The sequence below is a fragment of the Desmodus rotundus genome, chromosome 11, assembly GCF_022682495.2.
Source record: "Desmodus rotundus isolate HL8 chromosome 11, HLdesRot8A.1, whole genome shotgun sequence".
NCBI lineage: Eukaryota > Metazoa > Chordata > Mammalia > Chiroptera > Phyllostomidae > Desmodus > Desmodus rotundus.
In genome coordinates this window covers 14,316,321-14,388,409 of record NC_071397.1, presented here as the reverse complement: position 1 = coordinate 14,388,409, position 72,089 = coordinate 14,316,321, and the positions used below count along the sequence as shown (strand labels likewise).

The window sequence follows — 72,089 nt, the reverse complement described above, 5'->3', positions numbered from 1 at the left end:
ACTCTAAGGAAATGCCCTCAGGGGCAGGGAATGCTTAGTTACAAATTGAAGTATCATGACAAAGTTCTGTGCCTGAGACAGTGGGCAATGGCATGCATATGGCCTCTGAGGCAACTTCCTTCCCAACCACTGTCACTTAACCCTATTCAAAGCATTCTCCTCTCTTAGATCGTTTGTTGTCTATTTCTATATTCATTTACTTTATGTTCTCATTCTCAGTGTTACATAAGCTCCATATAGCCGGTAATGTTTTCTCATTCACTGTGATCTTTCCCCAAGACCAAGAAAAATATCTGGCATATAGCAAATATTGATTAAACAAGAGAATAAGTGAATCAATGAATGAACAGCAGTGACATTTTGCAAATAAAGGGGGTGAAATTGGGGGACATAGAATTATTAGAATTTTTCTGATTAGAACTTATAAAAATATTCTTATTACAATTGCAATTACTACCAACATCCCTCAATTTTCCTTCCCAGACTTTTTTCCCTTTGAGGCAGAGGAAGAAGTATTGCTCTTTTCATTAGCAACTCAATTCTAATTATTCCACAGCTGATGTAGATGAAGTATTGCGCCCATTAGATAACTCTGAGTAATTTTTGATATCCTAATGTTCCCACACCTCTACAATGCTGAAGATTTTTGCAAGTGAAATAAGCTAATATCATAATCATAAACAGGTCTATTTATCTCTGTTTTTATGACTTACATATAGACAACACTCAATAAATTATTCAACTACACTTAATGCCCATCTATAACTGGCTCCCAAGGAAATGCATTGGAAGTCATTATTTTACAATAAAACTCCTTGGGCAGCTCCTTGACCTTGACATGTGGCAGCATCTTTCTTGTTACACTAATGGATGCTGTCAGGTTAGTGAGAGATGGTGGAAAATGGTCATGTCAGTGGGAGAAAGATGATTTAGGGCCTTGCTACTCAAGATGTACCATATTTTACCATGTATAATGTGAACAACTTTTTGCCCAAATTTTTGAGGGAAAAGTAAGGATGTACATTATTCATAGGTACAATAATTACATACCATGGGTATAAAAATCCTGTGTATAATGCACACAAAACATGGGTGTGCGTTATACATGGCAAAATACATAATTTGTATCACGTGGCAGCTTATTGGAAATGCAGAATCTAGGCCCTATCCCAGGACTTTTTGATTAGAAACTGCATTTTTATTAAGATCCCCAGGTGATTTGCATGCACATTCAAATTTGAAAAGCAAAGGTTTAGGGGAGGTAGATGAACTACTAACTTATCCTCTGGCCCAACAGTGTCTTAAATACCTAGTTCCCCACAAGCCCTTCTACACAGCTTTACCTTGCTGGACAATAACATTCCCCTTCAATTACTTGGAGAAGAATAACCTCTCCCAAAAATCCTACTTGTATATTCATCAGTTTTCAGAAAACTTACCCAATGCATGGTTTTGAATGAACCAATTCAGCATTTAAATGATCAAATTTGCAGTCTCAATAAAGCATGATAAACAGCTGTTGCCTTTTATTTCTACCTCCATTAAGGGGGAGTTAGAATGCCAGAAACTCATCACTTCTCTGATTTTTGCCAGAAAAATGTCCTTGTTTATCCAGAAGTTGGCACAACTTCCAAGTTCAAAGAAGCACTGGATTTTACATCGAGAAACATCTGCTTTAATTTGTGCTTGAAATTAAATGGGAACATAAATATTTTTCATTGATTTTTCTCTTTTCAACATTTCTACAGCAGTTAGAGTCTGGGTCACAAAATTAACATCATCACATGGTAGAATGCTTTGCACTTAAGATATGGTTTCACAATTAAATTATAAGGAGGTTAAAAGAGTATCATAGATGATCTGTGCTGTAGAATGTCAAAGGAAAAATTTGGATTGCTCAGGTAGTTGAATAAACTACATAGAGAAGATGGGTATCAAACCTGGTAATGAGAAATGAAAAAAGATTGGATGGTGGACAGAAAATGGCATCAAATTTCAGTACAAGCAATGACAAATAGAGACATAGAGAATGAACAAAGCAAGTTGAACTAATGAAGCAACATGTTTATAAAGGGTAATGGTGTGACTCACAATCAGCATGTTGACCAATGCTGATTGGTGATGAATTCCAAGTTGAATATGAATATTTCCTATAGTAAATAAAAATTTTTTGAGCAACTAACAAAATTCAAAAAAAAATGTGTTTTAGAAAGAAAGTATGCAAATCTGGTACTAATGTCAATGTTGCGATGCTGGGTCTTAAAAAAATGATTGTTGAATAACAAACAAATGAATATACAGCAATTCATGCAAAATTTAAGAAAACAGGTTAGTCTCTGAAGTCAATTTACCCCTCTGCAATTTGCTTGTGTTTCACAATTTTCAAAAGGGTGATACCCATTGATTAAAAGTCTTCAGCAGACAGAGGCAACAAACATAAATGCAGGATATACACATTTGTCTGAACATGGTGGTGAGTAGGACTCTATAGATTTTTTCTTCTAGATATATCTCTGGATTTCAAGTGCTTTCAAAGACGCCTCTGTCTTTTTGAGGTATGAGGATATGCTCTGAATATTCTAGCCTGGTGGCTCCTCCCATTATGGAAATTGGCAAGATGCCTATCTACTCCTGAGGCTCAAGTATTTCTTTACAAACCAATGAACATTTGAGTGACAACCTCAGGGCAAATCAAGGTCAGTTTCTCAGGATCAGTTTCTCAGAGTATTTTCCCTTGTGCCTTCACCACCCCAGAAAGCCCTGGCTTGAAGGCTATTGGAGGCATTCGCTGATATTAACTACGATAATTTCTCTGTAGATGTTGGCAGAACTATTAACACAGAATCATCGTGTTCAAACTTCCGTATGAAATTTCCATTTCTCTGTAGAAGGTCACGGTGACACAGATACTTCCCGGAGCAGCATGCATGTTTTTAGAGAATCCCTACTTGACAGATAGTGTGTGCTTCCTAGTGAAAAGAACGGGAAGGCGACTTGTGGTCTACTGGCCCTGAAACCATGATCTGTCTCTTTGATAGAATGCTAGAGTGAATAAAAAGGCTCTTCTTCTTTGGGAAATCTATTCTCCTTCTCAGAGGGAAAAGCAAGCACAATCCACGTAACCTAAGTTTCTCTTCATTTCCACGGCTTGAGATTATGGTAAATTAACAAGAGAAGAGAAATGAAGCAGAATTCAGGAGACCGTTTTGATATTTCATTCCATTATGTCCAGATAGAACCAGACAGAAACCAGGCAACTGATCAAGAGAAGTGAGAAATTAAACCTGTTGGGTGGGGGAGTAAAAGTCTAATATCACAACACAATTTTCATTTTTTAAGTTATCTGAATTATTAAATATGGGATTATTGGAAAACAATAGTTATAACCAATCATAACGAAATTGCCATAAACTACTTTGAACACCTGCAATGAGCTCAAAACATTCCAGTTAATTTACATTCATTTGCTTTATACTGTTATACTAGATACTCTTTTAGTGTAGAGATTATGATTTGTTCCGTAAAAACACGCAACGCATAGATGTTAATTTATAAGGTGAACAGGGCTGAATCTATCCCTCCAAGAATGGGAGGGAGACTGGGGTTCTGCTGATGAATTGTGTTCTCCATCAACCCACTCCAAAAGCAGCTGCATCTCAAAGTGAAAATTAAACAAAGACTGTTAGACTAAAAAGGGATCTTAGAGGCTACCTAGAATAACCCATTTAATGCATGGATGTCCTGATGTTCTAAATCTATGCTGACTTATAACATGATTCTCCTAAAATTGCCCTTATGCTTCATTAAAATATAATATTGTATGTCAACTGTAATTGAAAAAGAAATAATTATTTAAAGTAAAATAAAATATGGACTGGTTTATGTAGTGGGATCTAAGAAGCTCCTGAAAGTTGTTCTTTCAGGGTACAGATATATTGAGCTGATTGAGAGCTTTTAATTTCTGGACACGGAACCATTAGCTAAAAGAAAAAGAAAAAAAAAGCAGAATGAACTTGTTACCATCCACTATCCCTGGAATTACTGGATTCCCTCTTCTACTGAAGAGTTTGGCTAAAAGAAAATTGAGTATTAACCTAGTTGCATGGTGGGACTTTAAACATATCCTGATGGTTAGTCGTCATCCCCAGGTGTTTTGATTTAACTGCTCTGAGGTTCTCCTGGATACCTGTAAGATGTAATGCTCTCCAGACAGCTCTTTTTTTTCCCACTTTAAAAAAATTTTTGTTCAAGTACAGTTATCTCCATTTCCCCCCCACCACTCACCACTACCCCAGCCATCCCCACTCCCCAACCTTGGTTTTGTCCATGTGTCCTTTATACATGTTTCTGAAAACTGTTCCCCCTTGTCCCCCCATTACCCCATCCCACCTCCCCTCTGATTACTGTCAGTTTGTTCTTAATTTCAATATCTCTGGTTATATTTTGCTTGCTTGTTTGTTTTGTTGATTAGTTCCCACTTATAGGCCATTAGAGTTGAAAGCTACTGGAGAGATCCTCAAGGCGGTCTCCAGTTTTAACCTTCTGAGACTCTGGAAAACAATGGGTCTGGTAAGTTCCCAGGTGAGTCACTGTAGCTTTAATCACCCACTGCTATTCCAGTGAGGGATTCCCACACACGGTAATGCAAGAATTCATTCTCAGGATGAATTCTCAGCTCTAGCTCTGGGGAATTTAGGACACTTCCAGTGAGCCCAAACAGTCTTCAAAAAAAGAGATCATGCCCATTGTTGATTTCAAGTTTCACTATGAGTATGAGTTCCTGAGTATTTCTTCCAATCTGTCAATATTACCAATTGTAAAGACTATACAAATAGGAATTATTTCTCAAAGCTGGATTGATTTTCTTCCTATCTGATAAAAACAGATTATTTCCCCAAAGATGGAAGAAATTAGCTCCTATTTACAATATTCCTCCTGTGAGAAGATTGAGAAATACTTCTTGGTGGAAAACTCTATAAAGACAACTGTTTTTGTTGCATCTATAAATCCCTGTAAAAACACTATCAGAGATAAAATAATGTTAGTTGGTTATTGTCCCATGAAGGTATTAGTCAGAACTTATAAAATCATTGTTGGCCACAAGAGATGGTTATAAACTGATTTTGCTGTAAAGTGCTTAGGAAATATAAAAATGTATTATTATTTTGGATTCTGTTTATTGGCAACATTTTGTGACCTGGAAATTTAATTTGCTGGCCAACCAAATGTAAAGGTAACTGGCAAGAACTATCTTTCACAAACTGCAATTTCAAAGGACTTCAGTCTGATCTAAGGGTTTAGGCTGAGGATTTGTCCCTGATTGAATTTGTAGGACCAAGGCTCATCGGTTTTTTCCATGGTTGGTCCTCCTATTTCACTGTAGTTTATCATTCCTGGAAGCCTAGAGCTGAAATGAGAATTTACGCTCATCTATTGCTTTGAAGAGCTGTGGGACTCTCCATGTGAGCCCTACCATGAAGCAGCATCAATTTGGAGTAGGATAAATGCTTCTCACAGGTGAACATTTCCTGCAGTTCCATTACCATGTTGCTCTATGAGAGATTACATTCTTAATAGGAGTCGAAATAATTCTCTTCTAGGCTTGAACAACAACAGAAATGTTGACAGAAGGAAAGCTAGAGCAAGAAAAGAGAGAGAAATTGAGGGGGAGGATGTCTTATTAAAGGCACAGTTATGTTGTATTATCGGGCACATGTATTGAAATCACTGACAAAATAGAAAAGGAGGAGAAAGGACTAGGTAATAGGAATGCTTTCAGGAGTCAGTGCCAGGGTCAGTCTTGGCTCTGTGCTCAGCACAAATGCCTGGCACCCAGTTATCCACTATTACTGCTGGCATCGAATGCTTACTGTGTATTGGGTATGAGCTACATACTTGCCATACGATATGTCATTAACCCCTCATCACAACTCTGTGAGGGGTTTGTCATGCCCCTGAGGTCCAAGTGCCAAACTTTTACCCTGGGAGTCCTTCTTTAGAGGGTCTGCTCTGGATTTCCTCTAGCTGTGTTTTTCTTCTCATCAAGGGAACATGTCCACCTGGAGCATTTCTAGATGATGTTCTGGTTCCTTGAGACTATGGTATCCCCTGTCCAAATGGCCTTAAGCCTACTTCTCAGGTCCGTGCAGGCTTCATTCTCAAGATCACAGCCTATGAAACCCAAATCTGAAGGGAGGCGACCCAGGCTGGAATGGGGCTCTGTGTTGGGAGGAAAGCCAGTGCCTTCTATCTTGTGGCTCTATCATCCTCACCACACAGCTTCCTCCTCATACCCAGGAGAGCTATTTAAGCTCATGCTATCATATTCTCATTTCGGCAAGAAAGGAGAAAGGGATGGAAACGTTCATCTTCTCCCTTCAAGGGCACCTACTGGAAGTAGAACATAAAGCTCTCTTTACTTCTCATTAGCCATAATTTGTGTAGTTTGTGTCTATGCTTGCAGAGGCAGAGGGAGAAAGAAATTATTGAGGGAGGAAGAAGAGGTCTTGTTAAATGCAGTTATTTTTTTATTATCTGCAAATTTATTGAAATTATTGACATAATTTAATTTGAATATTTTCTATCTACACTGTTCTATTTGTCATGTTTTACCCTTCTCTCCCCTTAGAGTAATATTTTTTTCTGTCTTTTTCCTATATTGTTTAAGGTTATTATTGCAGTTTCCTCTCCACTCCATTTGATGATTTCTCTTCTTTTAGTAGTTACCATCAACATTCAAATGAATATGTAATGAAGTAACCTTTTTGCATACAATTGCAGTAATATAAAGACCTAGGATTGCTTTAACTCTAAGCATTCCCTTTCCTCTCTGATGGAAATAACTGCACAGAAACAACAAATTGTCAGGCAGAAAGAAGAGCGAGCATCACTGAAAAGCAGAGGGAAAGGACTTAAGTAATGGGAATGACATTCAGCAGCTTGCTTGGGTACTTGGGGCATTACAGGGTTGTGTCCACTATTTTATCTCAAACTTCTTACAAACCAAAACTAATAATTATTATTTTTACCCCATTAATTTATCTTTGGATGTCCATGCATAATTATTCTCTTTGCTCACCAATATCATTTCTACCTGATATTCTTTCCACTAATATTTTCTCCATTTAAAAAAAAATTAGGTCATTTTGAAGTTCTTTTAATAAGAGCAAGTTTTTGTATCTGTAAATATCTTTACTTTCTTTAATTCTTGAAAGCAGATTTTCTAAAAACCAATATAATTGGCATTTATCTTCTCTCTGAATTTTGAGAACATATTTTATTCTTCACTTGCTATCGTTATATCTCTGGAAAACTGTGCATTCTAATCATTATGCCAGTTAATTTTTTTCAAAGCTCCTAAGTTCTTTATTCTTTGCTATTTTAGCATGATTTGTTTAGTTAAAAATTTCTTTTAATTTATGTCAGTTGGGATTTGTTGTTTACCAAATGTCATCGTTCATCATTTTATTTAATACTATAAAATTCTTAGATATTACCTCTCTATATTACTTGTATATAATTTTTTACTATTTCTTCATGGTATCTATTTAAAATACATTTTGGATCTTCTCACTCTATCATCCACATTTCTTACACTTTCCTTCATTTTTTTTTCATATTTTAATCTTTGTGCTATATTTTCTGTGATGTATTTTTATTTTTTTTATCCTCACCCAAGGACATGCTTACTAATTTTAGAGAGAGGGAAGGGAAGAAGAGAGAGACAGGAAGAGAAACATCGATGTGAGAGAGAAACATTGATTGGTTGTCCCTCATACACACCCCTACCTAGATGTGTGCCCTGACTGGGGATCAAACCTGTGACCTTATGGTTTATGGGATGATGCTCTAACCAACTGAGCCATACCAGCCAGGGCTGTGTGATTTCTTTGATCTTTCTCCCATTCACTGTATCTCTTCAGCACTCTCAAACTGCTGTGTAACATATCATTAAATTGTTCATTTTAATTATATTTATTTACTCTATAACTTTTCTCTAGTTCTTTATTAAATATATTGCATTTTGCCTCCATTTTCTAATGGTAGTCTTTTTATCCTGGTATATTTTCAATTTCATCTTATTTCTTTAAAATTTATTAAGCATATCTCCTTAGTGTTCTTTTAAAACATTTTCAATATCTGAGTTTTTATAATTCTGGTGGTGTTCTTTCTGTTGCTTCTCACCTGTGGTAGCTTGTTCTCTTTTGTGTTTGGTATAATTTTTTATTGAGAGCTCATATTTGTTGAAATTATGTGTTGGATATGTATTTTTCCAGAGATAATTTTGGATAGCTTCTTCAAGGCACATGGGTAAAAAATAGGTCTGGGCCCAGTATAAATTGCAATTCTTGACTTATATATTTTGAAGTAAATAAACATAGTAGATTCAGACAACAAAATACTTGAAGTCCAATCTTTGAAGCACATAGTATTAATGAAGGTTTTATTTGCAAAAATGCCAAAGCCAGATTAAATATACTTCACTACCTTTATTATTTGCATCTATGGAGTGTCTCCATCCGCTGTAGGATAGTTGTATGTGATTTGGTCAACTCCTTACTCTTGAAGCTCTAAGTAACATGGGGTCTATGTATGCCCCAGATTGACATTCATTTTCAGTGGCAGCTTAAATCCATGGTCCTTGTTGCCTGACTGCATTTGACTCAAGATTTCCTTTATATTTTACACACTTGTGTAGTTATTTAAGAAAGCACTTTGAATTATTTTATCAGTGTTTGTTCAATGTTCCATAAAAGGAGGTTTTGCAATTTCTGCAGGGGTGTTGACCCCGTGAGTGACCCGTAGTCTGCATGTTGCCCTGGATGCTTATGAATGCAGCTCAATACAAAATTGTAAATTTACTTAAAACATAATGAGATTTTTTTGTGATGACATGTTGCAATGCATTTAATGAGTGGCCCGAGACAATACTTCTTCCAATGTGGCCCAGAGACACCAAAAGGTTGGACACCTCTGTTCTACAGCATAATTTTTGAAGTACAAGATTAATATTAATCCATAGAAAATTTCTCTATTCTCAGTGGAAATATATATTTCAAAGAATTGGAAATATTATCACCAGGCTCATATTACATTCCATGATTTTTGGGATGTTTATATTCTATAAGAGGGGAGGGGTATTAAGGTTTCTTAATAAGAATGAGTTAAAGTGTTCATTTTAACTATGCCTCTAACCAAGCATATGAAGAATTGACCTTAAAAAGCAGATAAGTTTTACTCATACATTTAAGTTAAATGAAGCCCCAAGCATAAAACCTAATTTTAATGATGTTGCTGTACTTTAGGTTTATTTAAACATTTAAAAATGATCGTGACACAAATTGATCATCATTTTGGAAAAATCCAAAATTTCCAGCAAATGGCTGCTGCTATTAAAATGTACCATGTTTATATTTATGCATCTGCTTTTCAACATTATAAGATTTGATAAGCAAAGAAAAGGTCTTCTGTCTAACACTTTGAAAGTAGGTATTTTCAGCTGTAAATGTTAAAATTATATTTAATCTTGTTTTTCCACATGCAGGAGAGCTTGAATCTATATAATTCCGTGTAAAACATGTGCACCGTGGATTTGTTGAAAAAACTTCAATTGCTTCCCTTTCCCTCAGGAGGAATGTGTAATATGACCCTTCTTTTCTGCAGTGCCACCCCCTCCCCCGCCAGTCATGCCTGAGGCTTCACAAAGGGTCAGCTGGGTGGGTGCTTCCTGTGGTAAGAAGATCCTTTGGAAATAAGATCACCCCTCCTCCAATCTGTGATGCAACAGTTTAGTCTTTTGTATGTTCATTTCTCAAGACTGATACTTTGTTTGAGGTTTATTTAAATTTGAATCCCTCATGTTAGAGATAATTATTAAAAAAGTGGGAATTGAGTGTTGGGGATATAAAAGCAGAAGTAAAGAAAATGAGAAAATGGAAATACAGGTTTTCTTAGTTTGTCTTTTTTAGATAAAAAGAAATTGCAATAATAAAGGTAGAATTTATAATTCCAAATAGCATTTGTTGCCAGTAGATAGAGAGAAGCTGTTGATATCTGATAAAAATGGTCCTCTACATCTTCGCAAGAGCTGGACTGAAGTTATTACAGTTGAAGAACATGCTCTGTAACTTTTATCAGATAAGAAAAGGATTTTGAAAAAACACAGCTACAGGCAAAATCACATTGGTCCAGTGTTATATCTAGTTATGTGCATACATTGCTCACATATCTAAAATCACAATAAGAACCTTGAAATGGTATTAAAATTTGTCAAAGAGGCATTGTAAAAGAAATGGAGGAAAATTTACCTCTGGATATGCTTATTTTTTGCATGATGCAAAACATATGCATATACGTCTCAAAACTGTCAAAAGAAACAAATCACAATGTTCGTGAGGATGTGGAGAAAGGAGAACCCCTGTACACTGTTGGTGGGAATGCAGACTGGTGCAGCCACTGCAGAAAGCAGTATGGAGTTACCTCAAAAAATTAAAAATGGAGCTGCCTTATGACCCAGAAATGCCACTGCTGGGAATTTATCCAAAGAAACCCAAAACACTAATTCAAAATAATATATGCACCCCTATGTTCATTGCAACATTATTTACAATAGCCAAGATCTGGAAGCAGCCCAAGTGTCCATCAGTAGATGAGTAGATAAAACAACTATAGGACATTTACACAATGGAATACTACTTAGCTGTAAAAAAAAAAAAAAAAAGAAAGAAAGAAAGAAAGAAAGCTTTACTGTTTGTGACCGAATGGATGGACCTGGGGAACATTATGCTAAGTGAAATAAGCCAGTCAGAGAAAGACAAATACCATATGATTTCTCTCATATGTGGGATCTAATGAACAAACTGAACTAACAAAGAAAATGGGGATGGACTCATAGATGGAGAGCAGGCTGCCAGCTTCAGGCAGAGCGGACTGGAGGGTGGAGGGAGTGAGAAAAAAAGGACAACAGAGAAAGAATTCGTGGACGTGGACAAAGTACAGTGATTGTGTTGGGGAGAGAGGGGCGGGGGAGGGTGGCAGAAGGTATCAGGGGGAATAAATGGTGATGGAAAAATGAAATAAAATAAATACTAAAAACATCTAAAAGAGAGCCTAAACATTTTTCATCAACCAAAAAAATTAATGGTACTTACTAGAAGTTAATTTAAGCATTATTACTAATATAAGATTTATGAACCATAATTGATATTCTCTTTATTTTTATTTTCACGCATGTGAATAACATTAAAGCTTCCTTAGGTTTACTCACAAACCTGGTCCTCTGGTTTATTTTTCTTTTAATAAAGGGTAAAATCTTCAAGCACACATATTCTCAACATGGAGGCTCTCAGGAATTGACCATTGCTTTTGGGGGGGGAGGTGGGGAACACTATCCTTAAATTCTCTTTCATTAAGACGAGATTTTCATTTTTGTCTCTACAACAACTTCAAAGTTTAAGGGTGCCATGGCCTGCCCTGTATCTTTGTCCTTATAAGTAATATTTTGTGAATAAAAGCTATAAATGTATGGAGACATATTCAATGAATTATTTCAATTTTAATTTGTATAAACTAGCCAAACACATCTAGGAGCCATAATTCTTCTAAAACCAGAAATCAATGATGTTAATATTTTTCCATGGTGAGCACCAGGTCCAATATGAAGTATGCAGCAATGCCATCCATATAGCAGGTAGTTAATTAGTAACTTAATTAATGCAACCAGTTTCTGCTGGGTTGGCTGAGTGAGGCTAAAGTAGGAAGTAGCTTTTATCTTCCCTTATATCACTATTTTTCAAGTATGAGAAGCTCTCTTTTCCATGTCCCTAGATATTTTACGTAGGAATCACAGCTTTTCCCACCGTGATTATTTAAAAATAGTGTCATTTTATGTGGTTTACAGTCCAACCCAAGATACATCGAACTTTATCCTCTCCAGTTTAAAGCTGGCCCTTATCCTCCCCATTAGCCTACATTGACGACAGTTGTACAGAAAGGTTCGGGGATACTTGTCAGCAAGTTCTGCGCAGATGGTCTCTAGAACACAGGGCTACCGAACACCGGGTGTTCTCAGTTATCACGCTAACAGCGGCAGAGTCCCTTTTAACATTTTGTTACACTTACTAGTGCCAAAATATTTGCACACAGCTAACATTCCAGATACTGGGCCAACACATGGTAACACGTACATAATTCAGAATTAGTAAGGAAAAAGTAAATTACATTACTTAAATTATACAGATCACATCAGTGGGGCAGAGTGCATCCGAATCTAATAATATTTATTTCGAGAGGAGTTTGGTTTTGTTTCACTTAGTGAAAATTGTTTATTTTCAATATGTAAGAAATTTCTACCATCTGATCTTTAGATCCATTCAAGTTTTACCGACTGTATCTATCATATATTGTAGCACAAGATACACTTGAAGATCCCCATGGCTTTTAGTGTCCTTCAGACGGAAACAGTGCTTTAGTCTTTCTGTACCTTTATCGATCTTGAACTTTGGAACATTACAGGCCGAAAATTTAGTACAATGCCCTTAAATTTGTTTACCTGACATTTTCTTGTGACTAGATTAAAATGATATGTCTTTGGTGGGCCTATTACAGGAGTAAGGCTGTGTTCTTCCTCCCAGGCACACACGTTTCAATTTGTCTCATTACTGACGATGTTCATTTTGATTTCTTTATTAAGACGGTGGCTGCCAGGCTTCTCCCGTGTAAACTCACTCATTTGTCTTCTGTAATTAACAGGCATTTTGTGAAAAGGGTACTTTGAAACAATGTAAATATTCTGTTCTGCATGCAATTTGTACTTTTTCCACATATTTATTCATGTTTTCATGGATACTCACTTTCCTCTAACTCATCTAATGTTTCTTGGATGATTAGGAAGAAGCTGGGTGAGTAAGAAAAAATAGTTTCATCAAACCGAGGTCATTGGTCTCAGGGTATTCATGTTACAAGGGAAGGCCCCTGAGACTCGAGGACGTGAAGTGAAACCCTGAGGCCGGAATCCATGAACCCCCTCTCGCAGCCAGAGTCCTGACACAGGAACAAGACTTCAAATCCATGTGCTACTGACCATCACTTGCAGGACTGAGTCTTTCAGTGCTATTTAGTTAGGTTTCAAAATCTGAGCCAATAATAAATTCCATTGACAGTATTTTAAAAAGCATTACTATGGGCATATTTTATCCTGCCATGGTCTCTTTTGATTATTTCTTGGAGGCACACCAGAGCAGGAGCATTAGCCCACAGGCACGAAAGGGAACGGGTGCCCCACAGCCTTCTCAAACACTTTCGCAAGCCAACTTTGCGGTTTTTAGGGAAGGTACTCGACATGGCCTTTGAAACATGAGGCAGTGATCTTCCACAGTCAGTCCTAGAGTAAACTGTTATCCTCTTCCTAAACACCTTGTCTCTCCAAGTTTTTTCAAGTTTGGTGCATTTCAGAAACAGTAATTTCTTCTGAGAAAAGCATTACAGGTACACACAGAACCAGAAACTTAGTGTAGTCAGAAATCCACAGAAGTCAGCTAAATAAAAGTGATTTCTGGACCTGCACTTAGAGATTTATTCAATGAGTAAGGATTGGAGTCCAGAAGTCTGCATTTTAACAATGAACCCAGAAGTTTCTGATGCAGGTGGGCCTGGGAACACTGCAATTAATGTAGATGAATAATTTTTAAGAATTAAAGCTGATGTTAAAGTTCTATCACTCGACCTATGGAAACAACTCAAGGAACCATGATTATTTAGCTGAGGGATTATAGCTCACTGTAATTCATTGGTTGTAGGCATGCGTTTAATGCTAAGTGAAATAAGCCAGTCAGGGCAAGACAAATTCCATATGATCTCACTTATATGTGGAATCTAATGAACAAAATGAACTGATGGACATAGAAACAGGAGCATAGATACATGGCACAGACTGACAGCTGTCAGAGGGCAAGAGGGAGGGGGGAAGGAACTGTGTAAAAGAAGGTGAAGGGTTAAGCAAATCATATCTATATATATATAATACATAGACAGACAACAGTGAGGGCATAGCCTGAGAGAAAGGGGATGGGGTGGTAGGTGGAGGTAAACGAAGAGGTGTGGAAATGAGGACGGAAAGAGACTTTGCTCAGAGTGGTGGGGGCACGATGCAGCCTGCAGATGATGTTTTATTGAGTTGTACATTTGAAACTGGTATGGTTTTCTGAACCAGGGTCACCCCAATAAATTCAACTAAATAATAAAGACAGATTTTATCAGTCTACTAGAAGTTTAGCTATAAAAGGAGAAATCAAGGCATGTTTCTGGGATAGACTTTAGATGCCACTGCTTCTGTACCATTTAAAGAAAATATGACTCTTTTTCAAACTGCATTTTCTTATTGGAAATAAACTTTCAGCTTCATGGAAATCTTTGTACAAAATGTGAGAGTTTACATGAGTCATAATTTTTTCAAATAAAGAAACCAAAACACAGACAGTTAAGGTTATTTGCCAAATAGCACATGGATAGTTGTGGGAAAAGTCACATTTAGAACCTATAGCTCCCGACTTAGGTCCTATTTGCTTTTTCTTTTACATTAAGCTCTATAATTTAAATTTATATGCTCCTTGAAAAAAATGGTCATGGTCAATGGTACATATAATTGATTTTATTTTGTAAATATATTTTAAATTATAAATGAAAAGACAAATCCCAATTATTTGTTGTTTCCTTTTAGTGTGCCTCACTCTAAATTCTCAGGCCTAGGTGGTTTTATAGAGCTTCTAAATATAATTGTCAAAGAGCAAAATTCTCAGAATTAATGAAGCATGTCATGCCCTGAATTCTCATCACATTGTAAATGTTCTAACATTTTGACGGCTTGTTCTCTCATGTTTATGATTTCCTCTCATTTTTCTTCCTGCTCTGGAAAACGTTTGCCTGGAGCTTGTACTCCATTGTTATACATACACCTAAAGAGAGAGGACTTGTATTTTCTTACCATTGTCTAAATTTCTAGTAAATAAAATACACTTCTGTGTGGAATATTCTGTCTTATTTTGGTAGACTGTTATAAGTTCTAGCAAAATGACTTTTCTTGTTATTCTTCATAGACTTCGTGATGAGTCTTCCATTCTCCAAAAACTTTCAGTTGCCACCAGATTGTAAAATAAATTGGCAAGAATCAGGAATATAATAGGTTAAGCAATCATACTTTGTGACCTCTAAAACCTGCGAAGTTCATGGTTTATCAAGGGGACTTAATTTCATTCAATACCATTCAATCAGCGTTTACTGATTTTCTCTTTTATACCAGGTAATTTGCTATACAGGAAGAATATAAATATGCATACATTCTAGGTCTATGCTCAACAGAAAAAAATATATAGTCTAAAAGGAATAGGACAAATAAGTAATGAGGATTTGTAGTCTTTTAAGATAAGATCTATGAAGACTAAACTCAGATGTGATAACGGTAGGACAGGGGACTCCAAATCATATTGGTAGGGTAGAGGAAGTCCTGCTATAGAAGGTAATATATACTCTGAGTCTTAAAGTAGGAGGTAATCATGAGAATGATAGGCTATAACCCAGAAAGAGAAAATGCAAGGACAGAAAATATGAAAATAATGAAGTATATTTAGTAAAATTCAGAAGTAGTCCAGAAACAAAGAGACAGGACTGGTTACATAATATGTGAGTATACTGCAAAAAAAAAAAAAAAAAAGTAGGCTTAAATTATTAAGAATTTCAAGATGGAATTCCTCCCAAGATGGAGGTATAGATAGATATGCTTTGCCTCCTTGCGTAACCACAGAAAGAATTACAACCAGACCTCAAAACAAATAACACTCAGAACCATCAGAAAATTGAGCTGTGTGCAAGCCTGATAACCAAGGATTTAAAGAAGCCACATTCATACACATGGGTAGGAGGGGTGAAGCCATGCAGAGGGGCCAAAAAGGCACAGAGATGCGGCATGGCACAGAGAGGTGGTGGCAGAGGTGGAATGGATGGTCCCAAATTCATGTATTGTGGATAAAAATTGGGAGGGATACTTTGGGAATGACCAATCCCATCCTCAGGCCAGACTGCACAGCCCAGTTTCCCAGTGACAGGAAGATAAATCCCCATAATTTTTTGCTGTAAAAAAAATCAGTGGGGATTGGGGAAGCAGAAGAAACTGCTGGATTTACAGAAGACTCCGTGTGAAGGGCCCACATGGACTTACAATGTACACAAAACCATCCACTCTGGGATTCAGCATGAGGGCAACAGCTGGAAGGGAGCCAGTTGCATGCAGCCAGTGGATGGAGTAACTGGAGATAAGGTGAGTGCCAGACAAACCTCCAGAAGCCAGGCAGCAACATTGTCTCCTCTCCAAGCCCTCCTCCCACAGAGAGCCACAAAGTGGTGAAGCAGGTTGGCCTGCCCTGGTGATTACCTAAGGCTCTGCCCCACACAATTTACAGGTGCCTTTTCTACAATAGGCCATGCTACTAAGACAGGCAATCAGAGCAGCTTTATTTAATAAACAGAAACCAACACAGAACTAAATGAAATCAAGACAACCAACCTATCAGATGCGGAGTTCAAAACACTGGTGATCAGAATGCTCAAAGAACTCATTGAGTACGGCAACAACATAAAGGAAGAAATGAAGGTTCCACTAAGTGAAATAAAGAACAAAATACAGGGAACCATCAGTGGAGAGGAGAAAGCCAGGATTCAAATCAATGATTTGGAACATAAAAAGAAATAAGCATTCAATCAGAAAAGCAAGAAGAAAAAAAGAACTTAAAAAATGAGAATAGAATAAGGAGCCTCTGGAACATCTCCAAATGTATGAACATCCATATCATAGGGATGCCAAAAGGAGAAGAGGGAAAAACTAATTGAAAACATAATAAAAGAAAACTTCCTTAATTTGGCAAAGGAAATAGACATACATGTTGAGGAAGCACAGAGAATCTCAAACAAGTTGGACCCAAAGAGGACCACACCAAGACACATTATAATTAAAATAACAAAGATTAAAGATAATGAGAGAATCTTAAAAGCAGCAAGAGAAAAGGAGACAGTTACCTACAAAGGAGTTCCCATGAGACTATCAGCTGATTCCTCAAAAGAAACTTTGCAGGAAAGAAGAGACTGGTAAGAAGTATTCAAGGTGATGAAAAGCAAGGACCTCCAACCTCAATTACTGTATCCAGCAAAGCTATCATTTAGAATGGAAGGGTAGACAAAGGTTTCCCAGACAAGGTAACACTAAAGGAGTTTATCATCACTAAGCCCTTATGAAATGTTAACGGTACTTATTTAAGAAAAAGATAAAAATTATGAACATTAAAATGGCAACAAATCCATAACTATCAATAACTGAATCAAAAAAAAAAAAACCTAAGCAAATAAACAGAACAGGAACAGAATCAGAGATACAGAAATCATTTGGAGGCTTATCAGCTAGGAGGGGGAAAAAGAGGAGGGGGAGAAAGGGAGCCAAAGAAGAAGAAATAAAAGGTATCCAAATTGGAAAGGAAGAAGTAAAACTGTCTTTATTTCCAAATGACATGATTCTGTACACAGAGAACCCCAAAGATTCCACCAAGAAACTACTAAAACTGATAAATGAATTCAGCAAAGTAGCAGAGTACAAAATTAATATCCAGAAATCATTTGCATTCTTACACACCAATAATGAACTAACAGAAATGGAAATCAAGAAAACAATCCCATTCACAATTGCTTCAAAAAGAATAAAATACCTAGGAATAAATTTAACCCAGGATGTAACAACCTGTAATCAGCAATTTATAAGATACTGAAGAAAGAAATTAAAGAAGATACAAATCAGCTGAAGCATGTACCCTGCTTCATGGATAAAAAAATTGACATCATTAAAATGCCCATGCTACCCAAAGCAATCTATATATTCAATGCAATTCCTATCAAGATTCCAATGACAAATTTTACAGAACTAGAACAAATACTTCAAAAATGTATATGGAACCACAAAAGTCCCCACATAGCAAGAACAATCCTGAGAAAGAAGAACAAACTTGGAGGAATCACACTATCTAATATCAAATTGTAATATAAAGCCATAGTAATCAACACACTATGGTACCGGCATATAAACAGACACATAGATCAATGAAACAGAAGAGAGAGCCCAGAAATAAACCCATACATTTATAGTCAATTAGTATTCAACAGAGGAAGCAAGCACATACAATGGGCTAGAGATAGTTTATTCAATAAATGGTGTTGGAAAAATTGGACAGATATGTGCAGAAAAATGAAACTAAACCACCTTCTTATACCACACACAAGAATAAATTCAAAATGGATCAAAGACATAAATATTAGATCCTAAATCATAAAAATCCTAGAAGAAAACATAGGCAGCAAAGTCTCAGACATTGCTCGTAGGTATTTTTTGGGGGAGATATATCTCCTCAGGCAAGGGGAACAAAAGAAAAAATAAACAAATGGGACCACATCAAACTAAAACTAGTTTTTGCACAGCAAAGGAAATCATCAACAAAATAAAAACACAACCCACTGAATGGGAGAACATAGTTGCTAATACATCTGATAAGGGGTTAATATCCCAAAATTACAAAGTACGTACAAAACTCAACACCAGAATAACAAACAACTCAATTAAAAATTGGGCAAATACCTGAATAGACACTATCTCCAAAGGAGATAGCCAATGGACATATAAAAAGATGCTCAATGTCACTAATCATCAGAGAGATGCAAATTAAAACCACAGTGAGATACCATCTCATACCTGTCAGAATGGCTATTATCAATAAATCAACAGATAACAGGAGCTGGGGAGGAGGTGGAGAAAGAGGAACCTTTTTGCACTGTTGTTAAGATTGCAGACTGGAGTAGCCACTGTGGAAAGCAATATGGAGATACATAAAAAACTAAAAATGGATCTGCCTTTTGACCCAGAAATCCCAGTTCTGGGAATATATCCAAAGGAACCCAAAACACTAATTTGAAAGAACATAAGCACCTCTATGTTCATCGCAGCGTTATTTACAATCACCAAGATATGGAAGCAGCCCAAGTGTCTGTCAATAGATGAGTGGATAAAACAACTATGGGACAATTGCATGATGGAATACTACTCAGCTATAAAAAAGAAGAAAATTTTATCCTTTGCAGTAGTATAGATGGACCTGAAGAACATTATGCTAAGTGAAATAAGCCAGGCAGAGAAAGACAAATACCATATGATTTCCCTTATATGTGGAATCTAATGAACAAACTGAACTAACAAGGAAAATGGGACAGACTCATAGATGGAGAGCAGATGACAGCTAGTTGTGGGGAGTGGCGGGAGTGAGCAAAAAGGAAAAAGGACTCGTGGACATGGACAACAGTGTAGTGATTGCTGGGAATAGGGAGTTATAAGCGGGCTAAAAGGTAATGGAAAAAAATATAAAAAAGATTCATGTGAAAAACAAACCAAAAATGTTTTTAAGGTAACTAGCTCTATCTTCTCCCTGAGAGTCACAGATATATGCATTATGATATTCATTTCACATTTATTAATATCTGCATTTTATGCACTTTAAAACTATAATCCACAAAATTTGCTCCTGATAAAAATAAAAGAATTATTTAGGAAATAAAGAAATGAGATAATAATAGCAGCTAATACATACAGCATGTTTCCTTTACATGATGACATTTATCCTACTTAAGCTCCAGAAATATCTCCCTGAGAGCTCCTCACACAAGTGTGCCCCAAATCTGAGTTCTCACTGAAACAATGGTATACATCACATAGTTTCTTGAACCAGGGGCTTTTAAAAAATAGGCAACAAGCTTTAAAAATTAGTCTGTATAATTGTAAGATACCACCCAGCTCAGGGTCTATTGCACATCAAGAGTGCTGTAGGAATGTTGCAGAGTTATCTGTGTGGAGGATGCGAACCACACAGTATCACTGTGCATCATCATCCCCACCCCACCATTGCTTCTGCATAAAGACTGTGAGTATCTGAACTTTTCCATTTTCATTGTCTTTTAATATTGAGACAACATAAAAAATTCTCAATCATAACTAGGTTTAAATTTCTACCTAATAATTTATCTTTGTCCAAAAAGACTCATTAGGGTTATAGTTATCCACCAAGAAAGTTCTGCTAACACTCTACCTTATCACCAGCTCCTGAGCAGTTAGCATCCCTCCATGAGGGCCTGCAGTTGCTTCAGATATTGAACTTGAACTTACCTGCTCTTATCAGGCTCAAATGCAGGAAGCTGACAAAAAATTGCAGTTCTGGGACTAATAGCAATATCCCACTTATTATAATAAATGACTTTCCAAACTCTAGCAAGATCCCAAGCATTTTTATTGAGAACTTATTCTATGCCCAGAACTTGTTCTTGGCACTTAAGAGAAACAATAATGAATAAGGTAGAAAAGGCTCCTGTTCTCCTAGATCTTACTTTTGGTGGGGAAACAGACAATAAAGAAGTAGACACAAACCTAGACAAATAATGTCGAAAGCATACATTCACACACACACACACACACAGAAAACCCCAACAACAAACAAATAAGTGAAACTATTGTGATATATGCTGATAATGAAAATACTTCATTCTAAAAAGTAATAAAAAGAACCTATGCACCCCAATGTTCACAGCAGCATTATTTACAATAGCCAAGTTCTGGAAACAGCCTAAGTGCCCATCAGTATCAGTAAATGAGTGGATCAAAAAGCTGTGGTACATTTACACAATGGAATACTACTCAGCAGAAAGAAAGAAGAAACTCCTGCCCTTCTCAACAGCGTGGAACTGGAGGATGTTATGCTAAGTGAAATAAGCCAGGTGGTGGGCAAATACCATGTGATCTCAACTATAAGTGGAACCTAATGAACAAAACAAACAAACGATCAAAATAGAAACAGAGGCAGGGGAATAGGGAACAAACTGACAGTGATCAGAGAGGAAGGGAGAGGGGGATAATGGGGAAAAGAAGGTGAAGGGTCTAGTCAAGGAACATTAGTATAAAGGACCCATGGTAATAGACCCATGGTAAAGGACCCAGGGTGGGGACTGACTGAGGCAGGGGGTTGGAAGTGGGTGGGGAAGGGGAGAACAACTGGGAAAAAACTGGGACAAGTATAATTGAACAACAATAAAAAAAAAAAAAGAAGAAGCTGAGACCTGAAGACTGAGGAGGAGCAGAGCCTAGCTATACAAAAAAAATGGCCGAAGTTCTAGTTAGGGGAAGTGAGGGATAAGCACAGCAAAATTCTAAAATGAATTTTTCACAGTCTATTATGTTTTAAGTCTCTGATGACCTTGCATGTGACCTGCCCCCAATCCCAGCTATGTTGCTTTTTTCATTTATGTTGCCCTTAAGGTAGTGGTTTTATTGCATAAATTCAAGAAAAAGAAGAGACATTTGGACTTTTTTTTAAATAGACATTTCAAACCTGTGGCAGATGCGAAAGTTTTTAAGGGAACGACATTTGAATTTTAAAAGCTTGTCTTCACTGTGTATCAAAGTTCAAGGTCTTTCTCTCTACATAGAAAGGACATACAAACAATTATAGGGTGAGCAGACAGAAGAGTGGTGTAAGAGAAACTGCCAAGGGCCTCCTCCTGCCGAAGTTCCCAGTGGAAAGTAATGACATACCAGTAGCCGCCCCCTCTCCCCGGGAAGTTAGGTCTGAGAGCTGAGGACCCCTGTGCCTTGGGTCAGGATGGGATCTGGGAACCTTGAACAACACCGGAGCACTCTCCATACCACAGCAGGAAGTAGATGGGGTGGGGAAGCGGTTTTAGAGAGGGACATGGGAGAGCCCCGGAACTTGCTGTCCACCTCAGATGGAAAGCAGCTGTTTCCCTGAGCTTCATTTTAAAGAAATTAGCACAGAGAGAGAGAGAGAGAGAGAGAGAGAGAAGGGAAAAGCTGCATTTTTGTAAGTTATATCCAATAAGAGAGAAAATACAACAGGAAAGTGAGAAATTTTGGCTAAAATTGAGTCAAATAAAAATCCTGAATTTCTCTTATGCTTTTGACTGTAGCAATATCCATCTTTAATGAATTGTCAAGTACAAGCCCATATAAGGCCAGGCCGATGGTTATAATGTCTCAGGGAAGCTCCCCTTGTTTTGTCCCTCCAACAGTTGTTGCTAAAATAGTTTTTCTCCTCATCTTCCTCTGGCAATAAGTGAATTTTTCTACTCTATTATTGAATTGAGGTTATAGAACTTTACCAGTCCCAACTTTATTTCAGCACTATAGCTCCAAACTTCTACATTTTACAAGTCCAAGATCTCGTCTTCTGTGAGGCATTCAAAACACAATGCTTAGTTTTCACTAGGACTGGAAGTGTCTTAGCAGCTATTACCCTGGCTTTAATACCTGTTTGCAGCCCTGCTTTCCTAATTCCCCTTTACTATGGCTCTTAGGGATTTCTTTTACTTTCCAGTGAATTCCGTGCTTTTAAAAAGATGTCTATTACATTCTGTCTCAGAATTGTGTAGCAGAAGTTTCATCAAATATCTGGTTTTTCATATTGCCTTATATCTTCCACTTAATGTTATCTCATTGGAGATCAGACCTTCTATATCTGTTACAGATAAGGCAGCTGAAGTGGAAACAGGTTGTTCTCCAAGATCTGTGAACCCCCTGTGAAGGAAGTGCAGCTGGAAACCCGCTCGTTCCCTCTGATGTCAGAACATTACTACTCTCCCAGCCTGTTATAACCGCTGCTAATTCCAGGCTGGTGCAATTCTGCTGCCCCTGTCACTGTACTCTGTTGACTTCTTGCCCACTCGCTCTAATGGTCCAAAGGAAATGGCACTTACTTACAACCCTCTCCTCCACCACACACAGTACCTTGGTTCAATTTAGTGAATGTCCCTTCCAGCTCTCAGGCTTTATAATTCTTTGACCTATCACTGACAATGACTTCTGTTTTCATTTTTTTTCTGACCACATGACTACACTGAGGACATTTAATCTCAAATATTACATCCAGGCAGCTGACTTTTCAACCACCGTGTTCTCGTTTTTATGCCCCCTTTACTTTCTGCCTGATAGCTCTAAATATCCAGTCCCTGAACTCTCCTTTTCAACCTTCTGCGCCATCCTGACCTCACTTTTCTCTTTCTGTAGCTTAAATTCTGTAATTCACCATTTAAACTTCTTTTATAACTTCAACATATTTGTTTCATTTTCTTTATTTTCTACTCAAACAGAAAAAGTCCCAAACACAAACAAATCCGACTATTTGCTTTTATGAAATATCAAATGTTGAAATCGGCTAAGGAAAATCACACCGCTTCATAGATTAGTTTTAATATAATCCAGAGACTCGGTTATCATCTGGTTCTTCAGCCTTGTCCAGTACACCTTCCCCTTTTTCCTTGTCATCCGTCACTGCAGTATGGGTCTTTGAAAACTTCACGATTTCTCCAAGCCTTCAACCAAATCAACACCATTTTCTCATCTTGCATCATTAAAAGACACTCATATCATCCATCACAAGGAAAATAGGAGTCGTTAAGTTAGTAATACACTTATTGTCCTTAAACGTATAAATAATGGGCATATGCACCTATTTTTTTACCTTTTTATTGGTTGCATTGAAAGGGAAGCTTCCCCCTTACTGTAGGATTGACCCTCCCAAACATGTGGCCTGTCTATTTCTAACCCTCCTTAGAATACTTCTAGAGGTCTCACTTTGCGGGTTTTCACCTTCAACCTCCCATCCCTTCCCCATTGCCAGTTCCTCTTTCATTAAAGGCAACAAGAAGTTAACATTCTCCCATATCCTATCTAAAGGAAATTTCAGGTATTCCCTCATTTTTTTCCCCTCTTTGTAGTCAAACCTTTCAAAAGAGATGTGTGTATGAAATTTTGGGCTTTAGTGTCACCACTTTCAGACTTCTCCCATTGCCACCTGACAGCTAAACTCTTTTCCCACTGAAATTCTCTTGTTAAACTTAATAAGTTTCAGTTAGCTAAAATCTAGAACCTTCTACTCTACAAGTGAGCTCTCTGTTTGTATCCCAAAGAGACAGTAAGCTCCTGAAGGCGCGAGTCATATGTGCCTTGTTCTTGCTGTAACCCTCCTACCCCAAGTCGGTGCTCAATAGATATTTTGTAAATGAATATATGACCAGCATTAGTATGTGAAAATAAAAGAACTAAACTTCCTGAACTCTAAATTATGCTGAGCATTTTCCCCAAATCCCCTACAACACCAAATGAAATATTTATCTAGATGAGAAGGTATCAGAAACACACTGTGAAATCAATCCACCTCTTCCCCTTTTAAAGAAAATCATCACTTCCTACTTCTAGAAACTATAATCATGTTCACCAACAACCAAAACAGTCCAGTGTACAAATCTTAACCATACTTTCTGTCTCAGGTATTTTAGAATGCGGTCTTCCTTCCTTTGGCCTTGACATTTTCTTCTTCTAACTGGAAAGCATTGCCTGCTGGAGGTAATTAGGACTGAGAGTGAAATGCACAGCTTGGTTAGCCACTCTGCGTGCGTCCTCCACCCTCACCTTCCCCGCCAGCCTCACCAGCACTTAGACCATCTGTAGTGGCACTGCAAGATTAGGCTAATAAACCGGAATTACTGAAAGTTTTGCATTAAAATGTGAGCATTTATGTTAGCCTGGGGAGCCAAGCTTTCTGTGTCTATAAATGGATCCTGAAATACAGAAAGGAAAGGCCTTTTTAAAATTGTACATTCAATCTTTTCTCTAGGGGCACTGGTTGTTCATTTTCTCCACCTAGGGTTGATTGACCAATTTTTTAATTTAAGTTAAAAGTGGTATAGTGGTAAAAGTCCTATAGTGGTAAAAAGATGTGCATCAAATCCAAAACAAAACAAAACAAAGAGGCAACAGCGAAAAATGGAAAAGGCCTAGTGGAAATCAGAAGAAAACAGAAAATCTACCTTTCGGTGTCTCCAAAATAATCTGAGAATCAAACTTTTCTAATTAATTAATGGGGGAAACAAAACCTTTGGTGTTGCCTCTTTGCCTGCATAGCTTAGTGATCAGCCAGTGCTTTGGACAGAGATTTTGCTTGTGTACATTTGGAGCCTGTAAGGCTTTCACATTCTCTTGATGGATCTGTGTTTGGTGTGCAGATTGGACAAGTCCTCCTTTTAGTTTACTTCCCGCGGGGCTCTCTTGGGTCGACCTTACACGTGAAAAACATGTCGTTTTTCAGTCAATTACAAATGAATGGTGCACTTGTCTAGCTTTCTACCTTGTCTCTAATATTCAGTCTTGTTAATTTCTGGTTAGTCCAGTGTTTGATCCAGATAAGACACCAACCAATGCCTATACAGGTCACCACTTTCAGCTGAGAAATCTATGAGTTTTTGCTTCTTACCCCTGAGTTACTTGTGCTTTCTCTGGCAGCAAAGCACTTGGTTACTGTAGCTGCATCATCCATTTTGGCGGCACTCAAGTCTCACTGACCAAGCTGTGTGTATGCATGGGAGAGGCCACAAAGAAGGCTATAGATTTCCACTATTCTTATCCAAAGCTGAAACAGTTCTTCAAGAATATATTTCTTCAAGAAAATAGTTTTTTGCTTCATGCATACCTTAGTTAATTTCTAGAACTGAAATAGATGCTCTTAGCAATGTTATCCAGTTTAATATTTGTTTTCGGCATAGAGGATTCACTGACTTATTCAATCAGCTACAGCTGGGCAATCTTTTCCTGTGGGGCAGTTTTAAATTATATTATTTTTATTTTTTGAATGGTTATAAAATTTAACATATATTATATACCTCTGGGTCAGTTCTGATAAATTTTATTTTTCTGAACATTTTGTCAATTATGTAAACATTTTTTAGTGTATTGGATTAAAATGTTTCAAAAAATCCTCTTTTTTACAATGTTCCATAATATTGGTAGTTGTGCTCCTTTATCATTCCTGAATTGCATCTCTGTCCCTTCTCTCTATTTTACTTGGTCAGACTTGCTATGTGCATCAGTTTTATTAGTTTAGTTTCATCAAAACACCAACTGTTAAGAACAGTATTGTGTTCCCCCGCATTCACATGTGGAAGTTCTACCCCCCAGTATGAATACCCCTCCCATACAGGAGATAGGGACTGAGGTCATTAGAACCTAATCCCATAAGACTGATGTTCTTATTAAAAGAGGAAGATACACTAGTGATGAGCTCTCTCAATACCCACAGATGAAAGGCCATGTGAGGACACCAGCAGTAAGGAAAATGTCGACAAGTCAGAGGTCTCACCAGAAAAAAATGCTACTGTTACCTTGACCCTTAGACCTTTAGCCTTCATAATTATTCGAAAATAAATTTCTGTTGTTTAAGCTACCCAGTCTATGGCATTTTGTTATGGCAGCATGAGAAGACTAATAAAGCAAACTTTGAAACAACTATTGAAATCTTAATATCTCATTAATGTATATTTTAATCTTTTTCTACTTTTTTGCATTTAATTAACTATAATTTTTTTTTCAATTCCTCATTTAGATGCTTCAGTAATTGAGTTAATGTTATCTTCTAAAATAAGAACTGAGAGAAGAAGATAGCAGCCAATAGGTAGAAGGTGAGCCCACTTGCTCTTGCCCCCGAATTGGATACTAGACTGATGCACTGACAAATAAACTGAACATTCAACGGAATCTAAGCTGATATAAAGTTTGGAAGCCAAGTAGAACAGAAGAATCCTCACAATGGGTGGCCAGGAGATCTTATAGGTTGAAGGGGAAATACGCCACACGTGGCACCTGCAGCTGTGGAAAGCCTGGTAGGAGATTGCAGCTTTGAGTCTCCTTCCCCTCCCAGGGCAGGGAACCCCCAGACTCAGGCTGAGTGACTTGGGTACACAAAGTTGGGGAGTTCCAGGTTATACACACACACAGTGAGCAGCACACCCATAGCTGCAGCTGCAAACACAAACTCAGAGAGTGCCAGAGAGAGAGAGGGGGACTCTATCTGCACCTGGGTTGGGCAGAGGCAGGCCACTGCCAGCCAGGACAATGAGAGACTTTGGCTTTTTGGAGAGGGGTTGTGTGTGGAAAACCAGACAGTGACAGTACTGCAGTGGGTGTGCCCAAAGAGACTTTTTAAAAGGGGAGCTGAAATGTGCTGGGCAGGGACTCTGTGAGCAGCTGCCCTGCCAGAAAAAGGAAAGATTGAAAGCGTGATTGGCTGCCACTGAATACAGCTGGCCAGACAGATCAGAAAAGTGCACAAAAATGGGATTTCTCATCTCCAGCCCCATGCAGCTAGCGGCCCAGAGGCTGCACAGAGTGGAGAGTTTGGGACTGTGTCTGCTGCAAGGGCAGTGGGCTGGGAACTGGATGGGCAAAAGCTGAGCACTTGAGATTACTTACAGCCAGGCAGAGCCCCCTACCCCAGACAGCAGTGATCAAACCTCCACGAAGGGAAGGACTCACTCAGCACCCACTTCCTGGAGGATCACAAGCACCATCCCACTGTATCCAATGAGAAGTTCTGCATAACAGGCAGGGCAGGCTCAATAACCCACTGCAGGGTGCATATCCACAAGAGGAAGACAGAAAGAGAAACACCGAAAGGGCCATTTTTAACTTCTCTCAGGGAGACAAAATACACTCATTCTTAGGTTCCTATTCCACTGAGACCAGCAAAGCAGGGAGATCAGAAATCAGTGCTGCAGGGAGGAATCAGGGCCATGCCCACCCTCTGACTACACACAGAGCTGTCATCAGTACCAAGCAGGAAAGAGCTGACCCTCTTACACAGATTGACCCATCCCCTGAAATGGATAACTACTTCATTAAAAGCTATACAGTATTGACCTGGCTGGTGTAGCTCAGTGGCTTGAGCATGGGCTGCGAGCCAAAGGGTCGCCAGTTCAATTCCCAGTCATGGCACATGCTTGGGTTGTGGGCCAGGTCCCCAGTAGGGGGCACACTAGGCAATCATGCATTGATATTTCTCTCCCTCTCTTTCGCCTTCCCTTCCCCTCTCTCTAAAAATGAATAAATAAAATCTTTTTTTTAAAAAGCTACACATTTTTGGAAATAAGATGAGACAGACCAAGAAGGGTGGTGCAGGGGCAGCGGGAACACACATAATTTTCCAGAATACTGAAAAATACCTCCCAGGGGAGAACAAGAGGTCCCATCCTCCCAATCAAAATAAAAGCCACCTCTAAAAGCAGGTGAAGGTCATACAAGTGGCGCTGCCAGAAGTTGGATGACCCATCCTGGGACCTGGCTGATAAAAAGCCATAGGCAGACCCAGAAAGAGAAGACAGAGGTAAACACCAAACTCTGCTGAGATGAATTTCACCTCAGTCTTCTTAAGAATTTGCATTTTCTTTCTTTCTTTCATATAGCCTTTTAATACTTCTTCTTTTGCTTCAATTGTATTCCAACTAATTCACTATTCTTTGTCTTTTATTTTTTATTTGTTTTTTAGATTTTTATATTTTCTTTTTTTAATTTTATTTCAAATCTCACATTGTACCCTTCCCTTGTCTTACTCCATTTTGCCTTCTTCCTGCCTTTTCTTATTTTTCTTGTAAATTGTATTCCTCCCCAATACACCTTGTTCCTATACCTTACTCTTACTATTTCTCCTATCTCTATCCTCTCAAAATCATTCTTCCTTCCCTTAGTCAGCTCACATTCTCATTTCCCTTCTTATGATATTCTTATTTTCTTTCTACCTTTATAAATTGTGGCTTTTTTGACATGGACATTATTGTTACTGCTGTCCTTCTTCGATTGTATTCCTATTTCTTCACTATTTTTTTAATTTCAAAACTCACAGGTTACCCTCCCTCTATCTTATTCCATTTTGCCTTCAACCTGCCTTTACTTATTTGAAGGGAAAAAATCATGGATCATAACAGCATCAATTTATGATAAAAACAGTCACTGAAGTGGGAATAGAGGGAGCGTACCTCAACATAATAAAAGTCATATATGAAAAACCTACGGGCAACTCAACGGGCAAAAACTAAGATTTCCAACTAAGAGCAGGAGCAACACAAAGGTGTTTTCTTTCACCACTCTTATTCAACATAGTACCAGAAGCTCTAGCCACAGTGATAAGACAAGAAAAAGACACAAAAGGTATCCAAATTGGAAAGTAGGAACTAAAGCTGTCATTGTTTGCAGGTGACATGATAATGTACACAGAAAACCCCATAGTCTCCCTCCAAAAACTATTCAACCTAATAATAAGTGAATTTGGCAAAGTAGCAGGATACAAAGTCAATATTCAGAAATCAATTGCATTTTTGTACACCAAAAATGAAATATTAGAAAGAGAAACTAGAAAAAAATCACATTTACTGTAGCAACAAGAAAAATAAAGTACCTAGGAATAAATTTAACCAAGGAGGTAAAAGACCTGTACTCAGAAAACTATAAGACACTGAAGACAGAAACTGAGGAAAATACAAATAAGTGGAAGCATATACCATGCTCTTGGATTGGAGAATTAACATCATTAAAATATGCATAGTACCCAAAGCAATCTATAGAGTCAACACACATCCTATTAAAATACCAATGGTATATTTCACAGATCTAGAACAAATATTTCAAAAATATATATGGAACCAAAAAAGACCCTGGATAGCCTCAGAAATCTTGAGAAAGAAGAGCAAAGTAGGAAGGATCACAATACATGATATCAAACTATACTACAGGGCCACTGTAATCAAAACAGTCTGGTACTGGCATAGAACAAACACATAGATCTGTGGACCAGAATAGAGACCTCAGAAATAAACCCAAGTCTCTATGGTCAATTAATATTGACAAAGGGGGCATGAGCATACAATGGGATAAAAGTAGCCTATTTGATAAATGATGTTGGGAGAACTGGACTGGTACATGCAAAAAAATGAAACTAGACCATCAACTTACACCATACACCAGAATAAATTCAAAATAGATAAAAGACTTAAATATAAGTCATGATACCATAAAAGTCCTTAAGAAAAACATAACCAGGAAAATTCAGATATTCCATGTAGCAGTATTTTTGCTGATATATCTTCTAGGGCAGGGGAAATAAAGGAAAAGTAAACAAATGGGATGGCATCAAATTAAAAAGTTTCTACATGGCTAAAGAAACCATCATCAAAATGAAAAGGGAACCGACTGTATGGGATAACATATTTGCCAATGATATATCAGGCAAGGGTTTGATCTCCAAAATATATAAAGAACCTATACTACTCAACACCAGGAAATATTAGAAAGAGGAACTAGAAAAAAAATCACATTTACTGTAGCAACAAGAAAAATAAAGTACCTAGGAATAAATTTAACCAAGGAGGTAAAAGACCTGTACTCAGAAAACTATAAGACAAGCAATTCAATTAAAAAATGGGCAAAAGACCTGAATAGACACTTCTCCAAGGAGGACATACAGATGGCCCATAGACATATGAAAAGATGCTCAACATCACTAGCCATCAGAGAGAAGAAAACTAAAACCACAATGAGATATCACCTCACACCTGTCAGAATGGCCATAATTAATAAATCAACAAACAACAAGTGCTGGTGAGAATGCAGAGAAAAGAGAACCCTAGTGCACTGTTGGTGGGAATGCAGACTGGTGTGGCCACTGTGGAAAACAATTTGTAATTTCCTCAAAAAACTAAAAATGGAATTGCCTTTTGACCCAGTGATTCAACTGCTGGGAATATACCCTAAGAATCCCCAATCACCAATTCAAAAGTACTCATGCACCCCAAAGTTCATAGCAGCACTATTTACAACAGCCAAGTGCTGGAAACAGCCTAAGTGCCCATCAGTAAATGAGTGGACCAAAAAACTGTGGTACATTAACACAATGGAATAGTACACAGCAGAAAGAAAAACTCCTACCTTTTGCAACAGCATGGATGGAACTGGAGAATATTATGCTAAGTGAATAAGGCAGTCGGTAAAAGACAAATACCATATGATCTCACCTATAAGACGAATCTAATAAACAAAATAAACTAAGCAATGAAATAAAACCACAGGCATGGAAACATGGACCAGACTGACAGTAACCAGAAGGGAAGGGGGATAATGGAGGAATGAAGGGGAAGGGACTAGTCAAAGATTACATATAAATGACCCATAGACATGGACAACAGTGTGGGAATTGACTGTGGGAGTGGAGGGGGGGTTGGGAGGAAGAGGGTAAAGTGTGGGAAATTGGGACAACTGTAATAGAACAATAAAAAATTATTTAAAAATATGAACTGGTTTTTTTAATTTCTCTCTCTGTAGATATATAGTTGAATATTGTAAGTTTTAATGTCATCTTGTCTTTGTCTTTCAGTTTTATTTATATAGTGATTTTATATTTGCATTGTTTCCTTTTTAAAGAATTCTGTTTCTTAATTATAAAATATCTGAGGACATTTTTGTCATTCTCTTATCACCAATTTCTAGCTTAATTCTTCAGTGGTCAGAAGATTATGCTATATATGAGTTGATTCCGAGTTTCTTTTTTTTAAGCTTACTCTGTAGTCCAATAAGTAATCAGTTTTGGTAACTATTCCCCATACACTTGGGAAAATGTACTTTGTACTGTAAAGGGCAGGGCTCTACATATGGCAATGTGGTTAAATTTTAATTGTGTTGTTCAAATGTTCAAATTTTCTTGATTTTGGGGGGGGGGATGCTTTTCCTGTAAGTTATTGAGATTGGTATATATCACTTGATATTTTATGGTTTTATGTATTTCTCTTTTCAGTTCATAAAATAACTTTATTTTGAAGCTATGTTATTGTTTACAAATTTAGTATTGGTATCTTTTTCTGATGCATTGCCACCTTTATCATTACAACACATCTGACATTATCATTTATAATAATGTTTGTCTCAAGGGCTACTGTTAAAGTTGCTGTATCAGATTGATTTTGATCTCTTTTTCCATGTATATACTCTCAAACCTTCCCCATATTTTAGATGACAGCAATTATTTTTTTTAAATATCAACTTGAAATCTCTTTTAGTTAGCATATTTATTTTATTAATATTTCATTTAATGATTTATTTGAGGTCTAACTTCACTTCCTTCATTTTTCATTTGTCCTATTTTAAGTTCCATTATCTCTTTCTTTACATTTTTTTGATAAATCAGATCTTGCTGTTGTTTTTATTTGTGCTCCGTTACCAGCTTTTTATACATCATTCTCCTATTTTTTAGTAGTTAGACTTAATATGATCACAGTCATCTTTTACTTAAGGATTGAATTAAGGTAACTGAGGGTTTTTTTTTCAATTAACAAACAAAGGTAAAAAATTAAAACATTACCACAATTTATCCCTCTGGTATTTATTCTATTTTTTCATGTATTTTAATTCCATATAGGTTTAAACACTAAAGGATATTAAATTATTGTTTCATATAATCAAAATTCACTTGGAGTTGCCCAAATATTTTTTTCTGGAAATTGTTCCTTGTTCTTTCTTGTATACTGTGTTTCTATCTGCAGTCATTTTTCATTTGTGTCATTTTTCTCTTAGATTTTATTTGTCTGAAAAATACCTTTTATTCACCTTAATTTTCAAAATAACAATACCCCAGAAATTTCCACAACAGGCTAAAGCCTTTTAGCTACAAATATAAGAAATATTACATGTAGATAAAAAACTATTACATGTTACATTTACACAATGAAATACTACTCAGCTATATAAAAAAGGAAATCTTACCATTGCAACAGGATGAATGGACCTAGAGAGTATTATGCTAAGTGAAATAAGCCAGTGGGAGAAAGACAAACACCACATGATTTCACTCACATGTGGAATCAAAATCAACTAACAAACAAAATAGAAACAGACTCATAGCTACAGAAAACAGACTGAGAGCCGCCAGGAGAAGCGGGGTTGGGAGTCTGGGTGAAAAAGGTGAAGGAATTAAGCAAAAATATATTAAAAAACTCAGAGATACAGAAAATAATATAGCAATTACCAGAAGGAAAGGGGCGTGAGGGGAGGTAGAAGAGGGTAAAGGGGGGATAAACGGTATTAGCAGGAGACATGCCTTGTGCCTTGGGGTACTAAACACAAAATACAGATGATGTATGATACAATTATGCACCTGAAATCTATATAATTTTATTAACCAATGCCACCTTAGTAAAGTCAATAAAAATAAAAAAAGAAAAACATTACAAACCAGAGTATAATAAATATAAATAAAAACAAAACTAGACATCAAAATAGAATTACTGAATACAAAAAACAAATATTGCTTCTGCCTTATTCTCTCACTCTTCTATTTCTGACACTCAAATTAAATGTGTAATAGGCCTTTCAGTATTTTCTTTCTGTTTTTAATTAGCTTTTCTGTGTTTTCATTCATCTTTTCATTTTTCAGCTTGAACACTTTTTCCTGAGCTACCAGTTCTTAAATTGTACCCTCAAGAATTTGCGTTTCATTTTTTCTTATAGTTTTCTCTGTGAAAATTCTTTATTGGTCATTGAAATTTCTGAACATATTACTTAACTTATTTTGAAGCCTATGTCTGATAATCCCAGTGTGTTTGTACCTTGCTCTTTTATTTTATTTACTGTTTTGTCTTTAGTTAGTTTTGTTTCTATATGCCTAATTAATTTTGACTGTGCTGTTGACACTGTGAATAAACATTTTTAGTGAAGACTTCCATTTGCCTCTAGAAGGAAGTCTGTTTAGGGACAATCACCTTAATTCAGCCATGGGTAAGATTATTCAAAGATAAGTTACTTTTGTGGGATGTTCTTATTCTGTCCTTCGGGTGAGCCCTAAACATTAATTTCCGTCCTTCCTTGCCCTCAGGCTGCCAAAATTTACGTTCCTCTTCTCCGCCTCCCTGTTTTGTCTTTCACTTTTGCAACAGACAACCCTCTTAAAGGGAAAACATGATCATATGCTGTTTTCCCACTTAGATTCCTTCTTTAAAGTCTTGCCCCTATAAATTCTTACAGCCTTTATTGCTCTCTAATACCTAAAACCAAGTGGGTTTTTACGTTATTTTTATACATTTTATTTAGATTTTCTAGTCTCAGAGTAGGGATTTGGTTGTGAAACAATTAAGTCAGTTGTTCCAAGGAGATGCTCTCAAACACCTGTGTTTTTAGCCAAATACTCTAGATGCTTCTGACATAGAATTATAAGTCAATATGTAAAATATTAAGCTCCATTTTAAGTATTTTGCATATAGAAGTAGAAAATGGAGTATGTACCGATTTAAAGTTTGGATACTGATAAACAGAAAAAAATTATTGACTGTGTTGTGATTGAGGAATTGGTAAGATAATCAACATTTAACATGGTTATAACAAGCCAACATACACACACACACCCCATATTATATTTAAGCCAATGTAAATCTTACTAGGTAGAGTCTCTCTATTACAAATAAAGAAACTGAAATTCAGATAGAATAAGCAATATGTGTCATAAACTGAATCTATTTCTTTTGCATGATAATATATATTTATGTATATATATATTCTAATTTGCCACCATACATTTATTTTGTTCTGACAAAAATCCTTGCAAGTATGTAACATATTTTACAAAGCTTTTTAATAAGCTTTTATGTATTTCTTTTTCAATAGATTTAATTCTTAAAATGATACCCATAATTTATTTGAAAATTTATTTATGTATAATAGCTAAATTCTAATAATCCAGAAAAGTAAATAAAATACCTTTATAACAATGTTTCCAAAAATGCACTTGTTGAAAAAAAATGTTGCAGAGTAGCTCAGTCTTTCTTTTTCAATGCTAATTCAGATGCTATAATAAATTTAGTAGTTTCACTTATTTATACAACTTGGCTCTTGCAAAGTGACATGTTTTCAAATCTTTTATAAATCACACTTACGTTGGCAATATTTCAAACACATACACACACCACCACCACCACCAACTGAAGTAACTCTGTAAGTCACATACATGGGTTTTACCATGATCAATTTCACTTTTCACTGCGGCAACATATCAGTGAATGTTAAGCCATGATGACTTATGACTAAATAAATTAGCTATACTTTGTTGAGAAGTTCAAGAGGCACCAGATTTTTTAAATTTCTTTGTATGAGTTTAAAATATTTGGCTATTATGAACGTTTTGGGGTGAAAAAGTGTATAGTGGAAATATTAATAGTACATAGCTAACAGTAGTCCTCAATCATTTTCCTTCTACTCTTCATACTAATTGGCATGTCCTAGGGGGGAAAAAATTCAATTCTGGTAAAGTAATAATACGTTTTATAACACACTTTACAACATGCTTCTTTGTCCACATTCTTATTTATACCGCAAGGGAATTGTGAAACATAGCTACTATTATTTTAGTTTAAAAGTTGAAGAAAATGAGGTTGAAAGAGGTTCAACATGTTGTCCAAAGTTTTACAATTTGTATGTTGTTGGACAAATACTCAAATGTGTTTGGATAGTAGAGAACAGAAAGTAAAGAGCATGGTATAAAATTTATTAGATCTAGTCAACAAAAATGCAAAGTATTACCTCAGTGTATGCCGGGCAACACATAAAGATTAGAAAAACTACCGTGTGGAATCAGCGAAGGTAATAACGACAGAACTGTGGACGGATTGCATTCCTGTAACTGAAAGAGTGAGCTGAGCCAATAGAACATTTGGAGCCCGAGCAACAACAGAGCCGCGCTGGTCTGGTTGCCAAGGCCTTTCCCTGGCTTCAGTTCCTTCGGAAGCCTAATCAGGAAAACTCAAAAAACCTTCATAGCCGAAAAATACTGCAGAGTGAGTAGATTATAATTTCTACTTTTTTGTTTGTTTCATTTACCCACTCAACAAATATTCATTAAAAGCCTAAGTTGTGTCAGGCACTATTCTAAATGATGAGGTCATAGCCATGAGCAAAACTGACAAAAACCCCTGCCTTTGTGGAGCATACATGTCCACGTGGAAGAAGACCGATAACAAACAATAACTAAACCATGTAGCCTGTAAGGAGTTCGTATGTACTGTGGGAGCAAAAGTAGGGCAGGGCAATGGGCACGGAGAATGGGTAGCTGCGTGATGCAGATTTACATGGTTGAGTTAGCCTGTACTTCTCAAGTACAAGTCTTGGAGGAGGTGAGGCACCTGGATATCTGGGGGAAAGCGTTCCAGACTGAGAGCCGAGCCCCTGAGGTAAAGTATGCCTCTTGTGTAGCAAGGAATAGCAAAGAGGTCAAAGTGGTGAGAGCAGAGAAGAGGGGAAGGACGGCATCTGAGCTCAGAGGTGTCACTGGGCAGCCAATCCTGTTGGGCATCGCCCATTTACTGAGTGAAGGGGTGAGGCTTTGACAGCTTTTGGGAAAATAAGTAATGTGCTTTCACTGACACCTAAACAGCATCACATTGGTTGCTGTTTTGAGAATGACTGGGGAAGTAAAGGCAGAAAAGAGGAAACCTGGAAGAAGGTTTTGGCAAAAATCCTCACAACAACAAATGACTGTGGTTCGATGCAGAGGGTTGTGATACAATTTGTGGGTAGTGATCACAGTCTAGGCATGCTTATGACAGTAAAGCAATAAGAGGAATTTGGGGCTAGTATTTATTAAAACATTGGCATTCTATTTTTCATTAAAGCACATATGGGTTAAAGATGGTTGTATATTTCACGTCAGTCCCTGCATCAAATGGTGGTTTCATGGGTAATCACTGAAAGACTTGTTAGGTATACAATTAGAGTTATGCAAAGCTAAGGAGGGCTTTTTTGAGATTTTTGAGTGTCTGGTATGATATGAATAAGGGCATAAAGCCATCCTTGTGTAGAGATTCTATTTTCTGATGATTATGGTGGTATATTTATAAAAGTAGAAAAAGGAGTATATGAGTATAGTCAGTAGATAAAATGGGTTATGAATTATGAGGCTGAAACCTCTTATGCCTACATGCAAATTGTCCATTAATATTATGTCAATCTCATAATCCTTAAGTATGAATCCTCATACACATTATATTACTCAGGATACCTACAAACACAGCTATTGAAAAAGATTAATCAGACTTGGAAGGCATAGGTGGTATGGGATGTCTGAAAAACAACAATAGAAATGGCATAAGCACGCTCTTTTTTCTGAGGGAGACTTCCCTCCATTCTGCACATTGGGAAAAAGTATTTAAAAGGAGAGTCCTACTAAAACCCCCAGTCGCCAGACTTTCAGATCTCCAGGAGGACGAGCCTGGAAATGACAGTGTGAAGCTCTGCTCCCTCTGCGCGTGAGGGGTCTGTGGCAGCCTGCACACCACTCCTTCTCCTTCACTGACAACTGGGGGGCAGAGAATCCCGGAATGTAAATGGGTCTCAGGATTTGTCTAAATTTCTTCACTTCTCTGACTCTACGTTTTTTCCTTTGTATTATGGTAAATACAAAGTCGTGACAATGAAATGGGACGTTGGCTGCAGTGAGAGCAGGAGCTATGCACTGCACGTACCCAGTTTGGACGTAACTGTTATATCCTAGTGCCCATCGTGGAGAAATTGGAGACTGAGAAGAGAAATTGTTGTGCACAAAATTTCACAGCTAGGACCATGATTGATTTTTCGCCTTCAGACTAGTCCAGTGTAATAGGAGACCATGATGGTTAATTTTACATGTCAAATTGATTGAGCCTCAAGGTACCCACACTTACGGTCAAATGTAATTTCAGGTGACACTGTTTGTGAGGTATTTCCGGATAAGATTAACATTTGAATCAGTAGCCTGAGTAAAGCAGGCTGCACTCCCTGATGTGGGCAGGCCTCAACCAATTCCTTGAAGGCCTGAATGGAACACAAAGGCTGGCACTTCCCTGAGCAGGAGGGAACCTTTCCTGCCTAACCGCCTTGAGCAGAGACATCAGTTCCTTCCTATCTTTACTCTGAAACTGAAACACTGGCTCTGCCTGGGTCTCAAGCATGCTGGCCTTCAGACTGGAGCTGCAGTACTGGCTGCCCTGGGTCTCCAACTTGCTGAAAGCAGGTTTAGGGACTTGTCATCATCCACAGTTCTTTGAGTCAATTCTTTATAATATCATCATGTATAATGAATAGACAGATAGATGACAGATAGAGAGATAGTTCTAGACCTAGTCATCTATCTGTCCACTGTCTGTCTGTCTATCAAGATGGATATATATATACACACTTTCACATCCTACTGCTTCTATTTATCTGGAGAACTCCAACTAATATAGAGGCTTCTACTTATTGCACAGAAAATACAGATTTTGCCACTGAACAGAAAATGTAAAAAAAAAAAATCTGCTCCCATCATATATGCATTGCAAGTGTTTCGAAGGATAGTTAACCCCATGAATGAAATTAGAATTCCAATTTTATTGTAAATGTTAGAAAAAGGAAACAACTGGTTGTATTTTTAAAAGTTTAGAAAGAGAAGCAACTTCATGCTGTGTGAAAAACAAATTTGACTTAAGAAAGCTAAAGTCCAATTTTACCTTTTTTGTAAACCATTGCACATGTGATGTACCTTAGCGAAGTCAAAACAGATGGCAAAAGACAGAATGTATAGCAGGGGAAGGACAATGAGGAAATCCAATGACTGACATCAGTGAAGCCACACAAAGACCCATGTACTGACATCTGGCCTTGTCACCTGACAGCCACCAGGGATAGCAAGTCTAAGGTCATAGAGAGGTAGCTTGAAGACATAAGCATCTATAGCTACAGGACAGAAATTTAATGATTCCAGGGATTTGGGGCGAGTCATCCTGAGACCCTATAGGAGAATGGAAGGATTATCCTGGATGAGAGGAAGTCTCGCTCCTATTGAATTCTCTGGTGGACACTGAATAGTCATGTATTTTCAGTATGAAAGAAATATATCATCTGCACAAAACTGTATGAACTGATGATAATCTGTTAATTAAGTCAAAGCAAAATTTCATCCTTCCTGGGGATTTAGCATCATTACATGGATAGTTGGTAATGCCATTTGGAATCTGAAGAAGAGAAATCACATTAGAAGAAATGTTTCCAAAGTCAATGATTTACAGTTAGAACTTTGCAGCTGCAGTACCACACAGAGATCATAGTTTCCAAAGACAACAGATATCAGACAAATAATTTGAACATTAAAATATTAGTATTAGTTTAGTCCATGTATTGTATCTATTGTTGACCTCTCAGGCAATGGTAGCATTTTACTCTCTCTCGCTGGCAGTTTCACGTACAAACCACTGTGAGTTGTGGTAGACAGTTCCTCCAATGTGCACACTCAAGTGCGCCTGTGTGCACACAACACCCTCAGCTGTGGTTGCAGCGCAGTCACAAGGCAGATCACAGTCTTGCCAAAGGGAGGGAGCTGAGCCTTTCAGCCATCCTAGCCTGTTTCCTACCTTCTGTCTTTAGTGCTTTGGGCCAACCCTACTTTATCTTTTCAATTTTCTGTTGATAGGCTAATAGTTGAATCAATCTGCTTGACTCTAGAAAAAGTGTCCTGATCACTTTGCAACCCTTTCCCCTTCCCAGGCACAGAATTCTCCTATCTATGGCTCTCAGGTTGTACCACGCTGACTTGTTGGATTCTGTATGGGGAGTTCCTATGGCTTTGGAGGACAACTTTGAGGTGCTGTGTATTTAGGACCACAGGTGATATAGTGGAATTACGGTAAATCATCATGGAAAGTTCTATATAACTCATTTTTTCCCAACCAAACTGCATGTACTTTCTGTAGGTAGTCAAAGGCAGGAAAAACAGGGAAGTGAGAAGGATTGGCCAGGAAAGTCAGAAAATAAGACAGAAGCCAGAGGGGATTTCTTAGTCAAAACAGTTAGCTGGAGGCATGGATTGTAATTCTCATTTAATAGGGACTCTGTCCACAAACAGAAAAAAAACAATCTTAGTTCTACACAGCGGCATGGGATTTCCACTGAGAAAGAAAGTAATAAAGTAAAATAACTGAGGGAGCTGACTGAGGAATCCCTGAAAATAATAAATTGAGCTTCCAATTTCTATTCCAACATATTTTTAGGAGGAGAAATAAGACTTCTCTACAGGTTAAGAAAATGTTTTTCTATATTTTACCTCTTAGTCAAACAGACTGTTTAAAGTAGGGGAAAGGACTGAATATTATTGTTGGTCGTATGAAAGAATCGAGAGAATACATGTATGCAGCTAAGTGCTTGATTATTACAGAAACTATTGTAACCTGAGCTATAAATTCTCATCTATGAGAAAAAGTTCTTCCCATCAACACACAGCCTGTATAGATGATTGAATACACATAACCCTACATTTTACAGATTGTTTATTTGCTGAAAATGACTATAGGTGTATTATCTAAGAATTAATATGCGCCTGAATGAATGGGGGAACATTAACTCTAGGTTACCCTGACTCCTATCTAAAAATGGATGAAAGTAAATAAAGAGATATGAGTTTACTAATACTGATAAAATATCTACTCTGTACCAGATATGTGTTTCTGGTCTGTTTAATCCACAAACTGTCCAATAAAGAAGGTATTATCTGCATTTGAGAGATAAAAACCAGATAAAACGCAGAGTATTAGTAGTAAAGCAAATATTTGAACTCAAGTCAATCTACAATAGTACCTCGGAAATATATAAAGAAGATGACACAAGAGAGCACATTGGAGGTTAAGTTACTAGAATCAGAGAGGATTTCCGGGAACACACATGTCAGTATTGGATGTAAACAGTTGCCGACAATAACACAATCCAACACTCATATCTGACCCGGAGGGCAAACACCAGGAGGCAGGGTTGGGGTAGGGCACAGAAGAGAGTAATGCTTCTGACTAGAGGAGTTGAAGTTATATAAATAGTGTGGCAATGCAAGAGACAGATCTCTCAGTTGGTGGGGAAGACTAATAACTGGACCAAAGATTAAATAAATAAAAATCTTTAAATAAAACTGAGCAGAAGAATGATGGGCAGAACAACTGCCACCAATGATGTTTACCTGCTACTCCTGGGCACCAATAAGTGTATTAACTTAAGTGGCAAAAATGTATTAACTTAAAAGCAAAAGGAACTGTGTACTTGTGTTTATATTAAGGATCTTGAGGGGGAGATTATCCTGGATTATCTGGGTGGATGTAATGTAATTATAAGGAAGGCAGTAGAGTTACATTCAGAAAAGAGATACAATGGCAGATCTTAAGTGGGATTAATGGCCTTGGAGCTAAAAGAAATGTCCAATAGCCAAGAAGCTCAGGTGACCTTTAGGCTTCTTCCCTAAAGCCACCAGAGGAAGCAGATTCTGCTGACACCTGATTTCACCCAATGAGAGTGATTTGGGACTTCTAGAACTATACGATAATATATTTGTGTGTTTTTGAGCCATTAAATTTGTGGTGATTTTTTATAGCACCAGTAAGATATTAAAACAATAATTGTATGAGAAATATTGGTCAACATTACTTTTTATTCTGCACATAATTAGAACTGCACATACACATAATTAGAACTGACCAGTTTGGGGGCACCCTCTTATATATTTTATTCCCTTGAGTTATTTTTCTCAGGAATGTGTAGGGAATCGATGACTTTTTGTATATGAGCAGTAGGACAGGTAAGGAAAGGTAAAACAAGAGAAGTTAAAAAAATAACAGCAGGAAAAGCTTTCTTTGTTCCTTAATCTATAAGCTCAAAAATAGGAGACTAACAGTTTGGGAGAGGTCTGCAGTGGATTTTGGCATTTAGATAGTTAGTAAATTTTTCCTTTTTCTCTGCATTTGTTTTTCATTTGGGTTGTACAGAAGGAAAACACTTATTTTAGTTATAGTACTAGAATGATCTCTGTCACTAGCACAGCAAGGGTAGAAGCTATCCTAAATTAATGCCATTCTGTGCTTGATTATTACCATATCTATGTTCTGCCTATTCTGTTATATACAACTAACTTCTCTATGCTTTCAAGAGACACTTCTCATTCATGTTTGTGTTCATTCACTCAAGAAATACTTCTTGCATTCCCAGTCTGTATGGAAGGCACCATACCAAGGACTGGGATTAGCGTTATGAATAAAATAAGCATTGTCTTCACCTTTCATTCCTCCTCGAATTACCCTAGACTGCATTGATATCGGCCTTTCTGACTCTGAGTTTAATTATATCTGATACTACATGTTTAAGATCTCATTATTTAACGGACATCTGTATGTTTCTCTATCTCAATTACATACTCATCTAAGTTACATGCTTTTAGGAGGAGGCTATTATGTCTCACATGGTGTAGCTCACACTTAATAGACACTTCCTAATAACTTCTTAGTGACCACTATGTATATGAATCATCAACTTCTGTAGAATCATTCTATTCTGAACAAGAAATTATTCATTCTCAACAGTTTCCCTGCGAGCCCCATTTAAAAAAGAAAAATAAAACACCCTGATATTTGATTCTTGGTGGGTAAGTAAGAACTGTCCAGGCTGTCAGAGAGAAGAATGAGTTTCAAGCTGAAACAAAAATATATTTACAGAAATGAAACAAGAAAATATGTGATGGTTTTTTAAACAAAAGAGTGAGCATTTTTGCATGCGGGAACACTGTATGCGGAACATCGCCAAGCTGAACAGCCATCCTGGGGCAATAGCAGGAAAAGCTTTTTGAGCTATGATAGAGCAGACAGATTTGATTTTTTTAAGTAAAATTCTTAGTTATTAACTTAGTCGTTTATTTCTTTTTGTTTTCTCCCCCGTGGTGAAAAGCGTGTAACATAAAATTTGCCACAGTAACCATTTTTAAGTGTTAAGTTCAGTAGTGTTAAGTGTATCGACATTGTGAAACAGAGCTCCAAAACTTTTTCATTTTGCAAAACTGCACTCCATCTTTTAGTCCTAAGAGGAACTATGAGATTGAAAGGCTTAAAATAAAAGAATATTAGATCCTCACCCCATTCCTCCTCCCTCCTTTTTAAAACAAAGGTAACTCTCACATCTATATAGAGAATTAGCTGACAAAGGGATGGGACTACTTGGGAAGCCTGTAAGCAGCGTGGTATGATAGACTCTTGAAACCAGATGAACCTCAGGAAAATCCTGCCTGTAGCACTTTCTAGCTATATTAAGTGAAGATTATTTGGCTATGACATTTTTCCTTTATTGTCAAGAATGAGATTTACTTCTTGATACTTGCTTTGATGTTTTTATTTAGCGAGCTGGGTATTTTTTTTATAATGACTTCATAGCAAAAAATGTTTGAATGATAAATGGACTATTAGCAGATTAAATGTCTTCAATTTTCTCCATGATTTGCATTGACCTATGCCTCTACATTTTCTGAATTCTTAATTGTTAGAAATGAATTCTTGACCATTTTTCTTAACTGTCAGAATGTGACTATGTAATCCTCTTATATTCCAAAATATGATCTAATATTCACTTTCACAGTTAAGGTTTTGAGGTTAATATTCTATGGCAGCCATTTTCAACTAACTAGAGCCTTCTGAAAACTTAGAAAATATGATGCTTGTCCCTACCACACACTAATTTAATGAGGATCTTTATGGTTTAGACATCTAATTTTTAAAAAAATTTTTCCAAGTGACTTTTAATGTAAATCCAGGGCTACAATCATGCTCCATAGTCCTCTAGTTTTCAAAGCACTTGTTTTAAATTGAAACCAAGTTATGCCATGACTATGTTTTTTTGTATTTTATGACAATTTTTCATAATAATAGTTAACTTAGTTGCTAACAAAAAAGAGATGTTAAGCTCTCTTTTTGTCATTTTAAAGTGAATACATGTTTTTTCTAAATTAATTTTTGTATGCTCATTAAATAACTTGAAATTTATGTAAGTTATGTAATGTAGACAATGCAGTGTTTTATAAGCTCCTCTGTGTTAATAGAAATCTTAATTATATTGAACAGCTGTGTCTATGAGTTTCCATAATGTTTCAATGGTGCCAAAAAGAAGAAGTATGTTGGGAGAGAATGCTTCCTCTCGCACATAATTTTCATCGTGCGATCTCACACCAAACTACTAAAATTTATTCTAGAGGCTTAGTAAAAACAGTGTGTCTGCTGTGTAAACACAGATTCAAAACAAGCCCCTTATCCCGGCTTTCCAAATTACCTTCCTCAGATTCCTTCCACATAGACACAGACTTTCAGCCTTCCTACCTTACTGCAATTTTTCTGATTTGGAAAGAATATGTCTTAGAGCTGGTCCACGACCCTGTTACAGGGATTTGAGGCGACTTGTTTGAGATGGTTCTTAAAAATAATTTACAAATGGCCCTTGATTGCTTTTTTCCAACAGAGGGGATGTGATATTCTTGCTTTGAATTAATAAGACAAAAGGTCATAGTTGCTATTTCAAGCCTCCCCTCCCTTCTTCTGCCTCTTTGAGAACTTCATCATCAGCCACAAAGGTGAAGTACTGCAGACTGGTGGCGGGAGCCTGCAAAAAATCTCTGCACTTTTTCTCTCGTAATGAACTTAGAGTTTAAACTCTATATTCTTTAAAACCAGATGTTGCCTTTAGCTTTGTGTAGCTATTTTGTAGAGAACTTGATATTTTGCTTAAAACATATTTTTTCACTTTTGTATAAAACATAGTAACATTAAGAAACAATGCATTTATTTGACAAAATTGTACTATTTTAAGCACTATGATATAAATATTTAAGAAATCACTTAATGTAAAAGTTTGCATGAAAAGAATGGAAGATATGTTAAGACAAGGAACCATATAGTAAATTAAGAGATACAGGCACGTAGGCAGGGGAAATTATAGGAGAGTAACAGAGTGGTCGGAGTTGAGTTTTAAGTTGGTCCTTATGACCCGAGTATATACAAGGAAATTTCTTCATGCCAAGACCAGTGGAGGCCATAGCCCACTTCCAACAAGAAACTGTTTTTAACAGTATTATTGAGAAGTTTTATATATGTGTGTGTGTTTGTGTGTGTGTGTGTGTGTTGAAATGATTAACACAATAAGTGTGGCTAACATTCACCACATAAAGATACCAAAAAAGAAAGAAGAAAACAGGGATTAGACCCTAAGAATCCTGAAACACCAATTCGAAAGAACCTATGCACCCCTATGTTTAATAGCAGCGCTATTCACAAAATAGCCAATTGCTGGAAACAGCCTCAGTGCCCATCAGTAAATGAGCAGATCAAAAAACTGTGCTATTTTACATGATGGAATACTATGCAGCAGAAAGAACTCCTACCCTTCATGACAGCATAGATGGAACTGGAGAGCATTATACTGAGTGAAATAAGCCAGGTAGTGAAAGACAAATACCATATGATCTCACCTATAGGTGTAACCTAATCAACAAAACAAACAAGTGAGAAAAAAAGAACCAGGGACATGGAAATAAAGAACAAACTGACAGTGACCAGAGTGGAGGAGGGATAGGAATAATGGGGGAAATGAGGGAAAGGGCCAAGTAAGGGAACATGTACAAAGGACCCATGGAAAAGGACAATGGGGTAGGGAATGTCTTTGTGAGCTGGTTGGGGGGAGGGTTGGACGAGGCAGGGTAGAACAATGGGGGGGGGATGGGAACAACTGTAACTGAACAACAGTAAAAGAAAAGAAAAAAGAAAAAAATGAAAAAAATTTTCTAATGGTTGTAACTCTTAGGATTTACTCATTTAACAATGTTTCTATCTATCATATGTCAGTGTTAGTTATATTTATGTTGACATCCCTGGAACTTAATTACGAATAACTGAAAGTTTGTACCATCTTCATCCAATTCATTCTCCCCACAGGCTCCATCTCTGTCTGGTCACCACAAGTCTGATCTCTTTTTCTATGAATTTTTTTGGCGTTAGTTGTTTTTTTTTTAATTCCAAATATAAGTGCGACCATACAATATTTGTCTTTTTCTCTCTGACTCATTTCCCTTAGCATAGCACCTTTAAAGTTGGTACATGTTGCAAATGGTAGGGTTCCTCGACTTTTTGATGGTCTCCTAATTTATTATTTTGTTCTATAGTTCTATGATTTCTCCTCCTGGAGGAAAAGCTGTGTTCCTTTTGTCATACTCACAGAAAACGCTGGGGTCAGTTCTGACCCTGCACTGCATCTTCAACATGTATAAAACCACCAGGAGCTTTGAGAATGTTCATAGCTATTTTCTACAGAACATTAAAAATAGTTATGCTTGCTACTTTAGTAAAGAAAAGAAATAGCAGTATGTAGAGTTTTATGTTCCAGACCATGATGAATCACTGAGGAAGCCCCTAGGGTCTAATTGTACAACATTCCCAGATACTATAAAGCATCAATTAGACAAAACAAATGTTTTTTCTAAATTGTTTCTTTCAGGAATTTAGATATAAACAGAAGCATATTCCAAAACAAGTTTTGCTTTGAATCTAAAAACTCTTTAGTTGTTCCTAGTAAAGATCTACGAGGCGGGACCCCCAAAACACAAGTTATTTTTTAAAAATTATGTACTTATTCTTACATGTTTAAACTTCAGTCACCTTCAAAGTACTCTCCATTTGATGCAATACACCTATCAAGATGGTTTTTCCACTGCTCAAAACAGTTTTGGAATTCAATTTTTATGCTTTTTAGTGCTTCTGCCATTTGTTTGTTTGTTTGTTTCCACTTCTTCTACATCACCAAAATGTTTGCCTTTGAGGACATTTTTTAATCATGGAAACAAAAAGTTGCTCTGGGCAAGATCAGGTGAATAGGGAGGGTGGGGCACAGGGGGGCAACCTGTTTTTTAGTCAAAAACTGCTGAACACTCAGCGCAGTGTGGGCAGATGCACTTGTAAATCACCCATCACGAAATGGGTAAATGCCTTGAGTGTTCAAAAAAAAATTCACTGAAGTTGAATGCAGCCTCTCACAACAATACCAGCTGGTACACTGATACAGATGGGTTCCTAGAACACTCACCAGTGGGGGAAACCTGTACTACAAGGGGCCCACCCTCCAGGAGATAATTCTGGGATTTTTGGAGTCCCTCCTCATATATTGACTATTCGGAATACTGCTATAAGAGTATTCAGTAAAAAGAAAAATTATGTAGCCTTAGATTCCTATATTGTTATATTTAAAATATTATTAATTATTGTGTTTACATAGGTTATGCAGTCTAGGACAAATCTTAACAATTCATACACTCTGCATTTATAATATATTTTATTCCATATAATGTTATGATAAAATAATCCATACTTGTATTAAAAGCTGTTATGATAGTCTCTTCTATATTTCCTACAGTTTCACTTCAGGTATTATTATGAAACATTTTAATTTACCAGACAGTGAAGAGGAAAACAGCAAGAAGCCCCGATAACATGTGTATATTGCCCAGACTCTATACTAATTTCTCTTCTCTCAACCTGTTAGAGTATAGAAGATGCCTCTCCCATTTAACTTCAATCCTTCCCAGAGGGCAGTCTGGAGCTATTCAGTAAACATTTGTTGGATAAGTGATTTGGTAAATGAATGAATGAATGAATGTTCTTTTTTATTCTTAAGAGACTTACAGTATCATCTGTCCTGTAACTCTCTGAGAGGTCCATCCTTCTGTTACTCTTGGCTCCATTTTATTAGCATTTGTTGAGTCTTTAACGTACAGAGAAAGGAAGAAACAAGAAACCTGTTGTCCATTTACACCTCTATTTACAACTTTTTTACCAGTTCCATCAAAAATTCTGAAGTGTTTCCCAACTTCCACCTTTCATATTCTTACATTTGACTTACCTCCCATACTCTACCAATATGATTCTTGTCCTCACGTCTTCACTGAAAGTATTTTCCAAAGGTGGACAATTATCTCCAAATCACAAAAAAATTAAGACTCCTTTCTATTGGTCATTATATGTGATTACTCTGCAAATATTTGACATTGATGACCCACTATGAATACAAATTCTTTTCTATGATACCACATTCTCCTCAATTCTTCATCTCTTCCGCTCCTCCTTCACCACATCCTTTATTTAATCAAAACGGTTATATATTGAAAATTCTCAGGACTCTCTTCTTAGTTGTCTTTCTTCTCAGAGTGCGCTCTTTCTCTGGGCTAGAGTTTCTCAATCTTGGCGTTATTGACATTTTGGACTGGATAATTCTTTTCTGTGGGAGCTTTTCTGTGTATTACAAGATGTGTAGCTGCAACCCTTCTCTCATGCTGTCCTCCAGATGTGATAACCAAAAATACATACTCTGTCAAATGTACCTTCAGAGGCAAAATCACCCCAGGCGGAGAATTGCTGTTCTAGGTGATATTATAGTTCACAGCTTCTCTATGACCTGAAAGTTCTTGATTAACACCCATCCTTGGCAGTGATATTGACTTCTAAAGCTATCCCAATCTCTGTATCTTCACTGAAAGGCCTCCTATTAAACTAATTACCAAGAGCCCAAAATTAAGCTAATTATCCCCCCACCATTATATTACCCCTTTTCCATTTGTGATCCTCATCAAATGGACCCAGTCATTGCAGTGTTATTTGCACCGGCCAGGATATGGAAGCAGCCCAGGCACCATCAGTAGATGAGTGGATAAAACAACTGTGGCACATTTACACAGTGGAATACTACTTGGGTATAAAAAAAAGAAGAAAATTTTACCATTTGCAACAGCATGGATGGACCTGGAGAACACTATGCTGAGTGAAATAAGCCAGTCAAAGACATATACCATATGATTTCACTCATATGTGGAATCTAATGAACAAACTAAACTAACAAACCAAATAGAGACAGACTCAGATGGAGAGCAGGATGACAACTAAGCGGTGGGGGGAGGTGAGGGAGTGGGGAAACCAACCAAAAAGGAAAAAGGACTCATGGACATGGACAACAGTGGAGTGATTACAGGGAGGAGGTAGGTATAAGAGGGTTAAATGGTAATGAAAAAATACAGTAAAAAATTTTAAATTAATCATTATTTCCTGTTAATTGTAACTCTAAAATATATCTCCAGTCCAACCAGTTTTCTCTATCCCTGTTGATGGCAATCTGATCCAGACACCTTCTTATTTAGCTTCAGGGGCTGTAACAGTCCCACTCTGCTTTTTTAATCCAGTGTCCCCACTGAAGTCCAAACAATCTTTAAAGAAAAGTCATGTCACTCTCTTGCTTAAATTTACTCTTAATTTTCCTATTGCCTTTACAGAAAGGAACGGAAACTATTTTGAAGCCTGTAGAGTCTGGCCCCTGCCAGCTTCTCATCCTCATTGCTTCTCTACTCTCCCACTTACTATCTGTTTCAGTTTTATTGACCTTCTACCACTTTACTGAGTGTGTCTTGTTCTTTCTGGGCTGAGTCCTGTTTTCTAGAATGCTATTCTACTGCCAACTTTGACCCAACAAATGTGGGCCACCTGTGTAATAGGAGACTAATGGCTCCCCAGTGATGCCCATGCCCTAATTCTGGAAACCTGAGTATGCTAGGTTTTATGGCAAAAGGGAATTAAGGCCGCAGGTAGAGCGAAGGTTGCTAATCAGCTGACAGTAGTTAAGGAGATTATCCTGGAGTATCCAGATGGGCCCATTGTAATCACAGCCCATAAATAGGGAAAGGGGAAGACGATCTCACAGTGATTGCGAAGACGATCCAGTCCACCATTGCTGATTTATGTAATGAAAGGGAAATATCAACCAGGGAACATAGCTCTTAATGATGGAAAAAGCAAGAAAAGGAATTATCTTCCGGAGCCTTCAGGAGGAATGGAGCCCTGCTGACATCTTGGCTTCAGCACTGTGAGATCCATGGGACACTTCTGATCTACAGAAGCGTAAAATAACAAATTTGTATTTTTTAAGCCACTAATTTTGTAGCAATTTGTTACAGAAGCAATAGGAAACTAGCACACCCTGTTCCCCACACCCATCTAATTTGTTTTTCTTCTTCATAGTCATTTTTATACTTTTAGTTACTGACAGTCATATTCAGTGGCTCTCCGCTTTAGTACGCTGTGTGCCAGTGAAAACCATTTTGTTCCTCTTCACTTCTGCTTCTCCATAAATGAGCACTTGGTGAATATTTTTAGAATGAATGAACAAATGAAAAAATAATTTGGTTTCAGCTCTAATTGCTGTCATAACACATAAATTTCTTCTTCTTTGTGGGAGTGTTATGTTGAAACTAAATGAAATGATAAAGTATGTGGAACACCTTCAAAAGTCTTAAAGTAGAATATGAATATAAATTGAAATTATTTGCAGTGTATAGTAAATGCAACAGTTAAATCAATATAGTTAATCAGCAGGCACCAAATTAACACTTGAATTTAATTATACAAAAGTAGTTAGTGCTTAGAAGTTTTAGATAGAAAATGAACACCATGCTCAGCAAAACTATGTCTCTATTGATATTGAAAACAGACTTCCAGAGCAAGGTGGCGAGGTGGGATAAGAATAAAACTGTAGTATTTTCGAAACACGTGTTGGTAAATAGAGTTTCATGAAGAGCTATGGCGATAGAGACTCTAGAAAAGTTTAGTGACAAGAAACTGTTCTGCATGAGTACTCTGTGATTCCTTGTACACTCCATCATTCTAGTGTGTGCAAAATATTTTTGTAAGTTTTAGTTGTAGTCAGCTCACCAAGAAGTTGAGTTAACTCTTTGAAATCTGGTTCATTTCCCTGCTCTCTGTAAAAAAAAAAAAAAAAAAAAAAGAAGAAGAAGAAGAAAAAAAAAGGAAGAAAGATTTTTTAATTATTTGGAAATTGATTTGAGGAACATATCTCTTTTAGATGGGTTTTTAATTCAGGAAAATTTTAAGAAACTTGGATTATATTGTTCTAACAGGAGTAATTCTGTATAAACTGGTAAGCCAGATACCAGAAGACTGAAAAGAATACCAGGGAAACCTCTGATGTCACCGAGTTAGTGACTGCAGGTAGTGGCTGTCAGCTCTGGAACTGGCAGAACAGAGAAGGGGCTGGGATTTTTGTGATTTACAAACCGGGAGGAAAAGGTTCACGGAGCTGAAACTCACAACCATGAGGAGGGGCCTTGGCTGCCTGGTGTTGGGCTCCCTGAGCTCAGAGCAGGGCCCTGTGGGGCTGTGCCCAGACCTCTGAGGCTGGTTGCTGATTGCCTGATGCTGACCTCCCGAGCAGCACAATGAAACTGGTTCAGCAAAGGTTGGAAAGCAGCAATCTGGAGTCAATAGCTGCTCCTGGACACACTGTTGTTGCCTGCATGGGTGTTGCTGGGGAGTCACCGACAGAAACAGGAGTCAATCCCTCCTCCAACCCTGCTCTACCCTCCAACTCCCCGTCTTGGCAGAGCCTCCACTGTTACAGCAAAATTGTAGCCGTGGCCCCAGCCTCACAGAGACCATAGGAGGCTGGATCTGACGATGACTAAAACATGACTGAGTCGGTTGTGATGTTTAAATGCAGTCAAGTTTGACAACCAAAGGGAACCCCTGATGGCCAGGTCTGGAGGAAGGGAGTATTTTCTCAGATTTTCCTCCCTTCTTGCTGAGTTCTCCATATCTGCAGGGAAACACGGGGTTCAAGTGATGAGTAAAAGTGGTCCATAGTCAAGGGTAGGGTGCCCTTGGGCTGCTTGGATGAATATGGTTTCCAGAATGTCAGAAACAAGAGGTCTGTCTAAAAATGTTCTGTCTGTTCTTAAAGCAATTGGTGTTGATATCTAAGTGAACAATTTTTGTCGTGACCAAGTTCTGCCCTCTTCCCCACGTGCTTTTGGGCAGGACAAGGAAGGTCTGGGCTGTGGGCTGTCTTCCCTGACACCACGCTCTAGAACGTTCTTCACAGGCAGCAGTCTATGATGGGTTTGTCCAGCCGTGGCCAGCTGCCCATGCCAGGAGACAGGTACAGTTAGCATAGGAGAGATCACAAAAAAGCTGGAGCAGCAGGAGCCCTGACCAGGCTTCCTGTAGTTCTTAACTGTGACCAGGGCACTTCGGGGACCCCTGTGAGCTCTGCTCTGCCTCCTCAGCCCCAGCTGCCTACCCAGAGGGGCACAGGTGGGTTTGGAGACAGAGATGGGTTTGCTATCAGTTCTTTGGCCACTTTTTTTTTAAAAATTGCATTTTATACTTTGGTTCTTCCCACTCTTCTCTGCCTCTGTGTGTTTGTGTCTTTGAGCACTGAAGGTACCAGAAGACTGGGGACATTCTGTGTTTCACCTTAAAGGGACAGAGGGGCTTGGCTGCAGGGGAGGGTCTGGGTGGTCAGTTTAGGCACAGAGCAGCTGTGTGTGCAACCCTCATATAGATTGGCTTTGGCCTCTTTATGCCATTCTGGTAACATTTCACAATTAATCTTGGTTCAGGAAATGTAAATAAACTTAACAAATTTTTAAAATAGGAAATAGAAATAGGAGACAGGGAGGCATTAGTCAAATGGTACAAAATTTTGGTTACATAAGGTAACTATGTCCAAGAGATCTACTGTACAGCATCAGGCTTGTAGTTAACAATTAAATATTATATAAAGTATTGTCACAATAAGGCATCCTAACAACTTTTTTTAAAAGTAAGCAGCACGGCAATTTCATAACAAGAAATCTGAGAATGAGTAAGATTAGATTTTAGATATGTTTCCCACATAATTCTGACAGTTTTATTGCAAAGCTGATGACTTCCCCAGCTATTCAACACCTACACGGCTCCACTTTTAGAATCCTGGGGCAGTTCGGCCAGGCGTGGAGTGGTGGAGTCCTCACTACGCATGCACCCTTCAGCAGGGTCTGTTTTTTCTGTTAGAATGAATGCTCTGAGGCAGGGGCAAATGCCACAATTTGTTGAAAATAAAGAGCAAGAAAAATTCTCGCCACTGTTGCCTTTAAATTTTACCACTTTTTTTCTTTTTCCTCTTTCTCCTTGAAGGCTCAACAGTACTTTTTTTTTTTTTTTTTTTTGGTGGGAGGAAATAAGTGTAAGAGGTTATTGATTTTCTTTTTTAGCTTGGTTTCTAGAGCATTTGTTGCCATAGCAACTCTTCTGAGGCTAGGGTCAGATCTCCCATAAAATGTACTGGACTCTGCCCTGCTGTGGGCCAGTGTCCTCATTTCCTGAGGCTTTCATTCTCTCCGGGTCCTGTGCTTTGTCGTGCAACGTTTTAATTGTTCATTTTTCAAAGCTATAATGTTCATTCGTATAACAGATATCTTCACGCTAAAAGTCTTAGTCCTTTAAAAAATTATTTTCTTATGATGAATCTCTTAGAGCTTTGTATTCTATCGACTGTTCTTAAAAATTTCTATGCTATCTTTTCTTAATTTTAATATGCTTTTAATTTTATCATTTTTCCTGTGTTTATTTCTATATTTTTGTTTTCACCTCCAGGGGTGTCCAACCTTTTGACATCTCTGGGCCACACTGGAAGAAGAAGAGTTGTCTTGGGCCACACATTAAATAAACACTAATAAAAAAAATCTCATGATGTTTTAAGTAAATTTACAATTTTGTGTTGGGCAGCATTCATAGCCATCCTGGGCCACATGCGGCCCGTGTGCCACACGGGTTGGACACGTTGCTTTATCTCTCAGTTCCATAGAGGGGGCACAGTGAATAAGTTTTTCACAAAGATTTTTTACTGAGTATGGAGTCAGGCTAAATTGGCAGCCCTCACTGGTGTAACTCCCACTCTCGCCATTCTCAAACCCCAGAGAACATACTCACGGCCTCATTCTTTTCTTCCGTGAACAGCCCTTCCTTCCTTCCTGGGCTTCTCACTTTCTCTTTTGCTACCTGTTCCTCAGAACACCAGAGCCATTCAATCGAGTCCCTTTGGCGCCTCAGGTGACCCTCCTTAGGTCCTACCCTTTGCTCCCTACCTCTCTGTTCCCCAGTGATGCAGTGTCCAATGAAGTGGTGTTCTGGCTTTCAGGGGGATTATGTCAAAGGGCACTCTGTGCAGTAAAATAACCTTTGTTAAATAGGACCCTAGAAAATTCTTCAGGAACATGCCTTCATAGAGATGAATGAACATATCTCTAATGCAGGCATTGGTGGTTTATATCCTGATGAGAGACAATCACTGTTTCTTCAATTGAACAGCAAAAACAGGATTACGCATGAGGTGTGCAGTTTGAACCTTGCAATATGTCAAAATACTACGTTTAAACAATGCATGACATTGCAATGACGTAGCAATCCATGATGACCACACCATGAGAGGCATGTAGCAGCCTGGGAATGGATTCCCTTGTTTAAATGAGCATCTGATTCTACAATAGTGTACGTCAGCGATTTTCGCCTGGTGTGCCACAAGAATTTGCAAAACGTGCAATACTTGAGCGTTTCGTCAGGGCCACTGACCTCCTTCCCTTTAGACTGTCAAATAAAAGAAATTACAACAGCCAACACAACAATCACCATCTGGTGTGAATCAATCAAAATTATACCTATTTTTTTTCAGATTGGCAAAAAAAAAGGTTATTTTTTGGTGTGCTGCTGAATTTTAGTAATTAGTTTGTGTGCCATGAGATGGAAAAGGTTGGAAATCACTAGCATCCGTGACAAAACGATCCCTTTAAAGTTATTTACTCTAAGGCTCAATGTCCAGTGGTCCAATATAGCCAGTGGTATTTTTCCTCTTTAAGAAAGGGAGTTGCTAACTTCCAAATAAGATGGAATCAGCAGGTATTTGTGAGCCTGGGGTGACACAGGAGCCTTTTGACAACTGTGAGCCACCTGTACTCCCCACCTGTTCAGGGACTCAAAATCACAAGGATAAAGCAGTAGATGAGACTAGTCCTCAGCTTCCTTTGCTCGTACTGTAGTGGACTCTAGTGCCCATCTGCTAAGAGACAGTTGGCTTCTCACTTTTTATGTAGTGCAGAGAAGTAGGAGTCTGGTCTCTGGACAACAAGGATGTGAAACCTTTCATTAGGCAGCCACTTGAACTTTCTCAAGTGGCAAACACACACCTGAGCACCCTCAACCACCATCTGCTTCCCAGAGGGCTGTAAAGGCTTTGAAGAGAAGTGCAGAACACCAAATAATTTCATCTTGGGAGAATTCTAGATAGGCCAAAAGTGCAGCAACACAGCACAAAGAGCTTTGGCTGCTTCCCTGAAGTTTGCCAGAGCTGCCACCTGGGATCATTACAAAGCAGCTGCTTTCCTAGCCTTACCCACCTTGAAATCACATTATAGCTGATAGGGTACGTTAGTGAAAAGCTGAGACTTAGGAGCAGTTGGGTCAGGCTGAGCATTCCTGGTATGACTCTCCATTACAGAAAATCTTTTCAACCCTTTCTTATTTTTTGCTCTATTCTCCTTATTGCTCTCCTCTCTCCCCAAAAGAGTTCATCAGGATGAAGTTTAAGCTGTCTTTCTGGAGTCAAGGAGAATTGGAATTACAGATAGTGTCACATTAATGCTGAGGCTTCAGTTTCCAGGGATAAGCCTCTTGGGAAGGAAAGGGCATTTCTAGAAAGGGGGGATTTAGACCTTAGGAAGCCCATGGGAAAGAGGAGATATGTTTTATTCTGCCACCTATTCACATGACCTTTCCTGTGAATAAGGCCAATTAAGCTGACTGGGTCTTGAAAAGGCTTCATTCACTCTTTTCTGTGGCTTTCTTTCATACAGAACAAATACCACGGAGAAACAAACAAAATGCTGGGTAGGTTATTACCTTTAAAGGTCATTCTAAGTAGAGCATCCTATTACTCAAACTCAAGTGACATGTTCACCTCAATGCTCCAGGGAAATGCCAGGCACAGACCATCAGGGTCAGTGTACAGGCACTCTCGGAATTATCTTGGCAACTTCTCTGTAAATTTAACTATTCTACAGTAAAAAGTATTAAAAATGAAACTATCAAGGACCAATGAATAAAGTCGTTCCCCACTTTTGGTGCAAGAGCTTGGCGGTGATGACGTGACAGAGGCAGCCCTACTTACTTTAACAAATGGGAGGAACAGATAACAATGGGAATTGAAAGGAGATAATATAAAATTCTCATTCAAGTGAGATTTCCTTTTTAAGATTTACAGATTTAAAAAAAATACTAGAGGTCTTTGAATTCAGTCTTTCCCACATCTGTATGATTCTGTAGTTTTGGTTGTTGGTTTTTTTGTTTGTTTTTTACCTTTGTCTCAATGTAGCCCCCTGCAGAAAATATTGGAGAACAAATGGGATGAGTAGTATTTGTTCTCTGTTAGCTTTTTTCTCTTCTCGGGACAAGCTCCTGTGTCATAGAATTTCTCACCAATCTGTACCAAAATTTAACTAGCTATCCATTTCCACTAAACTGGGAAATAAAATTGAAATGATTTCCACACTCAAAGCTTTGCCATTCTCAGTGGGATTTATAGTCTGCTGGTATTATTCACACAGAGCATTAAAAATGCATGCGCTTCTGAGTGCTCATCCATTCATTTTTATAGGTGCCACTGCGCTTCAGCCGTGTCTCGTTAATGGGTATTGCAAATAATCCAAGACACTGTAGTTTTCACTTGTGACCAAAAGCAAGACTATATCTTATGATCTTATCTTTTGAGGTTTAAAAAGGGGAGAGTTTTTTTCCAGTGGTAATGATTTTCTAGCTAAGACAAAAGAAATAAAAATCTATAAATTTCCCTGTTTCATTATGATGAAATGCTAATGATTCCCATTTGACTGATGATAATATATGAAACACAAAGTATGTGACTCATGTGTGAAATGATTCACTGAGGCTTCATAAAGTGGGAAACCTTGACAATTATGGTGTTAGTGCCTCATTTCTTGAGCTCTTTCTATGTGTCAGATGCTGCACTAAGCACTCAGAGTACCACAAAAAGCTCAGGATGAAGGTACTATTATTAGCTGTGTGTTACAGAGAGGGGCATTTATATTATAGACATAGGAATTGGCAGAGCCAGGATTCAAATCCAGGTCTGTCAGTTGCAGAATTTTTCTTTTTTTAATTGAATTCTTTCATCCTGTATTTAAATTAAAAATGTACCAACCAATCATTTTATTTGAAACACAGGAGCTTATAATATGAATCCTAAGAGTCTACAAACTTCATGATAAACTTGCTATACAAAATTTATAAATTGTTCCAATAACACTATCAATGTGTTGCTCTCTACTGCGAAATCACTCTTCAACTCCTGCTTTATCATACTGAATGGGAGGAGCTCCTTGAAGCACGTTGCATCCAGCATGATGTTAAGGTTTCTCAGCATAAGGCACTGGCAGGATTTTGCAGGAGGAAAAGGGCATCTCTTGGTGTCTTTAGAGGCTGCACTATTGGTTAGTAGTGAGAGGACAGCCTGCGATGCTCTGCCCCAGGGATGCAGCTGGAATGCATGGTCTCTTGGTCATCTCAAAGACCTGGCCTGCCTAATCACAGAACCCCCTCACCGGCCTCCTCTATCTCCCCATCGTGTCCAGAGACTCCGCCATCAGTTGTCTGCTGTAATTTGCCCTCTGTCTCGTGCGTTAACATGTATGCATCCAGTGGAATTAAACATTTGACTAAAACACACCCCCCAAAAAAAATGAATTGACCACTTTTCATTTAAAATGATATCTCCTTCCTCAGCCCAGGAATGGGGGCAAGGGGACGCCTAGCCCTCACCCTGGTTTGTCAAGATTGTGGGGATAGACCCTGGGACATTATCAGTTCTTTTAGGAGTAAATTGGCTGGCAGCATTAGGGCTCAAGGAAAGATCTGGCCTGACTAGTGATCCCTGTCCAACAGCCCTCCTAACACCAGCTGCTCCAGGCCTCTTACCCAATGCAGTGCTCTGGCAGACCAGCATGCTGGGGCACCAGCTCCAGGCTGGTTCACCTGTGCCTGGAGGATCTCCTTCTGCTTGTCTGTTGACTGTGTACCACCTGTGGCCTGGGCTACCTAGTGAAGGTCTCTGCTGTATGATGGGTTCTTAGCGTACCTTCTCCATTGAGATTTGAACCCTGCCTTAGAGAGGGGGACCACCTTTCAAGTTTGTTCTTCCTTGGTTACTCTCTGTCAGCAGTAAAGCATTAGTTAGAATTCTCTTTTCATCATTTTATTACTCTTTTATCATAACTCACTTTTTATATTAAACTTTCCCTGTTTAGACTGCTATGTGTGGTTTCTGTCTCTCGATTGGATATAGATTGATACAGATGGTGAACAGAGAGCAGAAAATGTAGGTTAACAAACGATAACTATTCCACAGTTCCCTATGTTTCTCACCGTCTACCCCACACTACTTTGGAAATCTGCACTAGCTTAAAGTTTACTTGCTTTTGTTTTAGAATAGTTATAGTGAGATTTCACTTCTTAAAATTTTAGTAAAATCAGTTTCATAAAAGAAACTGGATTCTAACAGAGGACCAGTGCATAAAAACTAGGTTTCTTTATTCTGCTGTTGTTTATGCATCTTTACTAATGATTTCCTGAGCTCAGAATCCTTTGTGGAAAAGCATGGTCAAGGTTTTCTTTTAAGTAGATAGTGTGAAAAATCGACAGGCAAGTTAGTGGATGGGAAAGCTGAAATAGGAAATATAGCAGCTATTTCCAAGAAGTGAAAACATGAGTGATGCCTTATCTCAGAAGCAGAGAAGTTAGTTCTGGTGTGGTGGGAGTGGAATCAGGGTGGCATTATATGAAGCTAATTCAGCAGTTGAAATAATCATAATGGAAGGTTGGCTAGTTTGCAGTTTGGGCAATGTTAAGTTTGATATGCATACTAGACATCCCGGAGGGATGTTATGTAGGCAATACCCAAATAAGGACTTAAGCAAAATGTCATGACTGAAGATTATAACCTGGAGGGGGGTCAATATAGATTAAAGTCACTAAATAAATTGATTTCACTGAGGGAGCAAGTTCAAATATATAAAAATTAAAGATAAAACAAGAGCATGGAATAGAACTGTGGGAAACTTAATATTTAGACATCAAGAACAGAGGTTAGAACCAGCAAGGAAGAGGACACAGTGACAGCATGGGAATGGGGGAGGGCATCAGGAGAGGCTCACAAGAAGGAAAACTTTCCAGAAGGAGAAAGAAATCCACAGTGCCGATACTGCCCAGAGAACAATAATGGGAAATCAGAGACGCGTAAACATTTTGTTTGTTGACATTTCATCACAGAAATAAGATGATTGCTGAAGTGGAATGGAAAGGCAAAGGGAGTTTTTAGTGGAAGATACTAGAATGTTTGTACGCAGTTTGGGATTGTTCAGAAGAGAGGGAAGACATTGTCATTCAGAAGAAAGAGGGCAGAACTGACGAAGGAAACATCCGGAGAAGACAAGAGGAGACCTCTCAGAAAAAGGAGAAGGGTGGCTGTTGGAGGGGAATAGGGACACTTCTTGTAACATTTATTTGATCATTCCTATTTTCTTAAAGAAGGAGGCAAGGTTTGGGGGGAATCATGGCTAGAGAGGTTTTGTGGGAAAACAAAGATGTGAAATGACCCCTTTGGAAATTGGGAAGCAAACTTGAGGAGCATGAATAAGCCTGTGTGTGTGTGTGTGTGTGAATGCTTTAACAGTTTTAGTTGCCTGAGTACCAATGCAAAGTAGGTAACTAGTATGCTGAACAAGACTGGATTTTTTCCAGAATCAAAAGGAGAGAGAAGGGAGCAATGGATGCAAGATATTCTTAAGGGAGAATTATAATAATGGGATCTAGACTATTTAAGGGAAAAGATGAGTTCCCCGATCTCTGTGCTTTCACTTTCCATGATTTCAGGTACCTGAAAATATTAAATGAAAAACTCCTGAAGTAAATAAGTCATGAGTGTTAAATGGCATACTCTTCTGAGTAGCGTGATGAAAACTTGCAACGGGCGTCCCACTTCACCCACCTGGTACGTGAATCGTCTCTTTGTCCGGAGTATCCACACCGCATATGCAGCCCACCTGTTCATCACTTGGCAGCCCTCTTGGCTATCAGATTACCTGTCCTGTTATCACAGGTTGTGTTCAAATAACCCTTATGTTACTAAATAATGGACCCAAAACACAAGTGGTGATACTGACAACTCAGATATGCCAAAGAGAAGCTGTAAATCACTTCCTTTAAGTGAAAAGGTACCTGTTTATGGGGAAAAACTTAGTATACACAATGTATCCACAGTCTCAGGCATTCACTGGGATGTATCCCCCACAGATAATCGGGGGCTACTATAGTAGGTATGACTGAACTGAAAGGAAAAAAAGAACTTACAAGATGAGGAGAACAAGGAACTCAAAGGCCATGCCTTTGGCTGTATTGAAAGGAAGTTTCAGTAAGTTACAGAAACACAGTCTAAGTTTGTTTAATTTGTTGGGTGCATTTTGTTTGTGTTTCCTGGGGAGATGATGGAGGATAAGTTATTCTGATGCTTTCTAGGCAAATAAGGGTAGCGTGAGGACCTTTGGGAAATGCCATGAGAGCTCCCTCTCACTGACAGCTCAATTTTTGCATGAGACAGCACAACTAGGATCTCTCTCATATCAATACCCTACTCACACACACACACAAAAAGTCTTACTTTCCTTACAAATTATTTTGTACTAGAGTTTTTCTGATGCATTAAAAAAAAAACCCAAGAAATCAAAATCCTTGAAAATCCACTTTTCTAGCACTACATAATAGGGGTTTGTCATATTTAAGGAATCCATGGTGCAACCTGAAGCAGAGTGACTGGGGAGGCTGAGGCCTTATTTCTGCAACTGGAATTTTGGCTAGTTTCCATATCAGAAGAAAATACACCTACTTCTCACTTAACATTTTCCTTTGAGTTCGATAAAATAACAAATGGCAAAAGTGTAGGCATTCAAGTTTTTGAGTTAGCCGTGAAAATGTAACAAGTTGACAGGAGAGCCTTCAAGTCCTGTGGCTCCAGTCAGGTATATCCGAGGCACCAGGGTTGCAGCTAACAACAAGAAAACCTGGGGTTTTTGTTGTTGCTGCTGCTGCTGTTGTCTTTGCTGCTCCTTCTTTCTCTTTGGGAGTTAAGGGCTCACTTGGGTGATTTTGTTGCTGTTAAAAATTTCTGTATTGCTTGCAGAAATTCACCCCCTCCTTTTCTATAAAGGAGACAACTTTGTGTGGGGGTGGATATGATTAGAGGGAAAACATTAGTCATGTGTCCCAGAGTTGCTTCTATTAAATGTTACAATATAATCTCTACTGCTATTTCCAGTCTAGCTTTCAGTGATTCCAGAGATTTGGGCTCACTCAGCTCCTTTTTAACATTTGGCACGATTATTTAAAGATGCTTTTGTGAATACAAGAAGATTCAATATACTGCAAATCTGTAAATATGTTTGAATAACAATCTTAATTATTCCTCTTATAGATGTCATCTACTTTTCCTGAAGTCACTTCCACATATTTTAACCGTTCTGCATTGCCCTGTATCAAGTGTAACCAATGTAAAAAGTTCTAATATATGAGAACTAGACAGAGAACCAACAATGTATAAGAAATAGGAAAAACTGTGCTCTGTTGGGATGGATGCGCCCATGCCTATTGCTTCATCTAGCCCCATCTCTCCCAAATTTGATCTCTTCTCATTGCTGCAAGCACACATAGCTAATTGTTCAATCAAAATCTGCTCAAAGGCTCCTCAAACTCAAACTTTAAAAACACAAACAAATGATCTCAACCTTGTCCATACTAACATAATAGAGAACAAAGTAAATATCTCGATTTTAGTATCCTTTCTCAATGAATGCTAGCACTTGTAATTCAACTGAAGGCAAGAATTATGTTATCATTAACATTATCTCTGTCTTAATTCTATAACCAATTCATCATCAACTTCTGTTTTTGTTTTTTCTTTACACCTCATAGGCAATTCTCAAACCCCTTTCTCTGAATATCTCTACCACCACTCCTGTAATCCGAGCTATCATTTTGACCCAGAAAACTGTAATGTCCTCCTAGAATATCAGGAAACACTTACTATCCTGACTATTCTAGTTTGTCCTCTACATGGCATCTTAGCACTCATTAAAAAGGTAGATCTTATTTTGTCATGCCCTTGATTATAACCCATTAATTGTTTCCTATAACTCTTTGGATAAGAATCAATTTCTTCAACATGCCAAAGAGGCCGCATATGGATTGTCTACTGTAACTATACCACAATTATTTTCCATAAGTCCCCCAAAATTCAAAAGTCAACCTTCCTACACTTCCTACAACATGATGCTTATTCCTGCCTCAAGGGCTTTGCTCAGGCCATTCTGTCTGCCTAAGATAACCTCTGATGTGGTCACTGGTCCCCAGTGTCCCCGGCGTTGTGACTGAGACAAAACAAATTCACAGGGACTACCGAGTCTTGTGCAGGAAAAGGGATGACATGGCCACTCTCTCAAGGGGAGAGCACCTCAGAGCACCAGGGCCACTCTCTCAAGAGGAGAGCGCCCTGACCCTTGCCTTGACAAGCTTTTATTGCTTTTCCCGGCACATTACTTGAGGATGGTCCTCACTTACTATGCACAGGTTCTCTTTAGGTGGTTACCTTTTACAGAAAACAAAGGAGAGGATGTTGCTAATTACATAAAAAAGGAAGGATATTTGCAAATGTAAAGGGAAAAGTGGTTGAACTGGTTACACTGTCCTTGGAAGGTTTAGCATAGATTTTAGGAAGTTACTTTAAAGATATGCAGTAAATGTTTGCTGCCTCAATTCAGGGTGAGGGAGTTTTAGCAAAACCAAGTCTCAAAGTGACCTAAGTGAAGGCCTGATTCCCCACGGAAGAACCTATCTGTGTGCCAGACCTTGCTTTCCACTGGCCTTTCCAAGTGGGAGCTGGACCCACGCCATGCAAAACGGACTCCTATAAACCTCATTCTCTTTATCTAATTCTTTTTCATCCTTCAGGTATCATCTCAGATGTATCTTCTCCAGTTGTTACTTTTTGACTATAAACTATGTTTCCTGAGGATAGTGACTATGTTTCTTTCATTTACTTTTTATCCAAAGCCCACCAGAGTGTCTGCCACTTAGAACTCAGAGAAATATTGGACTATATTATCTGCCACGATTTTATTTGCCTTTTCTAGAATTCTTAGTCCTGGACTAATTGACAGGTACTTACTTTCATAGGTACAAGTGTAGTATTTATTATAATTAATCAGCAACTGTTCATGGAGTTATAACGTTCAAATGATTATATTAACAGCTGACAGTATCTGAAGGCAATTGGATTTCTGTAAGTAGTATTTTGATCTACAATTAAGAAAGATAATGTCTACACCGTACTGCCCTGAACACACCCAATCTCATCTGATCTCAGAAGCTAAGCAGGGTAGAGCCTGGTTAGTACTGGGATGAAAGAGAGATAAGAGACAGGGAGAAGGGAGAGAATAGTTTGAGATGACAGACCTAAAACCAAAAATGAACAAATATATTCAGGGATAGCAAATAGGCCATTCTGTTTAGGGCAGAAAGTTTGGTAGGTGATTATGAATATGTAACTCTGAGAATGGATAGTTTGTCCAATTGGGATGAAATATTTCTTCATGAAATCCTTCAATCTTCAACTCATTTTTCCCTAATATCTGTAACAGCTATTTCCATGCAATGTTAAGATTTGCCTATAGCAAAGGTCTCATCTATACATATCTAAAGAAACAGCATCTACAGAGGCCCATATATGTGCCTAAGGGCAGTCCCTGTGTAATGATGGAATGGGTCGGTGTGAAGTCCTGTAGCATCATCTGGGGATACCAGCAGATATAGAGGATGCTTGTACCAGAGATTTTAGAAAATTTTAAAGATTGTAGAGAGAATTTATGAATTTCTGTAGATCATGCTGGAAGAAGGGAGGAAATTTTGCTCTGGAAATTGTGTGAAGGGGACTAAAAGCAAAGGATCTTTAAAGACGGTTTTAGTCACATACAGACTGGCACTGAAGCTTAAGTTACAAGTTATAATTAAACATGACACTGATGCTGAGTTTATAGTCAAAGAAATCTCATGTAAGGTTTTTAGTACAATAGAAAACCAAGAATATTGTGTTTAAAAATATTATATTTTCTGTGTTAGCAAATACAATTTTATAAACTTGAACCTTTACCTTCTGTGAAGACCGAAACCAATGAACTGTGACTAAGTCATTAATCACGAGAAAGTACCTAGGATGCTTGAAAGAGGGAAATGAACTCCCTTCTTGGCAAAAATTCAGAGAGGCAAATACTTGACTTATATATAGGCTTTCTTGTTTTATAAAAGAACATTCCTATATATTTAAAATTTTGTCATAATTTGATATTGTTTTAGAAAACATTTCCACTTTCAGTGTCTAATCTGATTTTTTTTCCTTCTGAGAAGGAAAACAAAATCTGTATTATTAAGAAAAGTAGGAAGTGAAGAAGCGTGTAAGATTTTTAGGTCCAGATTATCTCTTATATTAGGAACTATCCTGATACTGTAAATTTGTTTTTGATATTTCCCCAGATGATCATATTCTTAAGATATATATTTAAAGCCATTTGTACGTATAGGCTAAGCACCTAGAATTCAGAGTCAAACAGGCTTAGTGCAACATATAAATCTTCTATTAGCCATGAAGACCTAGACATGCTCTCTAGGGTCTCTGAATGTTTACCTCATCATAATGAGAATGATAATATTTATATATTATATGTATACGATTAAATGAGACAATAAATACAGAAGACTTAGAATATTAATTCGTAAAGAGTAGTTGCTTGATAAATAGTAACTACTGTTGGTTCTGTTATTGTAGCATTGATATTTATGTTGAGAACAAGATTATTATCCATGAATCCAATATGCCTCTGTGATGAAAACACACTAAGTAGAGGTGTCTATAAAAAGGGCAGAAGTATCCGTGCTACTCCAAAGAATGTGTAGAGGACATTTCTGGTTTTGAGTGGAGCAGAATTCAATGAGTCAACGTGCAATGATAATGATGTGGAGATACATCCCTCTCTTCCCCTATGTTTAATAGAGTATGTTTGAGTAGGTTTCCTGCTGCCATTCCAGGGACATGGCATTACATGACCCAAGCCTAGACCCCTTAGCATACTGCATTTGCATTTGCTGCAGTCACTGCCCTAGGCTGGGTATGTAAACCAGTTAGAGTCAATGAGTCCTCATGAGCATTAGTGAGCCTCTCATCAAGTTATGTCTTCAACATGTTGGGGTTGTAAGGAATAGATGAAAGAACCAATAGGGACAGAACTGAGCTCCTTAATTCAGAGCATAAGCAGGAGTATCTTGTTACCCCTTTGAAAGTGGTGTCAACAGCTCTAACTTGGAGGAATCTCACTGGTGGTGAGCCTTCCCCTTCTCCAGTGATTTTACTTACTTACTTAATTGACTAATTAAAATTCATTATTTTTAAAATAATTATATACCCATGGCATTTATTTTATAACTAAAAGTGTATACCTTTTGGCCCCCTTTACCCATTTCTCTGACCCCCTGAGTCTGGTAACCACCAGCCTGTTCTCTATATCTCTGAAACTAGTTTTGTGATAGTTTTTTTGTTTTCAGATTCCACATTAAAGAGATCATACAGTATTTGTTCAATATTTTTTTTTAATTGGGAGGATATATTTTGTGTTTGCTTTTAATAACTAATTGAATACAGCACAATTGATTAAATAGGGAATATAATTATATGGATTATTTTTGGTTAATAAAATATTTCATGTATAAAGTTCAAATTATAAAACATTATGAATACAGAGCAAAAGATAGTTTTCTCTATTTAGCATCCACATATGGTCTTACCTGACAGTATAGAGTGTTACTTTGAATAAAAATGGTCATGTAAAATCTAAACTATTAATAAGTAGAAATGCTTGACAAGCTACTAGCATCCAAGGTAAGCACAGACTTTAAAAACATGCTTTACTGAATTTATTTGTCTTTCTTTGTCAAAACAATGGATGAAAAGTAACAGTTCAAAATTCTGAGACTAGAAAAGAAAAAAACATTAATTATCCTTAGATAAAAGACAGAAATGACAAAAGAATGGATTTGTTCAATATTTTCTAGCTATTTTCCTTAAATACTTAATAATATATTTTTCTGAAAATATGGAAAGAATTTGTTTGGGGATGGAATAATTTGGTTTCAAAACTCAATCTCTTTTGTCTTCATTAAAATAACTTTATAAGTTTAATGACACAATTTTCAAAGAAATAGAATTATTGCAGAACTATGCTGACACTATTGTTTTTGCTGACGGATATTTTGTAAATTGCAATGGAAACATAATACACACAGAGAGGCATGTGCATCATGAATGTGTATCTTCCTGAATTTTCACAACTGAACACAGCCCTGCCGTCAGATCCAAGGCTAAGAGATTATCGTCCAAACCCCAGACTTGACTTCTAAAACATAGATTTGTTTCTACAGCTTTTGTACTGTAATTAGAGTCATACTGTATATACTCTTGTGTGTCTGGCTTCCTGTGGGGTCATTGTCTGTGGGGCCCATCCACAGTATTGGACATTTGCCTGATTCCATCAGGGCTATTCTGCACAGTGCCACTACAAGCATCGCAGCATGTGTGTTTTGGTGAGCACATGTATGAATTTCTACTGGGTATCACCCAAGGGAAGAAATTGCTGGGGTGTATGAGTCGCTTGAGTAAATACTTCCAAAGTGCTTGTACAATTTAGTCATACCGGCAGTGCATGCGAGCGCTAAGGTGTTCCAAATTATCAGCAATACTCTGTATCTTCCGTTGTTAAATTTTAGCCCTCCTGATGGATGTGTGGTAATACCTCCTCGTTTTAATTTACATTTTCCTGAGAAGAACATTTTCATTTGTCTATCGGTTCTCTGGCCTTCATCTTTTGTGAAGTATCTATTCAAAGTCTTTTGCAGAGTGACAGTATTTTTATAATACTATATTAAGGAGAGGCTATATTATTTGAAATCTGGGTTTTCATTTTCAGATGGAAGCTCAAAAATCTTTAAGTTTATCTGCTTTCATCTACTATAAAGGGCATAGCATCTGACATAGAAAAGTATCTTTTGTTGCTTGGTGCTAACAGTAGAAATTTACATGTGCTGAAAGAAAGACTGAAATTCAAGAAAAAGGGTTATTCTTTTGAATTTCTCTTAATATTTATAACTAACCAAATTAATTTGCATGAGAGGGAATTATATAACTACATTCTCTTCTCTTTCATATCCATATAATGATATGATGAAGTCCCTATATTTAAAGTAGCCGTCTTGTTAAAGACAAAGCTGCCAAATGAATATTTTTTTGACAATTTTTAACTCCATCTACCATTATTTGTAGATACTATATTTAGGTGTTCCTTTTGGCTTTGGTTCCTATTAAATTAACTTGTCATTTGATTTAATATTCACAGTAAATGTTTCAGGTAGGACTTGTATTATCACCATTTTAGAAATTAAAAAAATAATATAATTAGACAAATTATAAACTTATCCAACATCATGGACCTGATAGGAGGAGGAGGTAGAATTCAAAGATAGATTTAAGGTACCAAAAGAAATGCTTTCTAACTATTCCTTGTTGTTCTTTGTGACTTACATGATTTGTAGCTTCTCAGGTTATATCAAACAGTAGGAATATATATGCTTTATTTGGGTCTCATTAAGACAACTTTGATCTCCATTTTGCTAGATCTAATCAACATTTATTTTTGCTCTCCTCTTCCTTAACATCACAGAAGCACTCAGCATTATTGCCTACTTCCATCTCTTTGAAACACTACCATCCTTTGGCTTCCATGAAACAGCACACTCCACTCTTTCTTGCTCTTTTTCCAGTGACTACCGTATTTGTTGGACTATAAGATGCACTTTTTTCCACCAAATTTGGGAGGAAAATAGGGGTGCATCTTACAGTCCAAGTGTAACTTACCTGGTTCACTGGGAGCCGGGAGCAGGGGTGGAGCAGGGTTTTGTTTTTTTTTCCCTATTTTCCTCCTCTAAAACTTAGGTGCATCTTATGGTCTAAAAAGTATGGTACTTAGGTAATGTTTGTAGGGTTATGTTCCTTCTCACACACCTCTAGGCCAGATCCTCTCACTGTAGGTTCTCGCATCAGCAGGGAATTCTACTCTGGGTGATTGTATGTATTTGGTTGAGAGACACAATTATAGTCTTGACCTATTCTAAATGCTTTCTTTATTCTCTCAGCATCTCTTTGTTAATGGAACTTCCTTTGGCTATTTTGCCTCTTCATCCTTATTTGAAGTTCTTTTCAAAATTGATAGGCTATCTTATTCCTTGCTAGGCTCTAGAACTCTCATTTGTAAATTGACTCACCCTGGTTGTTGGAAATCTCTAGAGGTTCTAGCACCTTAGATTTGCCCCAGAAACTAATACAGTTCAGTGAAGTATTTTTTTCCCCACATTGACTTATGATGCATATTTGTTTCACTCTGGTCAAACCAGAACTCCCTTGTTTAAGTAAAATTATGTTCTATGGCAGAAGGAAGAAGGTCCTCTTAGCAAATAAAAGGTCTCAATGTGCTGCTTGTATCAGCATGAGTTATGTTTGTTTTATATTTCCTGTGTTTTTAATGTGGACTCTTCTTTAACCTGTGCAATAAATGAAGAGGCAGGAGAAATGGACACATAAGCTTAAACACATGAAATTTTAATTATTAACAGAGATGAGGAATAAAAGTGCTGAAAGCATTGAAGGCTCCATTTGTGACACCTATGCTTTTTTGATGGACCACCTTATTAGATAAAACTTTTTTATCCACTTATTCAGCACAAAGAATACAGGAGCACGTGACAATTACATTTACTCACCAAGGGCAGTCTCTGTGAGAGAGAGAGTGAGAGGCAGGATGTCTGGATCAAAGGTAGCTACACCGAGTAGTATAGGGTGAGGAGCCTTCTAGGAAAAAAGGATGATTACATTCTGTGTATTCCAAGGATGTTATCGGAAATGTTTCCTAACTCCTAAAGTACTCCAGGGAAATAGGAAGGAGGGTGGTTGTTTAATCTCAGCAAGCGTAAGTATCTGAACCAAATCTGACATGACATCCGGGGGCTGATGGGCAGTCCCTGGAGGTGACTCTGCATACAAATTGACTGGCTGGATGAGGGTTTATTTTCTGTGGATATCAACTCTTTCTGCTATATCGGTGCTTGCTCCAGACTGAATGTTTGTGTTCCCCCAAAAGTCATATGTTGAAACCTAATTCTCAATGTGATGGTATTTGGAGGTGAGGCCTTTGGGAGATAATTAGGTCCTGGGGGTGAAGCCCTCATGAATGGGATTGGTGTCCTTATAAGAGAAGCCCCAGAGGGCTCCCTTGTCTCCTTCTGCCTTGTAAAGACACACAGAAAAGTGAGCCATCTGTGAACCAGGAAGTAGATTCTCACTAGACACCAAATCTGCCAGCACCTTGATCTTGGACTTTCCAGTCTCTGAAACTGTGAGAAATTTCTCTTGTTTATAAGCCATCCAGCATAGAGTATTCTACAATAGTGTTACTGGACAGGACACCTGGCCTCGAGCGGGTCTGCCTAGAGCCAGCCAGTACAGTAGTGTGTGGGTTCTTGACTCCGTGTAGGAAAGATTTCACAACACAAGCCCAGGTAACCATGAGGATATGTTTATTAAAGCTGAGGACAGTGAAACATGGAAGGCCTTAGCACAGAAGAAGCAACAGGAGAGCTTGGGCTGGGCTGCCTTAGCTCCCTGGGAAGTCAGAGAAAAGGGGACCTCAGGGACTGGTTCAGGGGACTAGCCTGGGAGGAGAGCCGATGTCCATTGCTCCCCTGGTTGCGAGTCTCATGGGGACCTTTACAGTTAGGAGATGCAGGCCTGTGGGAAGAAGTGAGGGAAGAAGAGGGGGAAGAAGGGAAAGGGATTGGTGAGGGCTGCTCCTCGGAGGGAGAGTGCCTGTGCTGGGTCCTTTGTCTTGAGGATTGTGTCCCTCTCTTGCAAGCAGAAATCTTAGGTGAGATCTCAGAGGAGGCTTTCAGCAGACTAATCAGTTCTCCAGGTGTGCTCTTTCAAGGTCATGGTCTCTACTGATTGGTCAGTGCCAGGGCAGGGGATTTTTAGTCATTGCAGCTGGTCCCGGCGTTGCCCATCTTGTTCTGCTGGTTTTCTGGGCCTGGAGCTGAAATACAGCTGAGGTCTAGTGGTACCACTAGCGAGGTGACCTTCTCTATCAGGCTGTAAATTGCTCGGCCAGTTTGTTCAGCCATCTGTTTCAGTTTCCCTGTTCCACTTACTGAAGAATTTTCTAGCTTCTTACTATCCTGTCTCAAAAGCAGCCTGAACAGACTAACAGAAAACCCCTCCCCATGTTATTTTCTATGTGCCCTAAAATCTTTACTCATATATAAGTCAAGTTCTTCTACCAGCTGTTGATTCAGCAACACCAGCCTCTGCTCATCATCAGTAATTTAACCATGCTTATCACTAGGGTAACAATATATAACAATTCCCTAGGCACATCACGGTTTGTGCCTCAGACCCTTCTCTCTACACAGGGGTGGGGTTCTTAGGCCTCTACTTTGTATTTGTAATGTCTGCCATGGTCCCAAATAGTGGTATAGGCAGTGGGCAAAGTTTGCAGTTTGGATACTTGTTTAAATCTAAAAGTTGCAATAATCTATTTTTCTCTTTAAATTAAAAATGTTTTTAATTATAGCTATAGTCAATATTATTTTGAAGTTTTGGGTATACAGCATGGTGGATAGACCCTCATATACTTTACTAAGTGTTCCCCCTGATGTTTCCAGTACCCACCTGGAACCATAAAGAATTATTCCAATATTACTGACTATATTCCCTATGCTGTACTTCACATCCCCATGACTATTTTGTAACTTCCAGTCTGTACTTCTCAGTCCCTTTTCTGCTTAAACCCAGTCCCTTAACACCCGTGCCCTTCTGGCAGCCATTCATCTGTTCCCTGTGTTTATGAGCCTGTTTCTGTATCTTTCTTACTGACCCTTTCCAAACCAGACAGAACATACTCAACATCCCGTTCAAGGACAGCATGCAAAGTGCCTGCTGATAAATTTAAGTGTTCTTGGATATAAGCAATTGGAAATAAACAACTCTCTCTGGTTTTGCATAATATTAAAGAAGTATTCAAACCCATTGTCCATGCTGACCACCAGGTGTTCCAGCTGGTTGTACCACGGCTCTTGAAATTGCCTGAGAGACACATGAAGCCAGTTAGTGGGGTAAGAGGAATGCTTAAGACCAAAGAATCTTAACTAATATACACTCAGAAATTGAATTGATACGGTGATGAGTCTTTATATGATAGAAAGCATAAAGGTATTTTTTCCCCTTTCTAGTTGTCTTAAAATTAACACTACAGCACTTATCATGTCAAACTAAAAATACACGAAATAATGCCTATGTTTTTAATAGTCATATATTCTCAAAAAAAGCTCGTCTGAAGTGCAGAGTTTATAACCAGCCATAAACTTGTAGAATTTTGGGGAGCACAAAAGACCGTAAGAAAATTGTCTCAATTTAAAGATAATAAAAATAGGAAAAAGAGATTCGGGGTTGAGGTCAGACTGTAGAGCTAAATTTATAGCATAACCAGGATAAAGCACAGAAGCCGGTATGCCATTTTAATGCTTTCTTAAAAAGTACTGGTCAAGTCACTTTCTAAAAACTCATAGATGCATCTAAAGATGCTGATAACTCTGTGAGCATAAACCAGCTTTTTAGACAGAAGAATAAATGATCAGCAAGTAGATACCTACTACAACAAAAACTGTTGGAAGAAAATGCATCAACCTCTAGGCAGGTTCTTCAAACATTGCTGGAAGCTAATTATGTTATCTTGATTTCAATTTTCTCTTTATTGATTAGTACTACTAGTTAAACTAGAGTCAAAACATGCATGACTGAGAATACCAGCAATTATTATCTATACTGACTTTTAAATGTGGGCTAAGCAGTAGTATAGGGAAGCAGCAGTGGACCAAGGGCACCATATTGGATGTCCCCAGAGCCAAATAATGGTATCGAATGGCTTACATCATTCTTTGGCAGTAGAAGCTGAAGGACACTGAGATCTCTGCAGTAATGCCCGGTGCCAAGGCCTGGATCACAACTCACTGGCCTCTTTCAAACACTTTTTAAAGGGACAACATAAGAAAACTACAAGCCCATATACAATGGTTAAACACTGGATTTATAGAGAATATGAACACTAAATAATCCATCATTACTATAAAAATACATCAATAGACAATTTTCAAATATTTAGTGGAATTCATTAAAA

General features: G+C 37.9%; 1 long non-coding RNA gene across 1 annotated transcript; it reads left to right on the top strand.

Moving 5' to 3' along the window:
• Positions 1 to 49,511: 49,511 nt before the first annotated feature.
• On the top strand, positions 49,512 to 53,339 carry LOC128779541 (uncharacterized). Its single transcript, XR_008425571.1, has 2 exons — positions 49,512 to 49,719; positions 53,251 to 53,339. It is a non-coding gene; the product is annotated as an uncharacterized lncRNA (long non-coding RNA).
• Positions 53,340 to 72,089: the final 18,750 nt, after the last annotated feature.